General features: G+C 43.8%; 1 protein-coding gene across 1 annotated transcript; it reads right to left on the bottom strand.

Annotated features, from left to right (window-relative positions):
- Nucleotides 1-21,921: 21,921 nt before the first annotated feature.
- Nucleotides 21,922-50,687, bottom strand: LOC143963713 (cathepsin K-like). The gene is made up of 8 exons (XM_077473427.1): nt 50,570-50,687; nt 46,919-47,022; nt 42,154-42,296; nt 39,244-39,426; nt 37,160-37,342; nt 26,973-27,132; nt 26,031-26,145; nt 21,922-22,176 (listed from the first exon to the last, which is right to left on the bottom strand). The coding sequence occupies exons 2-8, from the start codon at nt 47,019-47,021 to the stop codon at nt 22,074-22,076; spliced, it is 990 nt and encodes a 329-aa protein (XP_077329553.1). The 5' UTR covers nt 47,022; nt 50,570-50,687; the 3' UTR covers nt 21,922-22,073.
- Nucleotides 50,688-72,089: the final 21,402 nt, after the last annotated feature.

The raw sequence follows: 72,089 nt of genomic DNA, 5'->3' as shown, positions 1-72,089 counted from the left end.
CATTAGTGTTGGAGGGCAGGTCTGACAAGTACCCTCCTGACCAAACTCTAGCTGTGTGATTGGTATAAAGGCCTAGAATGGCTCATAAGAAGGTGCCGGCCAAGCCAAATTTAATGAGCACGCTTTCTAGGTACCTCCAATGCACTCTATCAAACGCCTTCTCCGCATCCAATGACATGAACAGAGAAGGTGTCCGATGATGTTCCATCCATTGAATGAGGTTGATAAACGATAAACCTGCAAGTGCCATCTGAGGTTTGGTGGTGTGGAATGAACCCTACTTGATGGGGGTGTATTAGGGAAGGGGTGAAAGTGGCTATGTGAGTTTCTAACAGTTTGGCACAGAGCTTTAAATCAGCGATGAGTAGGGAAATGGGTCGGTAGTTGGCCGTCAAAGGGTTTATCTTGTTTGGGAATGGTGGTAATTAAGGCTTCTAGAGACTCCTTGGTGATGTCTTCCATCGCTGCAAATCTGTTTAGTGTGGTGCATCAGTGGGGGGTGAGTAAGTCAGAATACTTCTTATAGTATTCATTACAAAACCCATCAGGTCCCGGGCTCTTGTGAAAGGGAAGGGAGTTAATGGCTGCCTTGAGTTCCAGTTCTGTGAATGGTTGTAAAAGGCCATTTATTTGTCAGGGAGTGATCGATGAGAGCTGGACTGATCATAGGAATGGATGTTAGCGTCTGTGGGGGGGGGGGGGGTGGCTCTGAGGAAGATGTGGCGAAGTTGTATAGTTTTGAATAGAAGGTTTTAAAACAGTTGGCTATGTCCAGTGGATTTATGCATCTGTGACCTCGGTGGTCAGTAGTGGTATATTTTGGATTGAGTTACTCTGCGTTTGTATTGGTTGGCAAAAACTTTGCCTTGGGAATACCATGATAGTCAGAGACGTTTAATGTAGAAATCAAAATTTTTTGTGGAGGTTTAAGGGAGCTTAAGTCTAGTCAAATTTGGTGGAGCTTGTTGGACTGTTGTGCAGTGGGAGAGGTTTTATTACTATGCTCGAGATCCCTAATACGGTTTAAGTACTGGGTAGTTAGTTCTGAGCGTCTTCTTTTCTCATGGACACCGAGTTTGACAAACAACCCTCTAATTACCGATTTATGTGCATTCTATACCGTTGTGGGATTGGTTACTGAACCAGCATTAACAAAAAAGTATGACTCTATTCCAGCCTCGATTTGTGGTCTGTAGACTGAATGAGTTAGTAGGGAGGAATTCATTCTCCATATCTTGTTCGGTTCGGAGGTATGTGCTGTGTTTAGAGAGATGATTACCAGGGCATGGTCAGACCATGTGATGAGCCCAGTGTGGGCTGAGGTAACTTGTTGTAGTAGGAGTTTAGATGTCAGGAATAAATTGAGTTGGGTATATGATCACTAAGTAGGTGAGAAATAGTTACAATCCCATTCTGAACCATGAGCACACCTCCATATGTCATAAAGGTCCTCCCTGATGAGAAGTGAGGACAATGCTGATGAGCTTTTCCTGCAAGAATTGGAGTCTAGAGAGTGTTTCGCAATCTAATTAAAGTCTCCGCAAATAATGATATGTTCTTTGAGATAGGTAGAAAGCTTGTTTAGTATACTCTGGTAATAGGATTTTTGTCCTACTTTAGGCGCGTATAGGTTGACTATGACAAGTGGGCAATTATTAAAGGATGCAGAAAGGATGAGGAATCTGCCTAGAGGGTCTTGTTCAACTTGGTGAAGTTGGAATGCTACAGAGGAGAGTATTGCTATCATTACACCTCTTGCCTTCTTATCTGTGGTGGCAAAGAAGCAGTGCGGGTACTGTTTATGAGTACAGGCCGGAGCTTTGTTTTTGGTGAAGTGTGACTCTTGGACACAAAAAATCAGCCTTTAGGTATATCGCTTCCTTCTAGAGAAGCGAACGCTTAAAGGGGTGGTTAAGACCCTTGGCCTTAATGGTAGTAATTGACAACATTCTATAGGCGGGATGGGTGAAGTGCACGTGTTGGTACGGAAGAGGATCAACACCGTTTGCTTTATCACATCAAGAAGTGGCCTGTGGTTAAGAGACTGATAAGAGCAAGAGAAGATGTTAACAATGCAATATTAATGACAAACAAATAAACCAGATAATGCAACCGAATTATTGACTTAAGAAGTTGTGTCACATACAGATAGGACTGCTTCTAGGAAATATGTGATAGCAAATATGTGAACAAGTAATAAGGGAAAAAAAAACAGTTAACAGGTAGATACGTATGTAGAAAAAAGAGGAAAAACTGCACTTGTCAAGTAAAAAGATAATAAAAAAAAAAAAAAAGGGATTAAGCAGCAAACCCAAATGTTATACTACATTTGGCATAAAGGAAAAAAGAGTGGGTTGCGCTAAAAATAAAAAAATTCTATAAGTAAAAAATTACACCAGTGTGAAAAACTCCTTAATAATTAATCCTGTGCAAAAGGAAATTGAATCACGTAAAAGTAATTTGTCAATGAAGATAACAGATATAAATCCTTATTGTTCGTGAGAACACCATAAATAATAATAAATTGCTCTAATGCAGTGTGAACAATAATCAGGAGAATTTTTTCTCAAATAATCAATTGACTTAATATATTAATGAAACATAATTACGAATAAAAAAATATATAGGAAAAGTTTGTGTTAAAATGTCCATAAAGTCTTTTAGAAGAAAAATCTGTTTTCAACAGCTCCACGGTGATATAGTGACAGCAAACCATCCAAAATAAATGTGAACAGTGCACGACCTCCACCACAGATAATACTGCCGCTTACCAAAGATGTATGGTTCCTTATTACAGAGAACCATGCAGCGCAAGTGACTGATTCCCCCAGTCCAGGGTATTCGCAAGTGGATACAGGAGGATACAGGAACCCGTTACTTCTCCCAGCCTCCAGACATACTCCCTCTCATCGATTTTCATAAAAAATAAAACTCGCAATAGTATAAAACCCAAATGATTTAATCAAATAAAAAACAGATTGCGCACTTACAGAAATGTTGCTAAAACAAGTCACGTAACAGATTCGAGCCGGCCGGTCTCGATAAGTAGCGCCCAATACTTCCGCAAACAAACACGTGAGCTGGTGGCATCAGGACGTCGCTCCTCCTCCCAAGATACGTATGTGCTTTGCACACTTAAAGTATCGGGGAGTGATCAAATCAACTCTAGAGAGCCCTTGTTCTCCCTCAGAAGGCACCAATATAGTAGAGATAGTAGAGTTTCTAGAGTGTAAGGCCCTGAGGCGTCCCATCAGGTTCTGTCTTCCTGCAACCAGGGATCAGGGACCTTGTTTGAGTGTTTGGATCAAGGAATCCTACGAGGGATATGAGGAAAGACACCCCAGTTGTGGAGTTGTTTTAGGCCATCGTTGGGTGTCAGAATTGGGACCAGTTGGTTTTGGAAGGTAACCAGCAGCTTTGTAGGGAAGCCCCAGCGATATGGAACCTGTATGTCTTGCAGCACTGAGGTGACAGGAGCAAACTGTTTACGTGCCTGGGCTGTGGCAGCTGAGATGTCTCAGAATATGGAGAACGCAGCATATGGGGTTGGTAGTGCGCACATGGATCTTGTAGTTCATAACAGTCTTTCTTTGGTGTGAAAGAAATGAATTTGAGCTAAGGTGACCCTAGGGACAGTATCCAGAAGATGTTTAGGTTTCTGTATTCTATGCGCTCGGTCGATGATCACGTCGTTGTCAGACAGGTTGGGTACTAGCGTGCGGTAGAGTTGTTGGATATATGATACTAGTTCCCCTGGTTTAATCCACTCTGGTATTCTGCCTGGAGCGGTCTTCGAGGTCTGTGATTTTAAGCTGCATTTGGTGAGTCGCTGCTGCCTGATCATCCTTCGTGTCTATAGCTGCATTATGTGCCTGAGCCATTGTGTGCAGTTGTTGTTCAATGGTGTCAGTGCAATCTTCTGGCTTTTCTACTCTGCTCTGGATATGATTGAGGAATATTTTTAAATCTCTTTGCAGGTCAGCCTGAGAGAAGTATAGACTTCAGGGTGCTCTCTGAGTCTGGATTGTTGTCTGAGGCTGGGAAGGCAGCTAGGGAGTTAGTGGCATTGTCTCCTGTGTGTGGAGTGTCAGCCCAATGTTGCTTCTTTAGAGCAGGTGATTTGGCTGTTGAGCTGGGGATTCTGTGGCTCTCTTACCTCTGTCCTGGGGTTAAGGAGGTGTAGTGGGATCCATCTGTTCGCTCTCCTCCATGTCCCACTGGTTGCCCAGCACTGTGTTAGTCTGTGCGGGTGAGGGTGAAGCCGAATGGCGTTCCTGTTCGGCGCCATCTTGTGGAGAGGAGGGAGCCGGCTTCATGAAGTAATTGTGTAAATGGCGCGATCTCTGGTTGTTTTTGTTCTTTTTCTTCTTGGACATGTCCCAGGGTGTCCCAGAAGCAGTGGCCCCCGATCCGGTGGTAAAGGTGGCTAATATTGGCTCTGCAAGTCGCTGTTGTGCCCCGATCTGAGGGAGAGCAGAGAACCTAGGTGGCCATCATCTACTGCAGCCAAACCACGCCCCTCACAACGATCGGCTTTTATTCATTTTTGTAAAGCCTTTAATTCCAAGAACAAAAACTGTTTGCTGTAACTCCTTATAAAGCTTCAAATTGTTAGTCAAGTCCATCTAAATCTGCTATTCTAATGCCTTGTACACACGGGCGGACTTCCCTACAACAAAATTCATCAGATTTTTTCCGACGTATTTTGTGCCAAACTTTTCTTGCATACACACGGTCGGACAAAGTTGTCGGAAAATCCGATCGTTCTTAACGAGGTGACGTACAACACGTACGTCGGGACTATAAACGGCCCAGTAGCCAATAGCTATGATCTCTTAATTTAGTCTGGCACTTTGTCCGTCTGAATGGTCTACACATGATCAGAATTTAAACGATTGGATATTGTTGTCGGAAAATTTTAGATCCTGCTCTCAAACTTTGTCGGGAATTCCAACGGAAAAAGTCAGATGGAGCCCACACACAATTGGATTTTCTGACAACACGATCCGATCGCACATTTCCCGTCGGAAAGTCTGACAGTGTGTACAGGGCATAACACTACCCTCTACCCAGAGTGACAACACTGCTGTCCAAAAGGTGTCTGCTTTATAAATGTATCCGGAATGCAGACACTCTAAGACAGGAAATGTGTTACTGGCAGGATCACCAGGTGAAATCAAGGAAACAAAAAGTCTAAAAAACACTAATGCAGCCACCACACCTAAGAATTGGTAAGAATTGGCTGCAATTCCTTACATTTTGGTTTTTGGTTTTACTACCGTTTTAATTTGCAATATGCTGGAATGACCTAAGATGATCTTTCAGCAACGTTTCACATCATAAAGCACAATCAGCTTTTCAGGCAGTTTTTTTTCTATTCACCACTGACCATTTCCTTGTCATGTGGAGGATATCAAAACCATAATCTTGTATTTGATAGCAGCTAAGCTTATCAGACAAATCATACATTGCAATGTTTTAACTGCTTAAGGACCAAGCCTATTTTTCAAAACGTGGTGTTTACAAGTTAACATCATTTTTTTTTTTGCTAGAAAATTACTTAGAACCCACAAACATTATACATTTTTTTCAGACACCCCAAAGAATAAAATGGCGGTCGTTATAATACTTTATGTCAAACTGTATTTTGCGCAACTGTCTTACAAACACAATTTTTTGGGGGAAAAAAACACTTTTTTGAATTTAAAAATAAGACAACAGTAAAGTTAGCCCAATTATTTTATAATGAGAAAGATAATGTTACGCCAAGTAAATTGATACCCAACATGTCACACTTCAAAATTGCGCCTGCTCGTGGAATGGCGACAAACTTTGACCCTTAAAAATCTCCAATGGTGATGTTTAAAAATGTCTACAGGTTACCAGTTTTGAGTTACTGAATAGGTCTTTTGACAGAATGTAAACATCCCTTGTAATAGAAAAAAAAAGCATGACCGAACCTCCTAAATGTGAGATCTGTGGTCAAAAAGATTTCACATTTGCACTTAAATGCACTAAAAAGAAAAAGACCATCATCCAATGTTATGGAGCTGAGCGGGGGCCATTTTTCCCTCACTTGGCTCCATGTCTCAGAGGGGAGCAAGTTCGAGGGGGGCCCTCTCCCACCCCCGATAAAAATAAATGATCTTGTAGCAAACCTGCCACGGAGACCACTTTTATCGGACCATCAGCCATTTTAGAATATTCCTTCTGCCATAACCCCAGTATTCTACGTCAAAGTACTGACGTGCAACGACGGCAAGTGATCCGCAAGTAGTTAATGTTTTCATAAACTTATATATTTTAAGTCTATATTCCCAAAAGAAAAGTTGTATGTGTGCATTAATGTAAAGATTTTTATGGAATATGGAGGATACAATCTTCCATAGACGCTTAATCTAGTGTTAAGTGGGGTACCTCAAGGATCTGTTCTGGGACCAATTCTGTTTAATTTTTTCATAAGTGATATAGAGCAGGGGTCTCCAAACTTTCTGAACAAAGGGCCAGTTTACTGTACTTCAGACTGTAAGGGGGTCAGACTGTGGCCAATGGGAGTATAAAATGCCTGTGTGTCAATGGAAGTAAAGAATGTCCCATCATTGGTATTAGTTGGAGTAATATTGCCCCATTGTTGATATCAGGGGAAGAAATAGCCATCATTGGAAGGAACAAAGCCCCATTGTTGGTGTCAGTAGGAGGAATAGTTCCCCGTCATTGGTGTCAGTGGGAAGACTAGTGTCCCATTGTTGGTATAAGTGACAGGCTATACATTTTGATGTAGAAAGAATAGTGTCCCAACTCAAGGACCTGATAAAGGCATGCAAAGGGCCCCATCTGGCCCCCGGGCCACAGTTTGGAGACCACTGACATAGAGGATGGGATAAATAGCTCAAGCTCAGTGGTAGCTGATGATACAAAAATAACTAGGGCAATAACATCACAGCAAGTTGTATGTGTGCATAAATGAAAACATTTTTTATGGAATATAAGAATTGATAATATTTTAAAATATAGTATAAAAGATTCCCACTAAACTGGAAGATTCAGCTGAATCTGTCAAATTAAAAATGCCCAAGGGGGTGTAAAAAATATATATTGGCTTGTGGGGTTGGTTTGGCACTGCCTTTGCCAGAAGTAGTGATTTTTTTAAATGCTGAAAGTGAAACATTAAACATGCTCAATTCCTTTAAATAACATGCCTGAGAAGTGTTTTAACCCGGCCTGTGAAAGGGAACATCTCTGAAGTACAGAAGTTTTATTTAAAAAAGAAAAAATGTTTAAAAATTGCAGGCAAATGATACATCATTGGCAGCTATTTTGTTGTAAAAAAACAAACAAAAAAACTTTGTGGACTTTGAGTAGAGATAGCTGGATGATGCCTGCAGCTACAGGCATCATCCAGATATGTTTTTTTCAGCCAGTGATTCCCTACAATGTAAAAGCCATCCTAGTGGCTTATTAGCCAATGGATTGCTTTCACAGGCAGTGGGAGGGGACATTGCCCCCCCCCCCCCCACTGCCCATCGCTGCCTCTCTGGGCTCTCCTGTGCGATCGGGAAGCCCGAGATCTGATCTGGTGGCACCGCCGGGTTACCCCAGCCACCTCTATGACCCTGGGGGACCGGAAGTAACGTCACAATGTCACTTTCAGCTCTGGTAAATGTAAACACTGCCATTATAACCCAGAGAAAGCAGAGGTCAATGGATTTTTTTAATCTCATGCTGTCCAGGGTAGAGGAGATATCTGGGGTCTTATAGACCTTTGATCTCTCCATAAAGAGGACCTGTCATGCCTTATTTCTATTACAAGAGATATTTACATTTCTTGTGAAACAAATAAAAATGATCAAAAATAAATAAATAAATAAAGGAACACTGTAAAAATAAAAATAAAATAAAAAACATTTTTTAATCGCTTACTGACCAGGCCATAGTAGAACGATGGCTACAGAGCGGTCGGATAACTAGAATTGCCGCGTGCCCCTTGGGGCATGCACATGGGGCTGTCCATGCTCCCGGCGCATCACAGATCGCGGTAAAGGGCCAATGACCTTTACCACGTGATCACTCCATTCAATGAAGGAGCAATCAATGTAAACAAACCGACATCATGCTGGGTTCTCTCCCTTGCTCACACCGATCGTGTGAGCAGAGGAGAGAGAAGCTGCAGCGTGAGGCTGCTTGAGGTTTTTCTTTTCTAGTGCAAGTGCCCAGCTGTGCCCCATCCGTGCCATATCAGTGGCCCATCTGTGCCATATCAGTGCCCCATCTGTGCCCGATCCATGTCATATCAGTGCCCCATCTGTGCTATATCAGTGCCCCATCGATGCCACATCAGAGCCCGAACAGTGCACATCTGTGACCCATCAGCGCTCTACAGTGCCATGTCAGTGCCCCATCTGTGCCCATTGTGTGTACATCTGTGCACCATCCATGCCACTTCTGTGCTCTACAGTGCCACATCAGTGCCCTACAGGGTCACATCTGGGCTTTACAGTGCCACTAAAAGGCCCATTAGTGCCAATACAGTGCCCATCAGTAAGTGCTCATCAGTGCCACCCCATCAGTGGATCCTCATCAGCGCCCATCAGTGCCATAAAAATGTTAAAAAATTGCGTAGAAAAATAAGTTTTAATTTTCTTTACACATTTTCCAAAAACGTGAAAAAAAGGAAATGTTCAAAAGACAAATTTTGCCTCATAGAATACATGTTAGGGTGTTTTCTTAATTTAAAAAATTCAAAATTGGGTAATTTTTTGGGGCGTTTCCGCTGTCCTGGTGCTCCAGGGCCTTCAAATGTGTGATAGGTTGTCAGGAAACGTATGCCTCATACACACAATCAGATTGTTGGCCAACAAGACTGTGGAATTTTGTCCGAAGGCCGTTGGCCCGAACTTGTCTTGCATACACACGCTCACACAAATGTTGGCCAACAATTACGAATGTAGTGACGTACTAGACATACAGTACTACGGAGTTTTTCAGCTCTTTATCCACCCTTTGGGCTCCTTCTGCTAATTTTGTGTTAGTAGAAGTTTGGTGAGCGTTGATTCGTGCTTTTCTTTTCGTGTTTTTCATTTAGCACTTTTTATTTCGTGCTTTTCAGTTGGTTTCTGAATGGCTGTTCATCAACCAGACATGTTGAGGAATCGGAGGAGATAACGTGTTTTTTATTATTGTCCTTGGAGTTATTTCTTTGACATTATTTTTTTGGTTGAATAATGATTTGATTTCTTAAATTTTCTATATTTTTGGATGCATAGAATGCACTTTTTGGTTAGGTTCTATTGGCAAGTAGCATGCCTAATTTTTTTTTTTTGTATTTTTTTTTCACAATAAAAAAAAATGTGTCGAATAATACTTGGCTATGTGTTTTATTTCAAATGACAGTTTGGGAGTAGGCAGTTACATTAAAAAAAATACAATGTAAAATTGACAAGGGACGCCAACATAGTTGTATCTTTTATCTTATAAACTACAGGATAATAGTGTTGTGGTAAGTTGCCAAAAAAAAAAAAAAAATGTTTAATAATATTATTCTTGATATCACAAAAAAAAAGCCTTTGACAATTAGCTTGCAATAACTCCATCTGTATCACCAGGAGAGCAGCTTCATTATTATCCCATTAAATAAGAAGAGAATGTGCGCTGCATTTGGAGGTTTCATAATTTGCCACGTCACGAATGTTAATTCTCCATTTTGAACGCTAGTTTACAAGACCGACCACTTTGCTTCTGAGCATACGTTTTTGTACTTTGGACTTTTGTCCAATGGACTTGTGTACACACGATCAGAAAATCCGACAACACACATTTGTCCGTGGAAAATTTGAGAACCTGCAAGCCAACATTTGTTGGCGGAAAGTCCGACAACAGTTGTCCACTGGAGCGTACACACGGTCGGACTTACCAGCCAATGGCCTGACATCGAACTTTTCCCATCGGAAAGTCTGATCGTGTGTACGGGGCTTAAATGTGTAATTTATGTCCCTACAACACCTGATGGTGTTCCCTGCATGTCGGGCCTCTGTATGTGGCCAGGCTGTGTAAAAGTCTCCCACTAGTTGTATCACCATACTCAGGAGGTCTAGCATTATGTGTTTTGGGGTGTAATTGTAAGTATACATGTGCCATGTGAGAGAAATAACCTGTTAATATGACAATTTTGTTGAAAAAACTCACCATTGCCTCTTACTAAATACCTTGGAATATTTACTTTCCAAAAAGGTATAATTTGGGGGGTATTTGTACTTTCCTGGCTTGTAAGGGCCGGTTCACACAGGGGCGACCTGTCAGGTCACTTGTCAGCCTGACAAGTCGCACTCCATTCAGTACAATGGAACCGTTTTAATAGGAGTGACTCAAGTCGCTCCGACTTAGAAATAGGTTCCTGTACTACTTTGGGGCGACTTAGGAGCAGCTTGCCTTGGCTTCTATTAAGCATTTGACCACTGGGCACTTAAACCCCCTTCCTAACCAGACCAATTTTCAGCCTTTGGTGCTCTCACATTTGAATGACAATTACTCAGTTATGCAACACTGTACCTATATGAAATTGTTGTCCTTTTTTTTTCAAACAAATAGAGCCCAGTGGCCAAGTGGTTAATGTGCCTCTGTTCCCTTGAACTTGCACGCAGAAGTGAACGCATATGTAGGTCGCGCTCGCATATGTAAACGATGTTCGCACCACACATGTGAGGTATCACTGTGAATAGTAGAGCAAGAGCAATAATTCTACCATTAGACCTCCTCTATATATAGTGCTTTTTTGCATTAAAGTTCACTAACGTGTTATCTTTCTCCAAAAATTTGTCGTGCAAATACTGTGTGACATAATACATTTTAATGATTGCCATTTTATTCTCTAGGTTCTGCTAAATATATATATAATGTTTTGGGGTTCTGAATAATTTTCTAGAAAAAAAATACAGATTTTTACATGTGGGAGAGAAAGCGCAGAATTGGCCTGGGTGGGGAACTGATTAAGAAGCTGTCAGTGATGGTATATGATTGCTCATGTGTGACCCTCCTCTTTTGTTACATGGATTTGCTATTGTTTATACCATACCTTCTGGCTGTTATATGCAAAAATCTTTGAAAATAAGGCCCCTTTCACACTGGGGCGGAAGGTATGTCAGCGGTAAAGCGCCGCTATTGTTAGCGGTATTTTACCGTTGAATTTGCGGCACTATTCGGCCACTGGAGGGGTGGTTTTACCCCCGCTAGCAGGCGAGAAAGGGTTAAAAACCACCGCAAAGTGCCTCTGCAGAGGCGCTTTGCCGGCGGTATAGCCGAGCTGCCCCATTGATTTCAATGGACAGGAGCGGTGAAGGAGTGCTATATACACCGCCCCTTCACTGCTCCAAAGATGCTGCTAGCAGGACTTTTTTTTACCGTCCTGCTAGCGCTCTCGGGAGCTTTCACATTAGATACACAGCAGCGGCTGTTTCAGGGCACTTTGCAGGCACAATTTTTAGCGCTGTAGCGCCTGCAAGGCGCCTTAGTGTGAAAGGGGTCTAAAGGAATTACAAAAAAAGAAGCTGGCAGTGAATGTTATTTGCCGGAAATTTAACTGTACCATTTTTTGTTCTTTGTAAATGTAATTTTTTTATATCATATCATTCAGTAAGAATGAAAAAAAAAATGCATAGAATCTCCTCCAAAATACATACCAGAGTTGGGTACCTCCTGCAGGTTCCCATGGAAATCCATACCAGACCCTAGTCCAGATATGTAGCCTGGCTAGCCAGCGAAGGAGTGGTGGAATGAGTGTGCCCTCCCCCTCTCAGAACCATACCGGGCCACATGCCCACAACATAAGGGAAAGCACCTTGTCCCCTAGTTGATGAGAATGATGCCCTTTTCCGCACAACCCTGACTGGTGGTTCTGGGGTGACTGTGAGCAGCGGGGGATGGGAGAGTTATTGGAGTCTGGATGCCCCCTTTAATTATATGGGCACCCCCAGAAACACAGTACCTCTACTCATTCACAAAAAATAAAGTTGTAACCTAGAAAGGCACCCAAATGTTTGAAAAATGCTTTATTCAAAAGTTTAGAATTCCCCAAAAATGTCCTTTGTTGTAGATCCCTCATCAATCAATGCCTGCCACCTGCCAGTGACCATATTTAGGCAGTGATGTCACTGCTATCCACCATTTACATAAAAGGACCAGGGATTCCATGTGACCTCAGTGGTTCCTAGGGATGTCATGGGAACCAATTACAGGGGAAGCTTTCACACATAGAAGCAGTACCATTTCTATATCAAATTTTTGGTTCCTGTCAAACAGGGGGCCAAATGGGCTGAAGTCTGGGTGTTTGTTGGAATGCCCAAACAGCCAAAATTAGATCCAAACCTAGCTCTTTACCCTCTTGCAAAGGAGATGAGTTTTATCTGTGGCTTATGCAATAAACATGTAGGTCTGAATGAATATTGACCTTAACCACCTCAATACAGTGCAGTTACACCCCCTTCCTGACCAGACCAATTTTCAGCTTTCAGCGCTCTCAAAGTTTGAATGACAATTACTCAGTCATCCAACACTGTATCCATAGGAAACTTGCGTCCTTTTTTCCACACAAATAGAGCTTTCTTTTAGTGGTATTTAATCACTAGTGGGTTTTTTATTTTTTGTGCTATAAATAAAATAAAACGTAAATTTTGTGAAAAAAATGCATTTTTCTTGGTTTCTGTCATAAATTTTTGCTAATTAGTAATTTTTCTTCATAAATTTTGGCTAAAATTTATACTGCTACATATCTTTGGTAAAAATAACCCACATTAGTATATATTATTTGGTCTTTGTGAAAGTTATAGAGTCTACAAACTATGGTGCCAATCACTGAAAATTGATCACATCTGATCAGGCCTTCAGTACATCAGGTGTACCTCATTTCTTGAGACACTAGCAAGTCAGGAAAGTACAAATACCCCCCAAATGACCCCTTTTTACAAAGTAGACATCCCAAGGTATTAAGTAAGTAGCATGGTGAGTTTTTTTAAGTTGTCATTTTTTCCCACAATTCTTTGCAAAATGAAGATTTTTTTTTTTTTTTTTTTTTTTTTTTTTACTAAATTGTCATATTATCAGGTTATTTCTCACACACAGCATATGCATACAACAAATTACACCCCAAAATACATTCTGCTACTCTTCCCAAGTACGGCGATACCACATGTGTGAGACTTTTACACAGCCTGGCCACATACAGAGCACCAACATTAATGTAGTACCTTCAGACGTTCTACGAGCAAAAATGACGCATCTCATTTCTCAACCACCTATTACACTTTTGAAGTCCCTAGAGTACCAGGACAATGGAATTTCCCATAAAATGACCCCATTTTGGAAAGCAGACACCCCAACGTATAATCTGTGAGGCATAATGAGTCTTTTGAATGGTTAATTTTTTTCCAGAAGTTTTTGAAATATGTGGAAAAAAATTAAAACACATTTTTTTTTACACAAAATTGTCAATTTATAAGATATTTCTAACAGATAGCATGTATATAGCAAAAATTACACCCCAAAATACATTCTGCTACTCTTCCCGAGTACGATGATACCACGTGTGTGAGACTTTTACACAGCCTGGCCACATACAGAGCACTAACATTGATGTAGTACCTTCAGACGTTCTACGAGCAAAAATTACGCATCTCGTTTCTCAACCACCTATTACACTTTTGAAGGCCCTGGAGTACCAGGACAATGGAATTTCCCATAAAATGACCCCATTTTGGAAAGCAAACACCCCAACGTATAATCTGTGAGGCATAATGAGTCTTTTGAACGGTTCATTTTTTTCCAGAAGTTTTTGGAATATGTGGAAAAAAATTAAAACGCATTTTTTTTACACAAAATTGTCAATTTATAAGATATTTCTAACACATAGCATGTATATAGCAAAAATTACACCCCAAAATACATTCTGCTACTCCTCCCGAGTATGGCGATACCACATGTGTAGGACTTTTACACAGCCTGGCCACATAGAGAGGCCGAACATTGAAGTAGTACGTTCAGGCGTTCTAGGAGCATAAATGACACATCTCATTTCATTCCTACCCATCACACTTTTGAAGGTCCTGGACCACCAGGACAGTGAAATTACCCACAAAATGACCCCATTTTGGAAAGCAAACACCCCAACGTATATTCTATGAGACATGGGCTGCAAATAGGTACTCGGGTACTCTGATGGCCTGGTGACAGGTACTCGGGTACTCTGATGGCCTGGTGACAGGTACTCGGGTACTCTGATGGCCTGGTGACAGGTACTCGGGTACTCTGATGGCCTGGTGACAGGTACTCGGGTACTCTGATGGCCTGGTAACAGGTACTGGGGTACTCTGATGGCCTGGAGACAGGTACTCGAGTACTCTGATGGCCTGGTGACAGGTACTCGGGTACTCTGATGGCCTGGAGATAGGTACTCGGATACTCTGATGGCCTGGTGACAGGTACTCGGGTACTCTGATGGCCTGGTGACAGGTACTCGGGTACTCTGATGGCCTGGTGACAGGTACTCGGGTACTCTGATGGCCTGGTGACAGGTACTCGGGTACTCTGATGGCCTGGTGACAGGTTCTCGGGTACTCTGATGGCCTGGAGATAGGTACTCGGATACTCTGATGGCCTGGTGACAGGTACTCGGGTACTCTGATGGCCTGGTGACAGGTACTCGGGTACTCTGATGGCCTGGTGACAGGTACTCGGGTACTCTGATGGCTTGGTGACAGGTACTCGGGTACTCTGATGGCCTGGTGACAGGTACTCGGGTACTCTGATGGCCTGGTGACAGGTACTCGGGTACTCTGATGGCCTGGTGACAGGTACTCGGGTACTCTGATGGCCTGGTGACAGGTACTCGGGTACTCTGATGGCCTGGTGACAGGTACTCGGGTACTCTGATGGCCTGGTGACAAGTACTCAGGTACTCTGATGGCCTGGTGACAAGTACTCGGGTACTCTGATGGCCTGGTGACAGGTACTCGGGTACTCTGATGGCCTGGTGACAGGTACTCGGGTACTCTGATGGCCTGGTGATAGGTACTCGGGTACTCTGATGGCCTGGTGACAAGTACTCAGGTACTCTGATGGCCTGGTGACAAGTACTCAGGTACTCTGATGGCCTGGTGACAGGTACTCTGATGGTTTGGTGACTGGTATTTGGGTACTCTGAAGGGCGGTGACAGGTACTCATATGGACTGTGACAGGTACTCGGGTACTCAGATGAACTGTGACAGGTACTCGGGTACTCAGATGGACTGTGACAGGTACTCGGGTACACAGATGGACTGTGACAGGTACTCGGGTACACAGATGGACTGTGACAGGTACTCGGGTACACAGATGGACTGTGACAGGTACTCGGGTACCCTGATGGACTGTGACAGGTACTCGGTACTCTAATGGACTGTGACAGGTACTCGGTACTCTAATGGACTGTGACAGGTACTCGGTACTCTAATGGACTGTGACAGGTACTTGGGTACTCTGATGGACGGTGACAGGTACTCGGGTACTCTGATGGCCTGGTGACAAGTACTCAGGTACTCTGATGGCCTGGTGACAAGTACTCAGGTACTCTGAGGGCCTGGTGACAGGTACTCTGATGGTTTGGTGACTGGTATTTGGGTACTCTGAAGGGCAGTGACAGGTACTCATATGGACTGTGACAGGTACTCGGGTACTCAGATGGGCTGTGACAGGTACTCGGGTACCCTGATGGGCCGTGACAGGTACTCGGGTACCCTGATGTGCCGTGACAGGTACTCGGGTACCCTGATGTGCCGTGACAGGTACTCGGGTACCCTGATGTCCCGTGACAGGTACTCGGGTACCCTGATGTGCCGTGACAGGTACTCGGGTACTCTGATCTGCCGTGACAGGGACTCGGGTACTCAGATGGGCCGGGACAGGTACTCGGGTACTCAGATGGGCCGGGACCGGTACTCGGGTACTCAGATGGGCCGGGACAGGTACTCGGGTACTCAGATGGGCTGGGACAGGTACTCGGGTACTCAGATGCGCCGGGACAGGTACTCGGGTACTCAGATGGGCCGGGACAGGTACTCGGGTACTCAGATGGGCTGGGACAGGTACTCGGGTACTCTGATGGGCTGGGACAGGTACTCAAATACTCTGATGGACTGTGACAGGTACTCTGATGGACTGTGATTGACAGGTACTATGAGGGGTGGTGACAGGTCCTCTTTATTGGGGGGGGCAATCAGTGTGATTGGTGTACACTGTATGCGGTAACGAGATGTTACCGCAATCTCCTCCTCACACACGATCGGTGTGTGAGGAGGAGAACCCGGTAACATCCCGTTACCGCGGTTTGTTTACATTTTAGTGATCGGCTGTGAAAGGATCACAGCCGATCACGTGGGTAAACAGCCGGCCAATGGCTGTTTACCAGCGTCGGTGACGAGCAGTGTTCACGGGGCACACGCCGCCACCGACGTGCACGCGCAGCACGCTCGCGATCGCGCGCATGCGCCGTGCACGTTCGGGGTGTGACCATCTGTGATCGGCCGTGACTTAATCACGGCCGATCACGTGGTAAACAGCCATAACGAATGGCTGTTCACCCCCTTCGGTGGCGAGCGGTGTCTCCGTGACACGCCGCCACCGAAGAAACAGGGATGCGCACGCACAATCGCGCGCATTCCCTGTTTAAACGGGAGGACGTCATATGTCGTCCTCCCGCCACAATAGGTGCGCCGCCTGGCCGTCATTTGACGGCCGGCGGTCGGCAACCAGTTAAAGTAATTGTAAAGCTTTTTTTTTCTAAATAGTAAACATTTATACTTACCTGCTCTGTGCAAGGGTTTTGGACAAAGTGTCCCCGATCCTCCTTTTCTGGGATAGCCCCATCGCGCTCCTGGCTCCTCCTCTTCTCGAGTGCCCCCTCGTGCAGGTGTGCTCACGAGTCCTGCTGCTGTGTCCATTGACACAGACAGCAGGGCTCGGCCCCACCCAGTGACACGGCCCATGTCACTGGATTTGATTGACAGCAGCGGGAGCCAAGGGCTCCTGCTGCTATCAATCTATCCAATAAGGACCCACGACAGCAGATGGAGCAGATGGAGCTCATCCCTGTCGCTGGAACGATTGAGTTCAGGTAAGTAAAAGGGGGCTCTGGAGGGCTGCTGCAACACAAAAGGTTTTTCACCTTACCGCATAGAATGCATTAAGGTGAAAAACCGTGAGGGTGAGTTAACATTTGCCCTCAATTGAAGCACACTGTTATTCACTGAGGTCCAAGACCCAAGACATTACATTTCAGTTTTCCCATCCTTCATATTTTCCATTCTGACACATATGCTGCATTGTACGTTATTCTTTTTCAATTCATTTTACATATTTTTTTCTCCGCCAAATATTTTGTTTGCAAAGATTTAGAATCAATTGGCATACATTTCTAATGTTGTTGATGTATGTGGCAAAGAAGCTGGTATGTAGGTAGCCTCATAAAAAGACAACATATCCCATTATGCAAACCAGAAATGCAAATATGCGATATTCTAGTTACTGTTCACAATTGTGTAATGAAATGTAATCACAAATGTTATGCAAATAATGTAAAGAAATTCCCTGTACGTTGATCTTTGTTATTTTAAGAATTTTAAGAATTAAAATAGTAGAACAAACTCCATTCTGGAGATGCTTGACCCAATTTCTAAAGCAAATAAAAGTACCAGGCTTGATTTGAAGGATTTAAATGAGCTTTTAATGGGATATATGGGTTCAGATTCAGATCCTCAGTCTTGTGTGCTTAATACTAAACTGCTTTTTTAAGAGATTCTGGAAGCTGTTTAACATACAGAAAAGTAAGCCTGTATTGGTGGAGACAACATCAAATATTACATCTTATTTTTCTATTAAATGCCCTTAACCCTAAAACAGCTCTGGAGTTCCAAGGGATCTTATACATATGTTGTAACATGGTGACTTTTATGTAACTAAAAGTTTATCTGTAGCCATCTCTATGTAGCACCCCCATGTTTAGGCAGGGTTGCTATTAAATTTATTAGTTGCCTTGGCCAATTGTTAGGAGGACAAATGATTTTGCCCTAATTCTAGAATTGCTGCACTTCTCTCTTCTGTAGCTAGATGGCCGGGTATCCGGTGACATTACATAAGTTCAGGGGCATTGCAAGAACAGATTAGGAATGAATGGGGTGTCTCAGCCAATGTGCAGGGATTTTCTTGGGTCCCTTGGCCTGCTGGGAGAACCTATTTATTTGGGTAGAGTCAGGTTATCGGGGTTCTGTGCCATCTAGCCACGGTTGTCTGGGTGGGCGTGTTTTGTATTGCCCTGGGCTGCTAGGTCAGAAACATAAGGCCTATTCTGGGGACATCTGGCTGCTAGGCTGTCTGAGGGCCTATCCAGAAAAAGGAAAGCAGCATAGGGTTGGGACTGCGGGCTTGTAGTCCAACTAGAAGTAACTGTTCCACCGGCCGGGGAACCAGTTGTGGTTGGAGGTAAAGAGGAAGCTGTCGCCGCTAAGGGACCATCCACCTTGCTACCTCTGTAAGTTGAGGCCAGTACCAGAGCAGACTTCTCCCCAGCTAGGGATGGTGAAGAAGTGGGAAATCTTAAACAAGTGTCAAGTCAGGGACCCAGCAGGACAGCAGAGGTGATGCTTGTGGAGTGCCAAGCCAGGGACTTAACGTGTCAGCAGGGGTAAAGCTTGAAGATTATCTGTGAGTGCCAAGCCGGGGGGGGGTGACACTTGTGGAAGATCCTGAGTGCTACAGTGAAAGGGGATCCAGTGGCTATTGGATCTGAAGTCTAGAGAGAGAGACTTCTAAATTTAGAAGGGTTAGGACTGCAAGTTATACAGGGTGCTGTGAAGAGGCCTTGCAGCTTATGCATGCGTTTGCAAATGTGTGCTAATGTATCCAGTCACCATGGAACATCTGGCGACACTTGCTGGAGTGAAGATTAGGCTTTCTGCTCCCTCCAGCCTGCAGGGGGAGATAGGCAGCCGGCAGAATTTCCTTCTTCGCTCCCCTTATCACTTGTCACATCATATGTTTGGAGAGAGGAATGAGAAGCTGCTTTCAGAACTGTGAGTACACGTGGGAGGGGGAGGAGAGGGGGGGCACTCTGATGTAAGGGGATGCTGATGGGGGACACTCTGATGCGTAGGGGGTGCTGATGGGGGACACTGATGTGAAGGGGGGTGCTGATGGGGGACAGTCTGATGCAAGGGGGTGCTGATGGGGACACTCTGATGTAAGAGGTGCTGTTGGGGACACTCTGATGTAAGGTGGTGCTGTTGGGGACACGCTGATGTGAAGAGGGGTGGTCATGGGGACACTCTGATGTGAAGGGGGTGCTGATGGGAGACACTGCTGTGAAGGGGGGTGCTGATGGGGACACTCTGATGTGAAGGGGGGTGCTGATGGGGACACTCTGATGTGAAGGGGGTGCTGATGGGGACACTCTGATGTGAAGGAGGGTGCTGATGGGGACACTCTGATGTGAAGGAGGGTGCTCATGGGGACACTCAAATTTAAATTGAGCCAGTCCTGATGAAGTCCAGTGCCACATTTTTGTCCCAGTCCAGCCCTGACATGTGGTCACATCCCTTTAGCACCTGATAGTTTAAATACATGTACAAGCTATTGGGATTTGAGCACAGTTATATCTTGTTTCTTTTTTTATGTGTTGCAAGTCGCACTACTGTGAAACTGAGCCTCTGTGCTGACTTTCCATACACTACACTCACCAGCCACTTTATTAGGTACACCTTGCTAGTACCAGGTTGGACCCCATTTTGTCTTCCGAACTGCCTTAATTCTTCATTGCATAGATTCAACAAGTCCTGGAAAAATTTCTCAGAGATTTTGGTCCATATTAAAATGATATAATCACACAGTTGCTGCAGATTTGTTAGCTGCATATCCATGATGCAAATTTCCTATTCCACCACATCCCAAATTTGCTCTATTGGATTGAGATCTGGTGATGATTGTGGGTGCCATTGGAGTACAGTGAACTCATTGAATGTTCAAGAAACCAATTTGAGATGATTTGAGCTTTGTGACTAAGGTTGAGCTCAGGTGTGTTCGCAACCCGCACGTGTAGAGCCTGCCAGGAAATCAGCACTGCACATCGCTAATCACAGGCAGTGAGACATTTACCCGATCCATGGCTACAGAGATCGAGAAATGTCTCACTGCCTGTGATTAGCGATGTGAAGTGCTGACTTCCTGGCAGGCTCTACATGTGCGGGTTGCGAACACACCTGAGCCCATCCTTATTTGTGACATGGTGCATTATCCTGCTGGAAGATGTCATCAGAAGCCATCAAGTTCCTCCACCCCAAAATCGCTTATCCATGTCTTTATGGACCTTGCTTTGTGCACTGGTCCAAATAATTTGGTGGAGTGGGGATTATGGCGTGGGGTTCTTCAGGCATTGGGCTTGGCCCCTTAGTTGGTCCAAATCATTTGGTGGAGGGGGGATTATAGTGTGGGTAGTTTTTCAGTGGTTGGGCTTGGCCCCTTAGTTCCAGTGAAGGGAACTCTTAAGGCGTCAGCATATGTGGACAATTACATGCTCCAAACCTTGTGGGAACAGTTTGGGGATGACGCCTTCATGTTCTAACATGACTGCACACCAGTGAACAAACAAGGTCCATAAAGACATGGATGAGTGAGTTTGGAGTGGAGGAACTTGACTGGCTTTACAGATTCCTGACCTCAACCCCCATAGAACATCTTTTGGATGAATTAGAGTGTAGACTACGAGCCAGGCCTTCTCATATCACTGCCTGACCTCACAAATGTGCTTCTGGAAGAATAGTCAAATATTACAACAGACACTCAGAAACCTTGTGGACAGCCTTCCCAGAAGAGTTGAAGCTGTTATAGCTGCAAAGGGTGGGCCAACTCAATATTGAACCCTACAGACCAAGACTGGGATGCCAATAAAGTTCATGTGAGTGTAAAGGCAGGAGTCTTAATATTTTTGGTAATATAGTGTATGCAGCTGCCAGACTCATCCACCTTACAAACCGCTCAGTGTCTGCTACCCCTCTCTGCCAATCCCTCCATTGGCTGCCACTTGCCCAACGGATTAAATTCAAAATACTTACATTAAGTTACAAAGCCATCCACAACTATGCCCCCAGCTACATCACTAGACTAGTCTCAAAATACCAACCTAATCGCCCTCTTCATTCCTCCCAAGACCTCTTGCTCTCTAGCTCCCTCATCACCACCTCCCATATCCGCCTCCAGTACTTCTCCCGAGCCTCTCCCAGATTTTAAGCTCTAATGAGCAGGGCCCTCTGATTCCCCCCTGTATTGAATTGTATTGTAATTGTACTGTCTGCCCTAATGTTGTAAAGCGCTACGTAAACTGTTGGCGCTATATAAATCCTGTATAATAATAATAATAATAATAATAATAATAATAATAATGTTACAACATGTGCCCCAGCTTTCGGAAAATATTTATTTCAACTATGTCTCCTCCAGGTTCTGTGGTATAAATTGCCTATAGTATGCATTCATGTGAAATAAGGAACCTTATGTTGGCCACATATGATTTGTACTTTTTCAATCCCCTAGCAGGCTGATAGTAAAAAAAAAGAATGCATTCCTCTGTCCACACAAGTAAGGTGGATGGAGGAATCCTCTCTACTGTGCCATTGTTCTCTCTCCTCTGTCCAAATACACTGATCAAGCCTATTGGCTGCAGCTGCTAAAGGAGAAACATTTTTCAACAAGCAAGTCAATTGTTAGATCAAGTACAAGTTGGAGCAGCCACACGTGAATCAAAATTGGACCAGTCCTTGCTGTCAACGCTACATAAATACCTGTAATAAATAAATAACTATTTAAACAATGTTATTAGCTAAAATGTAGACTTAACAATGAAACAATTAGACTTTTGTTGCTTAAAGACATTTAATGAACTTTGGAAAGGCACTATTGCTGTACCAACATTATATACACAGAGTCCACGTTTTACATTACCATTGAGAAGGTTTACATAATTTTTATGACAATCATAACTTAAGTATGTCCTGATAATGAACATTCACCCAAGAATATCGATTGTGGCTGCCATCTCTGATATGCTGCACTTATTGACGTTGCGTTTGATTTTTCCAAATCCTTTGTCTCCCCATTCCTCTCCCCAGCTGTAAGGAGTAAAAATAAAGCTTGGATGGGAGCAATCAATAACACATACAATGCATTTAACTACTGAAGCTTGAAAAACACGTTTTGGCATCTTGTCTATATGTATGCTACATAACCCCTGGGTTTTAGCCTAAGTTCACATTGGAGCGATTTGGCAGGAAATTTGACATGTCAAATCGCCAGCCAAATCAGCGGCAATTGCCGGAATTGGCACCATCTGAATCTGTGCAATGCTGCACCGATTCCCAAAAGTTTCTGTACTACTTTTGGCAACTTTGGGGTGCGCTTTCCATAGACATAAATGGCTTTAGTGTGCCTTCAATCACAGAAAAATCTTCTAGTGAAATATTAAAATTTACAATATTACAATTTATTTACATTTCGGAGCTAAAGGCAGAACATTTCCACACTGATACTGTACATTGTATACTTTAAAGTGGTTGTAAAGCTAGGTTCACACTTGTGTGGGTGGTTGCAGGTGTGGGATAGCGTTTTGCTTTTGCATATAAGCCCAGGTTCACACTGACAGTGGGAATGAAATCAGCTGCACTCACACGATTTCATTCCCACATGTCAGTCCGACTTCGCTGAGAGTAGTACAGAAACTATTTTTGCGACACCACACTGATTTGGACAGTGCCATTGCCAGAAATAACTTCCGATTTGGCATGAGACTTGACATGTAAAAACGCATCCCAAATCGCTGCAATGTGAACCAGGGCTAAAACCTTTTTATTGACCACTTGATTACCAGCCCTCATTACCAGAACATTTTTCTGTGCTGTGATTTTGAGACAGATAAAGCATTACTATGGTGGTAACCACTAGCTGTTTTTTTTTTCTTTTACTAAATACAAAAAAATAAAAAAAAATAAAAAAACTGTTTACTTTTGGTAAACTAAAAATGCTGGGACAGTACAAACACCCCCAAAATAACCCAATTTTTGGAAGAGTGGACACTGCAATGTGATCTAATTTTTTGCCACAATTTTTGGAAATGAAGAAGCAAGTTGGTATTGAGGCAGCTAAACATGGAGTGAGAGGAGAAGGTGAAGGGCTCATGTACAAATGTGCAGAAAAAGGGAGGTAAAGGGTTAATGCAGAGGTCACATAGAGAGATAAGTGTGCAGATGCAGTGTGCAGATCAGATGTGTAGGAGAGGAAGGGGTTGAAAGGGTTAAGGCTGGCTCACACCAGAACATGTGCATTTTTGCATGTACCCGTGCATTCCGTTTCTGACAGCCCATTAATTTCAATGGGCTGCCAAACACACAAAAAGTAGGGTAAGAGCAACTATTAAAAACTGTGCCGCACCAAAGGAATTACCAAATAATGGCACCCGCTCACGTCTAGCAAGGGATGCGTGAAATGTGCTTAAATTTTACTTGAACGTGCTGTAATCTCTACAGTTCAAAAATGAATGAATGATTCATTTATTTATTATTTTATGTCCCCCCCTTCCTCCATTGTAAGAAGAAAGTGATGGTTCTCACAGCAATCACAATTTACAGAGCCGCTTGGACTGACTCTATACACAGTGCCTGTGTGCGGAGTTGTCCAAGGATGGCTTGGTTCATTGGCATCAATATATCGGAACGACCACCCTGTGGTTCTTTCATTCAGTACTGTTTATAAATGGCAGTGGGTAAATAACTGTCTACCACTTCTCTATTTTGAAATGTACAGCAGTACAAATGGGGTTAAACGTTCATTGCAGTGTTCATTTGGATTCAGAGAAAGGAAGCACACACTTCGGGCACTTTCACACTCAGGAGTTGGGGGCCGCGGCTATTTTTAGCGCTGCTTTACCGTAGTTTTTGCTGCGCTTTTCGGCCACTAGCGGGGCACTGTTAACCCCTGCTAGCAGCTGAAAAAGGGTTAAAAGTGCCCGCAAAGCGCTGCATTGCCGGCTCTGCCCATTCAATTCAATGGGCAGGGGCGCTTTAGGAGCGGTGTATACACTGCTCTTAAAGCACCTCAAAGATGCTGCTTGCAGGACTTTTTTTAGCATCGTGCCAGTGCACCGCTCCAGTGTGAAAGCACTCGCGCTTTCACACTGGAGTGACAAGAGTGGCTCTTTACAGGTGCTTTGTAGGCACTATATTTAGAGCTATGGCACCTGTAAAGTGCCTCAGTGTGAAGGTAGCCTTAGGTTTATACCTACGTTTTTTTTCATCAAATCCAAGTTATGCAAACAATTCGACAGGCCAGTATCAATGAGCTTTTGTTGACTACGAACTGCTTTCGTCTCAATAAAAGTCTATGGGGATGCAAAAGCAGCTGAAGAAGATCCATTGTAAGTCATATGCAGGTTAACTGCGCCTGTAAATCTGAATGATTTCAGAATCATCTTGAACAATTGCCAAAATCACACTGCATTTATCCTTTTAAGTAGATTGAGACAGGTCAGCAGTTCATAAAGCAGCACAAAGATCTGTGATGACATTTGATGTACAATAACCCAAAACTCATTTTAATTTATTGTTATCAGGTTGACAAAAATTAATGTCTGAATGTTTTTTATTAAGTTACACACTCTTTATGCCCTATAGCAGGGGTGTCCAATCTTTTGATCTATCTGGGCCACAAGAAGAGCAATTGTCTTGGGCCACCCATAAAATACACTTATGCCCCGTACACACAATTGGAATTCTCGTCGGAAAAAGCTATGATGGTTTTTCCAATGGGATTCCACTCAAACTTGGCTTGCATACACACGGTCACACAAAAGTTTGCTGAACTTTCGACCGTCGAGAATGCAGTGACATACAACACTACGATGAGCCGAGAAAATGAAGTTGAATGCTTCCGAGCATGCGTCAAATTGTTTCCGAGCATGCATAGGAATTTTGAGCGTCGGAATTGCTACAGACGATCGGGATTTCAGATCGAAACTTTTTCCGTCAGAAAAATTGAGAACCTGCTCTCATTCTTTTGCTGGCCAGCAAAATTCCGATGGAGCATACACACAGTCGCATTTTCTGACGAAAAAGCTCTCAACTGTCTTTTGCTGTCCGAATTTCTGATCGTGTGTACGCGGCATAACAATAAGGAAAGGTGATGAGCAAAAAAAAGTCAGGCAGATCACTTATCTAGATAATTTGCCTGTCTGTGTAATATAACCTCATTTATTTATTTTTTGTCATTTTTTTTGTTTAAGTAAAAGAGGGCAACATAAAACTAGGGCGATAATTGATACTTTTCTTGATGAACAAACCCATCAATATCTGGTTTGGTGGATGTAATAGCAATTCTCAATTAATTCTCAAGGTGCTCAGAAGATATTTTTGTTCTAATTTGTGTGCCTTATCCTTTCCCCGAAAACCGATGACATGAATAAGGCATGATTGTGAAGGGATATTTTTTCAAACTTATAAAAGTCCAGTAAAGAGATACTGAGGGTTATTTACGAAAAAGGCAAATCCTCTTTCACTGCAAGTGCACTTGGAAGTGCAGTCTCTCTAAATCTAAGGGGTAGATCTGAAATGAGTGGAAGCTCTGCTGATTTTATCATCCAATCATGTGCAAGCTAAAATGCTGTTTTTTATTTTCCTTGCATGTCCTCCTCCGATCTACAGCGACTTTACTTTCAAGTGCACTTGCAGTGCAAAGTGGATTTTCCTTTAGTAAATACCCCCCACTGACAAATTATTTTCAGCCGCATGTGTTCACTAAGTGTAAACACATTTTTACGAACCCCCCCCCCCCCCCAAAAAAAAATATTTCTAGATAAATTTACGTTTTCTTTTGTTGGGCCACATTCATAGCCTTCTTGGGCTGCGTGGGCCGCAGATTGGACACCCCTGTCTTATAGAATAAACTAGTTGATGTAGAAGGTAGATGTTGTACATACCTATTCTTTATTATCCAGTAGTCCTGGCTACCATTTTCATCATCAGTTTCTGTCCCATAACCCACAATAATTATTGCGTGATTCATATTCGAAGCACATGATCCATCAAAAACACCTAAGAGCAAAATCACATTTTTAAAATATTTTCTGAATGTTTTACAACATTAGAATATTAACTTTTGTATATAAAAAAAGAGCATGACTGAAACAGTTAGTGTAAAGTATAAAATTAATTAGTACTTTAGTACTAATATAATTCCTAGAGAAGAATTCCAGCTTTAATGTCACTGTAAACTATTTCTACTAGGGAATGGCGTGGCCGCTATGTGCGCTGTAATATACTGTAGCAGCTTTAGCTTTTTACTGATTACTCTTCCACAAATCAGAAGTCTAATATTTTTGTCAATCAATACAAGACTTCCTGCGATTGGCTGAGGTGGAGAGGTGGGCAGATGACATCACAATTTCCACCTCGGCCAGTCAGAGGAAGCCTTGCATTCACTGGTAAAAAATAAAAGGTTTCTCCCGAATGGTAAAGAAGCACTCAGCCCAGCTTTATTTGATCCTGGCAGCAGATGGGAAGTCCTTGGTACTTGTAAGTGTCAGTTGGCTGTTCACATCCACTTATATTTTTGTTGGGCACACAGTAACCGTCTTTATTTTTTAGTCACCCTACTGCAGTTACACTTTCTGTATGTAGCTAGTTACTACTATAATAAATTACAGCACACACACACAGGGGTTGCAAAGTTATTTAATGGAAATAGTTAATTTGGGCTAGCTTGGCAGGTTCAACCACTAATAAATCTGTTAGAGGGGCTTAGAAAGAAAATAAATGCTGTGTTAATGCAAGTGACAGGCTGTCACTGCACCATATATGTCATTTAAAATTATTTTTAATTAATTTTGTCCATAGTTCCACTTTAAAGGATGATACATTACCTTCATGATATAACATGAATTCTTGGTTCACTCCAAATCCGACAGTAATTGGACCTTCAAGTGCTACTGAAGATGCCATGTTCTCTTCTCCAGTCATAACATAGGATTTGCTTGCATTCAGAAATAATGCTTTATCAGAATTATAGGAACAGGCCATTTTCTTAAAAAAAAAAAACGAAATTCATTTCAGTAAATGGATTGATATCTCTAATTTTAACCATTACTTTGGCTGCTCCAAACAAAAGTGTAGAACTATTTGGAGTCATGGAGCAGTGACCTGGGCTATAGGAAACACTTCATGATTGCTATTCAGTGGAAAATGTCCCTGTTGAGTATTGTTTTATTTGTCACAGCATGTGGATGGAGGAGGTGGAAAAAATCCCAATAAATGTATTTAGTAAGTGATTGGTTTGCATTTGGCTGGGTTCACACCATTGTGATTTGGATGTGGGTTCCAATTCACAATAGCAGGAGACTTTGATCGGCTCTCTATAGAGATGGTTCACATATCTCCGCTGCTGCTCCGGTGCAAATTTGCAATGGGGGCCCTGTATGTCTTTTTGTCCATTTTCATGTCTGAATTCAGCCAAAAATTCAGGCTCAAATCTGACCTGAAACGGTGAACGGGGATGCACCGGACTCCTGCTGGGAGCCGCATGCGGGCATGGTGTGAACCCAGCCTAAAAGTATAGTGTCTACAAACTGTGGTATATGCTAAATACTGGAATTTTTATAAATGTTTTTTTATACTGGTAATTGCATTGACCAGCGACTTAAAGTGTGACTGTGATAAATGTGGTGAGCAATCTGACACTAGCTGATGCTTGTTTGGGGGTACACTAACTGACACTGACATCAATAATGACACTAATACAGTAATCAGTGCAAATACTATGCACTGCCACTGTACTAATGACAATGGCTGGGAAGGGGTTAACATCTAGGTGCGATCAAGGGGTTAACTGTGTGTCTAACAATGTGTAATATGAGTGATATGTGCTGCTTTTACTGCTGCTGTGCTGTCCCTTTGGCCGGGACCCACTGATCTGGTTGTGCTGTAACAACCAGCACAGCTGGAGAGGCGCGCGTGCTCACGCATGCCTTACTCGGAAGTGCCAATCATGTACCAGATATCCAGCACACAGCAGCCGCTCCGCTGCAGTAGATGTAGGTGGGGCAGTCTGCAAGCGGTAATAAAAAAAAATCTTTAATACCACTTTAACAAAGAGTGGTGCAAGCAGGAGAACAACATACTTGTACAGTGGATATAAAAAGTGTACACACCCCTGTTAAAATGTCAGGATTCTGTGAGGTAAAAAAAAAATAGAGAACTGTAAATAATTTCAGAACTTTTTCGACCTTTAATGTGACCTACAAACTAAAATCTTTTAGGTGGGGGGTGGGGGTAAAAATAAAAATAAAAAAATAAAATAATGTGTTCGCATAAGTGTGCACATCCTCTTATAACTGGGGATGTAGCTTTGTTCAGAATTATACAATCGCATTCAAACTCATCTTAAATAGTAGTCAGTACACACCAGCCATCATTTAAAGTGCATCTGATTAACCCCAAATTAAGTTCAGCTGTTATAGTAGGTCTTTCCTGACATTTTCTTAGTCGCATCCTACAGCAAAAGCCATGGTCCGCAGAGAGCTTCCAAAGCATCAGAGGGATCTCATTGTTAAAAGGTATCAGTCAGGAGAAGGGTACTAAAGAATTTACAAGGCATTACATATACCATGGAACGCAGTGAAGACAGTCATCATTAGGTGGAGAAAATATGGCACAACAGTGACATTACCAAGAACTGGACGTCCCTCCAAAATTGATGAAAAGATGAGAAGCAAACTGGTCAGGGAGGCTGCCAAGAGGCTACAACAACATTAAAGGAGCTACTGGAATATCTGGCAAGTACTGGCTGTGTGGTACATGTAACAACAATCTTCCGTATTCTTCATATGTCTGAGCTTTGGGGTAGAGTTGCAAGATGGAAACCTTTAATTGTGAAGAAAAAAAAAATCCAAGCCCAGCTAAATTTTGCAAAAACACATCTGAAGTCTCCCAAAAGCATGTGGGAAAATGTGTTATCATCCGATGAAACCAAGGCTGAACTGTTTGGCCATACAGTAATTGCAAAAGATATGGTTGGCATAAAAACAACACTGCACATCACCAATAGAACACCATATCCACAGTGAAGCATGGTGGTGGCATCATCATGCTTAGGGGCTGTTTTTCTTCAGCTGCAACATGGGCCTTAGTCAAGGTAGAGGGAATTATGAACCATTCCAAATACCAGTCAATATCGGCTCAAAACCTTCAGGCTTCTGCTCAAAAGCTGAATGTGAAGAGGAACTTCATCTTTCAGCATGGCAGCGACCCAAAGCATACATCCAAATCAGGATGGAAAGGAATGGCTCCACCAGAAGAAGATTAAAGTTTTGGAATGGCCCAGCCAGAGCCCAGACCCGAATCCCTTTGAAAATGTGTGGGGTGATCTGAAGAGGGCTGTGCACAGGAGATGCCCTCACAATCTGACAGATTTGGAGTGTTTTTGCAAAGAAGAATGGACAAATATTGCCAAGACAAGATGTGCCATGGTGATAGACTCATACCCAAAAAGACTGAGCACTGTAATAAAATCAAAAGGTGCTTCAACATAGTATTATTTTAAAGAAGAAGTAAACCCTGATGGGTGTTACTTCCTCTTTGTTTCCAAGCAGAGGTAAATGGGCTACTATGCATTGTATAGTAGCCCAATATGTGACACTTACCTGCAGGAGAAGCCCGCAATGTCCCCGTCTTCCTCGCTAGTACCGAGCGTCCATTCTTCACCCCTCTTCCTTATGGGGCCACGAACTCCGGTTTTGTGACTGACCGGAGTCGCGTGTCGTCGCTCCCGCGCCTTTAACGGCATGACCTGGGCTGGAAATGGCACAGCGTGCCCTTTCTAAGTCTGGCGCATGCGCAGAAAAAATCGGCGTAAGGCGATTTGCAAATATCTCCTAGACCGTGCAAGTAAAATGTGTTACCATTAAATCCTATGGAATTCTTCACACTAGTCAGCTGCTTTTTTTTGATGTTTGGTGTGGTAAAAAATGCACCAAAAATGCACCTCCTCTTTGGAATGAATGGAAAATGCATCAAAAATGCACCTGCATTTGCATTTTTGGTGCAATGTTTAAGTTACGTGTCCTTTTTTCACAGGTGCAAAATGCCCCAGAAACATGGCAAAATGGAGCAGTGTGAAAGTACAGTAACTATAGGGTATAATCCCTGTCAGGATTTTTTTGGGGAGATTTTCTTACACTTCCTGTCACATAGCCACAACAGAAGGTGATAACTGAGGAAAATTCATGATAGTCATCAGGAGGGTTGCTTGACGTAATCTCCCCTCTTTTCCTCTTCTAGTGACCACTCAATATTTGGTATTTTCGTTCACTTTTAGTGATAGTGGTCACCTGGACAGTGAAAGAGGGCAAATCTTCCTAATGGGGACACAGACAGCAATAAAAACCTGACAGGTGATCTAATCCCTTTCCAATTTATCAATAACTAAAAAAAAAGTTTGGGCTCAGTTAGATCCCTTTCACACTGGGGCGTTTTTCAGGCGCTTTAGCGTAAAAAAAAGCATCTGTAAAATCGCTTGAAAGAAGCCTCATCTGCAATCCCAATGTGAAAGCCTGAGTGCTTTCACACTGAAATCCCTTTCACACTGGAGCATTTTTCAGGCGCTTTAGCTTTAAAAAAGCACCTGAAAGAAGCCGCAACTGCAATCCCCATGTGAAAGCTCGAGTGCTTTCACACTGAGGCGCTGCGCTGGCAGGGCGTCAAAAAAAGTCCTGCAAGCATCTTCTTTGCAGGGCTTTTGGAGCGGTGAATACACTGCTCCTAAAGCACCCCTTCCTGCAAAGCGCTTTTGGCAGCAGCGCTTTGTGGGTACTTTTAAACCTTTATTTGGCCACTAGCAGGGGTTAAAAGTGCCCCAATATCGCTGGAAAAACGCTGGTTACATAGTTACATAGTTACATAGTTAGTCAGGTTGAAAAAAGACACAAGTCCATCCAGTTCAACCAAAAAAAATAAAAAAAAATATATATATAATAAATATACCAGCCCATATACCCAATTCTATACCCACAGTTGATCCAGAGGAAGGCAAAAAACCCCAGCAGAGCATGATCCAATTTGCTAAAGCTGTGGAAAAAATTCCTTCCTGATCCCCAGAGAGGCAATCGGATTTTCCCCGGATCAACTTTACCTATAAATGTCAGTACCCAGTTATATTATGTACACTTAGGAAATAATCCAGGCCTTTCTTAAAGCAATCCACTGAGCTGGCCATAACCACCTCTGCAGGGAGTCTATTCCACATTTTCACAGCTCTTACTGTGAAGAAACCTTTCCGTATTTGGAGATGAAATCTTTTCTTCTCTAGACGTAAAGAGTGCCCCCTTGTCCTCTTTGTTGACTGTAAAGTGAATAACTCGACACCAAGTTCCCTATATGGACCCCTTATATATTTGTACATGTTGATCAAATCCCCCCTTAATCTCCTCTTATCAAGAATGAATAAATTCAGTTCCTCTAATCTTTCCTCATAGCTGAGTTCCTCCATGCCTCTTATCAGTTTGGTTGCCCTTCTCTGCACTTTCTCCAGTTCCCCGATATCCTTTTTGAGAACTGGTGCCCAAAACTGAACTTCATATTCCAGATGAGGTCTTACTAATGATTTGAACAGGGGCAAAATGATATCTCTCTCTCTGGAGTCCATACCTCTCTTAATACAGGAAAGGACTTTGCTCGCTTTGGAAACCGCAGCTTGGCATTGCATGCTATTATTGAGCTTATGATCTACCAAAACCCCCAGATCCTTCTCCACTATGGATTCCCCCAGTTGTACTCCCCCTAGCGTGTATGATGCATGCATTTTCTTAGCCCCCAAGTGCATAACTTTACATTTCTCATCTGCCACATAGTCGCCCAATTAGACAGAGCGTTGAGGTCGGCTTGTAAACTGGTGACATCCTGTAAGGACGTTATTGCACTGCATAGCTTGGTGTCATCTGCAAAGACGGAAATGTTACTTATGATCCCAGACCCTATATCATTTATAAAGATATTAAAAAGTAAGGGTCCCAGCACTGAACCTTGGGGTACACCGCTGATAACCTTAGACCATTCAGAGTAAGAATCATTAACCACTACTCTCTGAATTCTGTCTTTTAGCCAGTTTTCTATCCATCTACAAACTGATGTTTCCAAACCTGTAGATTTTACCTTACACATGAACCGTGTGTGCGGAACTGTATCGAACGCTTTTGCAAAATCCAAATATATTACGTCCACCGCTGCTAGTTTAAGCGGCGCTTTACGAGCGTTTTTCGGGCACCGACATTGTGAAAGGGCTCTTAAAGCACTTGGGCTTTCGCATTGTGATTGCAGATGAGGCTTCTTTCAAGCACTTTACAGGTGCTCTTATAGATGTATCAGTTCTCCTAGTGTGTGACATGCTTGAACATCCAAGTCTCTCTCCTCTCTGTGCATTAAAGTTCATTCCAGTGCTGAGAGGGTTAACCGCAGCCGCTGATACTGAGAAATTGCTAATTGCTATATTTGGGAATAGCACCTGGTAGATGGGCACAGGGGAAGAAGGAACACTCAGTCAGCCTGGCTGGATATCACTAAGTGCTATTCCCTATATATAACTGACATCTATACACTGCTTTCCCTAACACTGATATCTGTATACTGTATACTGATATATCTGTACACTGAGGGGCACTCAGTGTACAGCTATCAGTGTACCAGGGAATAGCACCTGGTAGATGGGCACTGGGGAAGAAGGAACACACAGTCAGCCTGGCTGGTGATTACACACTGACCTGCTGCACGCAAGGCAGGTCAGGTGACTATCTCCGACATGATGACTCTGTCTTCACTCTGCAGCCTCCAGCTCTCTCACTGGCTTTCCCCGTGGCATGGATGTACACTGTGGCCCCGTCCCTCTGCTGAATTCTTCAGGAGGAGAGGTGACTGGAGTGCCTGTTATTGCTATCATCCTCATGGCTCCATGATCGCTCTGTAATTCGGCCAGCACCCGAGTCCTCTCATATAGCCTCATCAACTGCAGCCAGGCAGGGATGACACCACTCACTACCTCCACTGTGCGTAAACTTCCCCAATCCTTCATAATAAGCTGTGGGCACATCCAAGGGCAGACTGAGCTGCTCATGGGGCCTCCCTGACTCCGTCGGCGACCGAGTGCCCGAATGGTCAGTCCGCCCCTGTTTGCATCATACAATAATATTCCGTGCAATAATACAAAAAGTGCAATATTGTTAAAAAGTGCCAAGTGCATAAGAATTCATATATAAAAATTAGGGCTGTTTCATGTTTGATTAATCAATTTTTTTTTAATCGATTCATTTCGATTAATTATTATGCACATACAGATCCAACTACTTTTAGCTGATCTCCTTGCATTACAACTCTGCATTAGTCAGTGGTAAATGTGGTATACACTATAGACAATCACCCGACACTAGTTCCCACAATCCATGACTTAACTTCACAGTTCACACAAATAAGTTTTAAATTCAAACTGTAGCACTGACTTAAAGAGGAGCTGCACAAAAAAAAAAAATATTAAAAGCCAGCAGCTACTAATATTGCAGCTGCTGACTTTTAATAATATCACACTTACCTGTCCCAGGTTCCAGCGATGTCGGCGGCAGATGACGAGCAAACGCTCGTCTCGCTGCAGCCACCGCCGCCATCCTCTGTCAGGGAATCGGGAAGTGAAGCAAGAGGGCTTCACTGCCCGGTTCCCTACTGCGCATGCGCGAGTCGTGCTGCGCTGGTTCCCCGCTGTGTCTCTGGGAACTGTGTGTTTCCCAGAACACAACGGGGGGGGGGGGGCATGCGGCGGTGGGCGGAGCCATGCGGCGGTCTGGCCGGAAGTGGGTGCAGTTACCTGGATTATCCAGGTAACTGCACCCCCCTCCCCCCCGAAAGGTGCCGATTGTGGCACCGGAGGGGGGGAGGGATAATACTAGCGGAACTTCCCCTTTAGGGTGAAGAACCGCTTTAATTAATTTTCTTCACACAGTAGCATGACAATTCCTCCACCTCCGGTCTAACTAATCACTCTCACCTTATGGCATGGACCCCTTTGCAAAAAGGTGGTCATGCAAGCGGGTATCAAAAGGGTTAACGCGGACCATAAACTTCTCTCACGTGTCCTTAGATCTTAGCAAGGATGCCAGGTCATGGATAGAAAGAAAAGATCTAAGTGATTACAGCTTAAGTATAAGATTTAATTTTTCTGTTCAAACACAAATTACTCACATAAAGATGATAAAAACACAGCATGTAAAGCTGACAATCGTGTTAGTTCCGTAGGACAGAAGCGGGTGACGTCTGCCCCATATGCGTTACGTTCAATCCGAACTTTGATGTCACCGGACTATTCCCCCTTTCCCTTCGTTAGTAGATGGAGGCACTTGGGGAAGGGAGAGGAGTCCAGTGACGTCGATTTCCGAGACTTCACCGGATCTCAGACGGAACTCCCTGAAGACCCGGAAGCCGGCGTAGAGGTGAGTACCGATCAAAAGAATTTTGATCGATCAAAAAGATTAATCGATTAATTAACCTTTAATTTCCACAGACCTAATAAAAATATATATAAATAAGTGTCAAAGTCCAAATGAATGGTATAGAAAAGTCCAATTGTTCAGTCCTATTGTTGTTTTGATAGCTGTAGTTGTGAATAGCAACCAAGAATTACCATGTGCCAAACCCCCGCAATATGATTAGCCACCACCACTAAAGGTAAATGCACTTACCAGAAATCAAGGACTCAATGGCAATGAGTCAAACAGGCTGACACAGACGTATATCACCAGAAGGATGGTCATGAAGCAACTTCCAAGGTCTGCCACCTCAAAGATAAGGCCGGGTCACTTCTTAATTGTCACCCTAGTTTGTTACATTAATTCTGTGGATCTATGCTTACACCACCTCTTCTGTGGTATCTTCATTATCACCCCACCAAACAAATCACCGGTCATCGGGGAGGCAGGCCCGACACAAGGAAGCAGTTTTAGCACGTGTAACTATAATGCAAGGCTCAATGGGCTCTAAATGTTCTTACCAATATTTCCAGTAAGGTGTCACCCCAGTTTCTCTAGTTTTGCTGACATTAGATACAAAAAATATGAACAGGCAAAACATTTTCTTGGGCATGTTGAAAAGTAACAATACAATATAACAAACTTTCTGCTCTTTAATCCTGGTCTTTGCATTTTAACTGCCCTCCTTAGTATACTTTGCATATGTTTATTTGACACTTTAGTTCAAATAAAGGCTCACTGTGCAGTTTTCTCTGACCGGCAAACATCATCATTTTTAGGAGTTTTACACATACTGTTCAGGCGCCTGCTGTGATTTATTGCTGGTCAGTGAAAATGGAGTACCAAAGTAACACAAAAAAATATTCAATTCACATATGCATTGCTATAAAATAAACATGCTGCACTAATATAAACCATATAAATATTATTTGCATCATACAATACAAATATTCAGTGCAATAATACAAAATGTGGAATATTGTAAAAAAAAGTGCCAAGTGCAGAAGAATTTATATATAAAAATATATCTAAAAAAGTTTCATAGGGTGACATAACCAAGTCACACGCCAAATCTTGACAAAATCAAAATGTACCACTTACACTAGGTTTTAAACAAAGCTTTCCTAGGGCATGATGAAGATACGGTAAAGCCTAAGTGAAGCCAAAAAAACAAAACAAAAACAAAAAACAGAAAAACCAGCACAAGGGACATCACTTACAGTCAGTAGGATGTGTCCCTTGGGCTTAGGCTTCTTCTTGTAGGGGAAATCCTCCTCTGTCCAACTAGGCCCACACTTTCTTCTCAGTTGGTCTGGTACTACAGCTTCTATGAATGATTAGGGTTGACCTTTTCAATCATCCATCCATTAGTGGTGGCGGGTGGTAATTTTTTTTGGGGGGACAGCACATAGTACCACCGCCACCCCCCCCCCCCTCAGGTCAGTTGGGCCTGGAGCACTTACCCCATCAATTGTGGGCAGCGCTTCTTCCAGGCTTCACTGGCAGCTGCCCCTGCTCAGCGGCTTCCCCTGCTCTCCACAGGCATCATGGTGGCAGCGGCTTCCATTTCCTCCTTCTTCCACATTGGCGGCCAATCGGGAATCTCTTCTCTTTTTGGCCAATTGGAAAACGGGTCTACCCTCTTCTGATGGGCCAGATTGAGGATCAGTTTTTAAATAATGAATATTAATTTGCTGTTGTAACACCTGTGTGGGCTCGTAGAATAGAGTGGGGGGGCCCTAATGAATGGGCCACCACTGCCGCCCATCCTTCATTAATAGATTGTGTTTCTCTAAAGTGGTTGTAAACTCTTTAAAAATTAGCATACTATCTCATTATAAATTACTTACCTGGGATTGAACCCTGCGCATCGGTCCTCGTTCACCGCTCCATAAGGCCGACATCTCTCTGGGGGGGGGTACTTCCGGGTATCGCAGTTCTGGCACTTAGATTGGCCAGAGTCGTGATGACGTCACTCCCACACATGCGTGTGGGAGCTGCCGGTAACGGCACAGTAAACTTGAAGCTTTCAGTTTGCAATGTGCGGATGACGTCGGCACATGCAAATACAGGGATATCTCCTAAACTGTGCAGGTTTAGGAGATATCCAGTGTAGCTACAGGTAAGCCTAATTATAGGCTTGCCTGTAGTATAAAGTGGTTGTAAAGGGTTTACAACCACTTTAATAGAAGCTGTTATATGGTTTCTATGAATGGAGGAGCTGGGTGGAAAGGGCGGACATACCTGTATTTGGATCTCTCAATGAGAGCCTGTGGCAGTCCCTTAGTTCTATTAGGAAGATTATAGAGGTAGAGTGAGGGTAATGGATGGAGGTGTTTTTCACCCAAAAACATCAGCACAAAGGACACATCCTACTAATTGTAAGTTTCTTTTTTTTTTTTTTGGATGGACTTAGTCTTTAAGAAAAAATATATCCGAACTGATGTTAGGCACTCATTATAGCTGTTTGAGGAAGAGATATGTGGCTTTCCATTTAGGATGTGAGTTCCAACTCAGCGAAAATCAGAAAAAATTGAAATAAATAAGTAAACCTTTCCTGTGTATTCATAATCTTCAGCCCTCATGACGCCGTTCATCTCTGCATACAAAAGTGCATAGGCTGGATACCCTCCACAGCATCCACCGTCTTCAGAGTCACAGTCTACCAGCTGCTGCTCACTGAGCTTCACAAGTTCCTTGCTCTTTATACATAACCGTGATTCAACAGCACCCACCTGAAACAAAACATATCAGAGACTTAAGGCTGGTATATACAAACCAAATATTGGCCGGACCAGCAGGAAACTGATGAATTTTACTCTGTTTCTATCATTGTCTGTTCAACAGAAGTCAGTCTAATAACCAGCTTTTGTTGAACAGTCATGCTGGAAGATTGGCCTTCAAATCAGCACAAGCAGCCAATGACCAGGTGCTTAGCTAGAGAGAGAGAGAGATGCTATAAAGACACGGAGGGGGTTATTTACTAAACGAAAATCCACTTTGCAATGCAAGTGTACTTAAAAGTAAAGTCACTGTAGATCTGAGGGGGACATGCAAGGAAAATAAAAAACAGTATTTTAGCCTGCACATGATTGGATGATAAAATCAGCAGAGCTTCCACTCATTTCAGATCTACCCCTAATGCTGCATGCACACGACCGGACTTTCCGACAGAATAGGTCAGACGGAATCATTCCGTTGGATAGTCCGATCGTGTGTGGGATAGTCCGATCATTTTTCTATAAAAAAATTGAGATGGACCTAGAAATAGAACATGTTTCAAATCTGTCCAACGGACTCAATTCCTATCAAGAAAACCGTTCGTCTGTATGCTGGTCTGACGGACCAAATATGACGTAAGGGCAGCTTTGGGCTACTGGCTATTGAACTTCCTTTCTTAGTCCCATTGTGCATCATCAAATTCAAAACTAACAGACTAGTCCGTTCGTATGTGGGCCAGTCCGTTCGTTTCGGAAGTCCGTCGAAAGTCCGTCGGGAAGACCGTCTGACCTTTTCTGCCTGAAAATCTGGTGGTGTGTACACGGCATTAGATTTAGAGCGACTTGCACTTCCTCTTGCACTTGCAGTACAAAGTGGATTTGCCTTTCGTAAATAACCTTCAGAGTGAGATTTACTAAAACTGGTGCACCCAGAATTTGGTGCAGCTGTGCATATTAACCAATCATCTTCTAACTTAAGATTATTCAGTTAAGCTTTGACAATACAACCTAGTAGCTGATTGGTTACTATGCACAGCTGTGTGTGTCTATACGTGATGGCTATATGCTGGCTTTTATGCCATTCATCCTTCACTCATCAGGGGGAGACCAGGGGACTTAAGAATCTGAAAGGACTCAGTGCAGGCTGCAGTGAACTGTTGGACCTTGCCATGAGAGTAAATGGAGTAATGGACTACAACTTCCAGATATACACTCTTAATAGGAGGGGAAAGGAACAATTTTCTCCCAAGCTTTAGAGGAGAGAGCTTCCTCTTGCTGGAGGGGACTGCAGAGTGCCCATCTCTGTGTCTATGTGCGTACTCATCGTCTACAGATCAAGAAGGATTAGTGACAGCCAAGTGTCCAGATCAGAGTTTGCAAAGTGTCTGGGACTGGTGAGTGGCCACTTGCCATGCTTGATTTTGCCGCTGCTAGCAGACTGAGTAAGAAAGGGGCCATCTAATAACATTAAATCACTGCGTGCAGAGCTGTAACCACTTGCTTACTGGGCATTTAAACCCCCCTCCTGTCCAGACCAATTTTCAGCTTTCAGCGCTGATGCACTTTGAATGACAATTGCGCGGTCATACAACACTGTACCCAAATTACATTTTTATTATTTTTTTCGGATTCTGCGCGCTCGTTATTGTTTGTTAAAACAATAATGAAAATACCCAAAATTCAGACGAAAATGCATTTGGAATGAAAACTAATGCACATGTCTAGATGCAAGTGGAGAATGCATGTCCACATAGGAGTAGGAGGGCCAGTTACCAGCAGCTTCTACAACTTAAACCTACATGTGGGTTTAACATGTGTTGCCATTTACTCTTAATTTGTCATTATAATAATAATAATAATAATAGTTTGATATGTTTTGTAGTAGCTTGTAAAAAAAAAAGCAAGCAGTTTTTTACCGTAGCAAAAGCCCAGCAGGACCCACAGATGCCTTGTTGTTTAGCAGGAGTCACACATTTCGATTCTCTCCAGTCAACATGCTCAGGTAGGTTACTATGTGAGCCATATGTCTGTTTTGGAAGATGCACTGGGTGTTGTTCTGTAGGAAACAGGCAGCTCCTTGACTTCACTTTTTCGCTTGTCTAAAACAAAAAGTGTCAACATAAATAAAGTTTTGTCCCTATGTATTCTGCAAATATAAATTGGGCCATTAAAGCCCATCCCCAATTAAATCATTTAATTTGGCTTTGAATAAAATATTGAATGCCACCCGCTTCCCTGTTGAGAAAAGTCCCTGTCAGGAAAGGGCTAGAACTAATGATTTAATTGCACTCCATGTTTTCTTGTCCCACCGACTACCATGTCTCCCATTTTCTTGTATGGGGGTCAGAGGAACAGGAAGTAACAACAAAAATCCACCCTCTATATGCTATATGATTACATACAGAAATAAAGACACAAATGAAATGTGAACTCTTCCTTACTGGAGTTAGGCTTTAACGTAATGTATTTAAATGAGCCTATCTATTCTCGCGGACTCTATTACAGCAATGATACCATTATAATAGTTAAATGCCTGTCTAAAAAAAAATAAAACACATGAAAAACCTGTGATGTACAACCACCACAACTGTTCTTTATGATTTAAAAAAACAACCAATGGAGAAGAAGATCAAACAAGCCCATTTGCCATGCTATAGGTACAATGAAGCATAAGTACATCTACCTATCAATACAATAAGCATTTGGAAGTATCAGCCACAGATTGCACTTCTTTGCATGTTGACTTCAATACCCTCTTCAAATCATGTACTATGGGTTTTTCACTTTCAGTGTTTCTTTACAGTCTCCTTTTGGTATATCCATGTGCAGTTCTATTATGGCCCTAAATATGCCATTGCTTAGCTGGCCCACATTAGGACATGCTGGACCACATGATGCTTAGCAAACCACATACACTATATTACCAAAAGTATTGCAATGCCTGCCTCTTAGCCTGTAGGGTTCAATATTGAGTTGGCCCACCCTTTACAAATATAACAGCTTTAACTCTTCTGGGAAGGCTGTCCACAAGGTTTAGGAGTGTGTATATGTGAATGTTTGACCATACTACCAGAAGTACATTTGTGAGGTCAGGCACTGATGTGGACAAGAAGGCCTGGCTCGCAGTCTCTGCTCTTATTCAGCCCAAGGGTTTTTTTATCAGGTTGAGGGCAGGACTCTGTGCAGGCCAGTAAAGTTTCTTCACCCTAAACTCGCTCATCCATGTCTTTATGGACCTTGTTTGTACACTGGTGCACAGTGTGAAACAGGAAGTGGCCATCCCCAAACTTTTTCCACAAAGTTGGGAGCATGAAATTGTCCAAAATGTCTTGGTATGCTGACAACTTAAGAATTTCCCTCCCTGGAATTAAGGGACCAGGCCCAACCCCTGAAAAGCAACCTCACACAATAACATAATCCGCCCTCCATCAAATGATTTGGACCAGTGCACAAAGCAAGGTCCATAAAAACATGGATGAGCAAGTTTGGGGTGGAGGTACTTGACTGTCTGCACAGTGTCCTGATCTTAACCTGACAGAACTTTGGGATGAATTTTGAGTGGAGACTTGAGCTGCGCCTTCTCGTTCACATCAGTGCCTGACCTCACAAATGTGCTTCTGGAAAAATGTTCAAACATTCCCATAGACACACTCCTAAACCTTGTGGACAGCCTTCCCAGAAGAGTTAATGCTGTTATAACTGCAAAGGGTGTGCCAAATTTAATATTGAACCCTACGGTTTAAGACTGGGAGGCCATTATAGTTCATGTGCGTGTAAAGGCGGGCTTCCCAATACTTTTCGTAATATAGTGTATGTTAGTTACCTATATATTTGCTGCCATAGGTATGTGCATCTAATGTGAGAGTACTCTTAAAGCTGAAGTCTAGGTATGAGATGTGTATACTTACATTGGCGTAGCTTGGACCAATGTCTCATACCTCATATCTCATACCTGAGGGGCCACAGTAGAAGCTGAAATCACAGTAGAATTCAGAACTACTACAACGATAGCCACGATTTATCGGGTCTTGTGCTGAGCAACTTCTCCTGTACCCACTGACCACAGTGAGTCGTATCGTGACATCACAACACCCATCCTCTCCACCTCTCCACCTTGTCCAAAAGAACACAAGGTGTTCTTTTAATGATGGCAGTGTCAAGTAAGTGACTCCTGTGGTCAGTTTGCAGAGTTGAACCTCTTTGGCGCTGGACCCAGAAGATCACAGCTATCTCTGTAGTAGCACTGACTACTACAGTGATTGTAAGCTTCCCCCGAGGTCCATCAGGTATGAGAAATATATACTTACATTGATCCAAACTGGACCAATATAAATATGCAATAAAGATCATACCTGGAGTTCAGCTTTAAGACGTGCAGTTTGGCTTGCAGAGTCATTATGTGCCTGTGACCAGGTCTGTTGTTTGCACCACTGTTTCCTATTTGCCTTTTTATATTACTAACCTACTTTATGTGATACGTTGCCTGCTTCCCATTTTACCCCATGTGTCTCATTTGTCCACCTTGTTCCTTCTACTCTTGTCTCTTTTGTACTGTTCTTTTTCTCATTTTTTGCGCCCTTCTCTACAGTCTACAACCATTTTTTTGTCAACATTCATAATATTTTTGAAAGATCTTTTGGTTCTAAATTCTGAACATTACATGCTACAAAATCTGATCTAAATGGAAAGTAACGGTTTTATCTGGAAGCTTGTGACTGTTGAGCCCAACAGCTCCTTTTATTACTAAACAAGCCTTGTCTTTAATAAGTCAGTGCTTCTCTCCATCGATGAGGTCTGGAGACTAACAATATAATGTGTTCTCTTACCAAATCTGCAAAATGATTCATTGCCATTCTGAAGGTACTGAGGCCTTGGTCAGCCAGTGCATTATGTTTCTGGACCATGTGCAAGTTGTCTTCCCAAGCTTTCCTCCGTGACTCTTCTTCCTCCACAGAGGGATATGCTTTGCCTGTTATGTTATAGGTTCAAATGATTGGTATGAACAGTAAAGGGTGACAAAGCCATTACACATTAAAAGTAATTTTACACATTAAAAATGAAGATAGCAGAAACTATCAATATTAACCAGTTGACTTTGACCTTGATTTTACCCTCCTTCATGACCAGGCCATTTTTTACTAAATGGTACTGCATTACTTTAACTGACAATTGCAAAGACGTGCGACACTGTTCCTAAATAAACTTTTTTTCTCACAAATTATCATTATACAGGATTTATATACGCCAACAGTTTATGCAGCGCTTTACAATATAAAAGGGAGACAATACAGTTATAATAAAATAAAATACAAGAGGATTAAGAGGGCCTTGCTCAGAAGAGTTTACAATGTAATTAGGTAGGGCAGATGGTACAAAAGGTGGTAACTGTGGGGAATGAGCTGATGGAAGTGGTAGGAGATTAGTTGTAGACATGATAGGCTTTACTGAAGAGATGAGTTTTCAGGGATCGCCTGAAGATAGCAAGAGTAGGGGATAGCCGGACCAATGGAGATAGTAAGTTCCAGAGGATGGGAGAGGCTCTGGAGAAATCCCGGAGACGAGCATGGGAGGAAGAGATAAGAGAGCTTGAGAGTAGGAGGTCTTGAGAAGAGCAGAGAGGACGATTTGGGTGATATTTGGAGACAAGGTTGGTGATGTAGCTCGGTGCAGAGTTGTGAATGGCTTTGTATGTTGTGGTTATTTTTTATTTAATTAGCTGGGTGATTGGGAGCTAGTGTAGGGATTGGAGGTGAGGGTTGGCAGACACTGAACGGTTGGTAAGGTGTATAAGTCTGGCAGCAGCATTCATGGTAGACTGAAGAGGGGATAGCCTATGGAGGGGCAGGCCAATGAGAAGGGAGTTGCAATAGTCAAGTCGAGAGATAACGAGGGAGTGAATGAGGAGCTTGGTGGTTTCCTTTGTTAAAAAGGGGTGAATTTTAGAGATGTTACGGAGCTGAATTCTACAAACTGTGGCAACAATTGGACTTGGGGCTGAAATGACAAGTCAGAGTCTAGAATTACACCTGGTACCCTTGCATGAGGGGAGGGACAACAAAAGGAGCTTTCTTTCAGTGGTGTTTGATCATTGCTGAATTTTTTACTTTTCGCACTATAAACAAAGAAAAAAAACACCAATTTTGAAAAGAAAACAATATTTTTTACTTTTTGCTATAAAACATATCAAATAGAAAAATTTCAAAAATGTAATTTCGTCCTAAATTTAGGCCAATATGTATTCTGTTACATGTTTTCCCATTAAGGGTAGATTGATTGGTTTGCGCAAAAGTTATAGTGTTTACATAATATGGAATATATACTGGAATTTGTATTAATTTATTTGTTTTTTTTTACTAGTAATGTCGGCAATCAGTGACTTATAGCGGGACTGCGATATTGCGGTGGACATTTGGATGGGTGATCAAAGGGTTAAATCTGTACCTAGCCAGTGTTTTGGTGTACTGTGTTAGGTGATTTTACTAGGGGAAATAATATATTTTATTCCCTTCTTTTCGGGGAATGAAAATCTATTACTTCCTCACTGACAGAACAGGGGCCAGCCTTGTTTACATTGGCAGGGCTCTGTCCTGTGTAAATGTATGGTGATCATTGGGTGCCGGCGCTAATCCATTGGCTACCATCTGGTGATCGACATCTGCTGTGTCTAATTACAGAATAGCTGGGCCGGCGGCCCAGAAGTGTCAGATCACGTACTAGTTATGTTACCTGGTGCAGCCAAGCCACCTTGCTGCCATATATGTGCAGTAAGTTATACGGTTGGCAAGTGGTTAAAATATCAATATTAAAATAGTCCTAAAGCCAAAACTTTTTCAATTAATTTTGGATAGAGTAGGGGCGGATTAAAACCTTGTGTTAGCTTTTTTGTTTCCACCTGTGTCCCAGTTATATAACAAGAAGTGAGGGGAAATCTCTCCAAAATTGCCCTCTTAGTTGTCAATAGGCAAATGTGCCCCCTTTAAATATTTTCCCTTCAAAATGCTATATATTCTCTTACTTTCAGTCCTAGTTACAGGGGGAATTTTCCAAACAGGGTAACAAACAGCAAACCTAACAAGGGTTCTAAAACTTTAATAAAGGCTTGGTACAAAAACGTTCTTTTATAATGGGACCATTTCCATCTTTAGGGCCCATTCACATTGTACTGTGCTGTGAGAAATGGCCCCAATACAGAAAAGAAACTGCACCTGCTGTATTTTAAAAAAAAATGTAGAACACCACAACCTACATCATTTGTTGTGGTGTGATATGGTGTGGTGTAGTGTAGCACAAAATAAATGGCAACACACATGCACCTCGTATTGCACTGTGTTGCAGGAAAGCATATGGTACAACACACTTTAATGCAACAAACTAGATGTAACGGGACCTTTGAGGAGTGTTTAACATTATTTTTTCCTTTTATTTTTTATTATAATAATTAAAAAAAAAGAATTATAAGCAAGTACTGTATGTGTGTAAATATTCTCATTTATCCAGGTCATGGTATAACCATAGCTCCCGACTGTCCCTGATTTCAAGGGACTGTCCTTGATTTGGAGCAATGTCTCTCTGTCCTTCTTTCCTCCTCATTTGTCCCTCATTTTGGTCCGATCTATATAGTTGTATATAAAATGCATGTTTTATCTTTCAAAAAGTGTTTCCCCTGTGCTAAACCTTTCATGTAATTTCAAAACAGATGCATTTGTAAATGTCAAAAGCCAATATAAAGGAATAATAGTTGTAAAAAAGCACTTGTGGGTTTAACTAATATTTCTTTTGTATAATTCTCTTTTAAGGGGGCGTGGCAGGGTGTGTGTCCTATGCCTACATACATTTGCTAATAGGTGTCCCTCATTCCCATCTCAATAAGTTGGAAGGTAACTAGAAGTAGTTAGTCACATTCAATTGGCCTTATTCTGTGATGTGGAAGACATTTCATAGCTTATCCAAACTACTTCTTCCGTTCTAATGAGTGTCAGGAAAATACCCCCTCATTGAACATGGTTGAGGTCTTTAAGGCCCTTGACACCATCTGTCTTCCAAATGTAGCACCATTATTAACATCTCTCTGAAAACCGTTTACACCTTCAGTCATGTAAATCGTAGGATTAACAGTTATAAAGCCTTCCTAACACCAAAGTTTGAATTATATAAATAGAACAGTTTGGTTCTGCAATTTTTCCACCTCCCATTTTGTTTCAAAACAATATATCTGCCTTTCCGTGATAATTGGATCAATGTGCTGGTGATACCCGTTTGCATATAATTGCAGGGTATTTTCCTGATACACGTTAGAAATTAAGAAGTGGCTTGGTCAAGCTACAAAACACCTCCGACATTACAGAACACGTCCAGTTGAACTATGACCAAATGTGGTCAATAACCACCCAAGTTTCTCAGCACTGTTTACATTCCAACAGAGCTGGACTTCTGTCCTTAAAGGTGGTAGTGATCCCACTGTTATTTGACAGACTTCTGTCAACATCAGCCAGAGATTTGCATGGGCAGGGGAACTGGCCAAATATGGGCAGTTTTTTTCCCCCTTCTCCAAACTGTGAACAGGCTGGGTTCAGGTGAAACTCATGTTCATCCCGAACCTGAAACTCATCCCTAGTGGTCAGCCCTGTTATACAGTATTATATTTGTTGTAATATGTTGTATAGCTGCACTGTCCAATAGGCTTTTTCTGGTACTTTTTGTTTGCAAATATAAATCAGCATTTTTTTGCTTTACATATAACCCCAAAACAGTATTTTATATATATATATATATATATATATATATATATATATATATATATATATATATATATATATATATTGGCAAAGACCCTAGGGAATAAAATGGTGATTGTTGCAATTTTTTATGTTACACAGTATTTGCGCAATGCAATTAACAAAATGTAATGAATGAATGAATTAAAAAAAATGAATGAATGAAAAAAAAAACACAATATATACAACATTTTTTTTTTACCAATACTTACCCTCTTTGTACTTCTGCAGCATTCTTTGGAGTCATTCACACAGTAGTCATAATTTCCTTTGACATTTTATTGTTTGATTCAACTTCACTTCTGCGCGAAATTATACACATACGTCTTGTCCTTTTTTAACTCACCTCTAAGTGCCTGTTGCTAGGGGGTCTCTTGTAGTCTGCCTCCTTCTGCCTGGGCTGGTGACATCACTTCCTCTCGTAGCAGGAAGGGCTCAGCTCTGCCCTCCTGTCAGTCATCTGGGACACGTGACAGGTCCCAGATGACTGGGCCAATCGCGGTGCCGCACGCGCATGCGCAGTGGGTGCCCGGCTGTGGCTTCACAGTTAGAATGCTGGCGCCGACAAGCAGAGGGGGAAATGAGCAGGGCTCGTTCCCCCACATTGCTGGACCCTGGGACGGGTAAGTGTCCGATTATTAAAAGTCAGCAGCTGCAGTGTTTGTAGCTGCTGACTTTTAATTTTTTTTTTCTTAAGGGGAACTCCACTTTAAGTTCCTTCAGGGACTGGTATAAAAAATCAAGCTACCCTATAAACAAATGAATATCTAAACATTATATTATATTCTTCATGATGTTCATATGAATAACTTTTTACCATATTTCAACTTCCAAGCATGCCACTCTTCATCAAAGAAACTGGAACCCCGGGTACAGACGACCAGGACTGATAGTATGGCCAAGATTTTGTTGAAATGCATTCTACAAGACAAGGTGAGTTTAAAAGTCAACAATATATCCATCACCATATGGTGAGTTAGTACACTTTCTAGTTCATTATAATGCAAATTCTAATAGAACACACCGAACAGAAAACACAACATAATGGATCATTTAATTCCATTTCAAGCTAATCTTATGCATATGAGAATCATGGTTTTGTTGGAAATGCATACAGTGCTTTTAGAAAGTATATTTAGCTTTTATTTAAATTTATATTTCTGACAGAAAGCTGTATTAAAGCTGCATAATGTCAGAGCTCTTGGCACACAGCATATTTGTACCCAGCGCAAATTTATGTTACCATAAAAACATGTTACTTAACCACTTAAGGACCAGAAGGATTTGCCCCCTTAATGACCAGGCCATTTTTTGCGATACGGCACTGTGTCGCTTTAACTGACAATTGTGCAATTGTGCGATGTTGCACCCAAACAAAATTGACGTCCCCTTTTCCCCACAAATAGAGCTTTCTTTTGGTGGTATTTTATCACCTCTGCGCTTTTAAATTTTTGCGCTATAAACAAAAAAAGATTGACAATTTTGAAAAAAAAAAAATATATGTTTTTACTTTTTGCTATAATAAATATAAAAAATATATATATAAAAATTTATTTAGCAGTTTAGGCCAATATGTATTCTTCTACATATTTTTGGTAAAAAAAAAAAAAAAAATCACAATAAACATACATTGGTTTGCGCAAAAATTATAGTGTCTACAAAATAGGGAATATATTTATGGCATTTTTATTATCATTTTTTTTTTTTACTAATAGTGGCGGTGATCAGTGATTTTTAGCGGGACTGCAACATTGCAGGGAGCTAAAAATAACAAATGATCACAGTAGAAATGTCACTGGCAGGGAAGGGGTTAACACTAGGGGGCGATCAAGGGGTTAAGTGTTCCCTAGGGAGGTGAGTCTAACTGTGGGGGGAGTGTACTGACAGGGAGTAGCAAGAGATCGCTGTTCCTGATCACTGGGAACAGCAGATTTCTCTCTACTTCCCTGAGAGACGGGAATGGGTCTGTTTACATTGACAGAGCCCCGTTTTGGCTCTCTGAGGAGTAATCACAGGTCGCGGGTGGACATTGTGGCCGCGGGCCACATGCATCAGCTCTGGCGTGTGCCCCCTAAAGCTCTTAAAGCGTCCGACGTCCACCTACAGCGATTCGCGCAGCTGTGCCAACTTGCCACAGTATAATGACGGCAGCTGGTCAGCAAGCGATAAAAGCGTAGCTCCACACAAAAGGGGAAGCTCTGCCTTTCTGCACCCCCCTCCTCCAGTGCCACATTTGGCACCTTGTGGGGGGGGGAGCGGGTACCTGGAATCGCCAGTTTCCCTTATCCTAAATGGCGGCGCCAGCCCCCGAGAGCCGATTCAAGAATTGGCTTGGATGAGGACATCGTGGGATCCCTGGATAGTAGGTAAGTGCCCCAATAGTAAAAGTCAGCAGCTACAGTATTTGGTGGAGGGGCTAGAACTCCGCTTTTAAAGTGGTTGTAAAGCCTAAACATTTTTTCACCTTAATGCATTTCCTGCATTAAGGTAAAAAAGGTAATATGTGTATCGCTCCTGCACCCCCTTTATACTTACCTAAACCTTATCTCAATCCAGACCTGTGTCCATCTACGGCACCTCTCTCCTCCTCTCCCTGCTGAGAGCAGGGGAAGCCATTAGTTCCTGCTGCTGTCAATCAAATTCAGTGGTGAGGGACCTGGGGGGCGGGGCCAAGTTTCGCTGCTTGTGCATATTCACACAGGCAGCGCAGCTCAGGATCGAGCCTGCAGGTGTGCTACCATAGAAAGTGGCTTCCTATGGTGGCACACCAAGCAGAGGAGGAACCAGGAATCGGAGCTGGTCTGACCAATACCATTGCACACAGTAGATAAGTATAACGTTTGTTATTTTAAAAGAAAACAAAAAAAAGACTTTTAATCGCTCTAACAAGTGTAAGTTGGTTACTGCATGCCCTGGAACTCATTTGCTAGTGACTTCTTTATCATGACCTGCAATGTATAGTAATATATAGAAGGAATTTATTTTTTATTTTTTAAAAAGCTTAATTTTGATATAAAAAATATTATAAAATACAGTTCTGTTTGTAAGTTTACTAGAGCTTTGATCTTCAAATTTGAAGGAATGCATGAATCTGAAAGTTTTATAGCATTTGTAAACATATTTTTTCAAAAGTAATTTATACTTATCTGCTCTGGTTTTGCACAGAGCGGTCTCAAACTTCCTCTTCTTGGGTTCCCCGCCAGCTCTCCATGCTCCTCCTCTTCTTGGTGTGCCGCCATAGGAAGTTACTTCCTATGGTGTCACACCTGCTGGCTTGATCCTGAACCAGGCTGTGTATATGTATTGACACACACAGCACGGCTCAGCCCTGCCCCACCCTCACTCTCTTACAGGATTTTACAGAGTCTTGGCACCACCTCCTACTCCCTCTTCACTGGCTCTGATTCAGAGCAGCAGGAGCCAATGGGTGCTGTCAGTCAAATCCTGTAAGAGAGCGAGGGGGGGGGGGGGGGGGGCTGAGTGAGCCATGCTGTGTGTGTCAATACATACACACAGCCTGGCTCAGGATCAAGCTGGCTTGGGAGAAAGGCTGCATGAGTGCTCCCAAAACAAGCTATGGTGGGCATTCAGAGGGTGGGGGGCCAGGAGCACCATCGGGAGACCCCAGAGGAGGAGGATTGAGGATGCTCAATGCAAAACCATTGCACAGAGCAGGTAAGTATAACACTTATTTATATATATATATATATATATATATATATATATATATATATATATATATATATAGCTTTACAATCACTTTAATGCAGAGAATGCATTAAGGTAAAAATTTCCAGGCTTTGGAACCACTTTAATTTCCCTGAAATGTAATAGCAAATTGGGAGATTTTAACAAAAATCCACCATTTTGGCCAAATGCATTGTAGTCCTAGGGATAGGTCATATGGAAAAGCCAAAGTAAGTTTTTCTTTTAGTGGCTTCTAAGGCTGCAATCCTGAAGGTAGCTCCCTTCAACTATATTGGAACTTTCCTTGAGCCAAAAACTGCCTTGTTATTTTATTTATTTATTAAAAAAATACTTTAAAAAAATGTAAATAAGTTAGTGTAATTAGAGCACGCAAATAAGATTGAAATGCATAAAAAAAGGAAAAAGCACTAATAAAAAGAACACTAAATGAAATAAACAAAACTACCCTAAATATACCCCCCTCCCAAAAAAAAAAAAAAAAAAATCACCAAAGAGTACATCTTTTATTTTTAAAAGAAAAATCTATACTACTGAAGTACTTCTGCACCTTACTGGGGAATGACCGTGCAAAACAAACACATACATGTTTTTAGTTTCTAATTTTAAATGTCACATAATTGTTTTAAAAATCAAAATGTACAGCTGAAATATAGAAATTGCACACTTATGCCCCACCCATTCTGACGTAATTTCAGTAGATACACACACTTGTGAAGAAGGTGACAAGCAGTGTTGTAATAGATACAATTGTACCACTGACCTGAAAGATTTGCTTCTTGTATCCAGTGGATCCCCGGACCTACTTAATTACCCTATTTATACAGATTTTCTGTTTCCATTTAATTTGATAGTTGTCATTTACTGAACTCTGTTTGGGCATCTTATAATCTAATCAGCAGGAAATGATAAGACTTCTACTGTTATAGTATAGAGTGATAACCCATCAAACAACAAGGCCAACATACCTCTTTTACTACACTGTCCTTTAACCCTTTCTCTGCTTGGCCATGCCCTCCATATTGCATCTCAGTTGCCTGGACCGTTACTTCAGTTTACATTATTTTCTCATGAGTTGATAATTTGTGAAAATCCCACCAAAACATATATTTTTGGGATTTTGTACATCCAATGATAGCTACACAAGTGCTTATCAAAACAATATTTTCAATACATTTTTTTTATATATTATTAGCGTATGCATACACAACAAAATCTCCAAATTTATATTAATTCTAAACTATGTTGAGTTAATAAAATAAATTTATTTTAAAACAGGCAGCATTAAAAGCACAAAAAAACCTGCGATCATTTTTTAGTGAACAAATGTTCAGTTGCTACCGTAAACACAAAAAATGATGTGTAAGGCCTCATGTACACTGGATGTTTTTGGATGTTTTTACAGCTGCTGTTTTTGGCTTCAGACGTTTTTTTTTTTCCAGTCAATAAACTCTCCAGCTTGTTATCCTATGTGTCCATGTCCTGTTATCAACTGTTTTTGGCTGGTGCATTTTTTTGGCTGTAAAAAAAATCCACAACTAGTGGGTGAGAGGCAGTTTTCAGCTGTAAAAACGCTCTAACATAAAAAAACGCGGCTCATCGCATTTTTTAACATTTTTTGATCCATTAAAAAAAAAAAAAAAGCGATTGAAAAAATTTTGAAAAGCATTTATTATAACATCCAGTGTGCATGAGGACTAAAAGTAAAAAATATATTCCCAAGGCAACACTAAAAACACAAGTAAAAAAATCTAAATATAAATAACATAAAATGAGTGAATCTAAAAATAAAGTGTAAAACAAAATAAAATGATTTTTTCTTACACATGTGTACAACAGTTTCAGTCGTTACTTTTCCTTCCATCTTTATTTTTATATTTTTTCTTTTTTATTCTATATTTGTTTTGTTACAATGTTAAGCTGAAAAAAAGGTTCAGCTGTTCATCCATGCTGTTTATGCATGCTTATCAATTACTAGGTTACGAGTACAAATTATTATTATCAGATGAACCACACATCCTTCCAATATAAGTGTCATTTGACACATTCTGTATGATAACTTTTTACTTGTACAAATCATCCAGAAATCATCCAGAAAATAAAAATGATGGAAAAAATAAAGTTTAATAAATATAACGTACATTTCCCCATCCATAGAAAATTCAAATAGAAAGTCCCACTAATGTGTTTGAATAATTAAATAAACCACTCGGTGCTCCAGACCAAATAGGAAACTCAATGGTGCTCCAGACAGAAAAAGTTTGAAATGTTTCTCAGCGCACCCTTTTGGACAGCATAAACTCCCCGGAACATAGATGAAATTTGCTTAACCCCTTCAATACCGGGCACTTTTACCCCCTTCCTCTCCAGGCCAATTTTCAGCTTTCATCTCTGTCGTACTTTGAATGACAATTGCGCAGTCATGCAACACTGTACCCAAACTACATTTTTATAATTTTGTTCACACAAAAGAAAATTTTGCAAAAAAAATATAATTGTTCTTCATAAATTTAGCCCAAAATGTATTCTGCTACATTTCTTTAGTGGAAATAACCCAAATCAGTGTATATTATTTAGTGTGAAAGTTATAGAGTCCACAAACTGTAGTATACCATATCTCACAAAAGTGAGTACAACCCTTTTTTTTGTAAATATTTTATTATATCTTTTCATGTGACAACACTGAAGAAATTACACTTTGCTAAAGTAGTGAGTGTATTGTCGCGTACACACGATCGGACTATCCGGTGGACTTAGACAAACCGCCAGACTTTGCAGCTGAGGTCCGCCGGACTTTCCGAACAAGCGGACCTGCCCACACAAGACCGGACTTTGCCGGTGGAGTAGTGCCCCCGAGACCCCCGAAGTCGGAAGAAGACCCCCGGGCAGCGGCGGCGACGAAGAAGAAGAAAGCCGGGCTCCTCCGCTAGTAAAAGAGCTAGCAGAAGATAGCGGAGGAGTCCGGCGAGAAGACCCCCCAAGACGGAAGACCACCGGAGCTGTGCAATAAATTATTCTAAAACCTTGTGTTGTGTTTTATTTACACTTTTTTTTATTATTAAAGGGGGCTCCCGGATTCTGATAAGCCCCCCGCCCGCAGACACAGACAATCAATGGCCAGAGTTGTCCGGAAGAGGCCCTTGTCCTCATCAATATGGGGACAAAGTGCTTTGGGGTGGGGGCCCCCTTCCCCAAAGCACCTCCCATGTTGAGGGCACGCGGCCTGGTACGGTTCAGGAGGGGGGAGAGCTCGCTCGTCCCCACCCCCTTTCCTGACCGGCCGGACTTTGGGGGACCCCCATACTATTTTTTTGGCATAGGGCTTCCCCTTTAAGTCCATACCAGGTGACGGGGCCAGCGATGTGTCAATCTCATGTCAATCTCGCCGATGGAGGCGGCGGCATTGACCTCCTGCTAGTCCCATTTACCTGGTGCTGCGTTCAAAATGAATGGACTTTTCTCCATGTGGGCAAGTCCGTTCATTTCAAAAGTCTGGCGGACCAGTGCACAGATGGCCGGATTGTCCTCTGGACTGCTGAGTCCGGCAGACAATTTTGAGTCAAAACTTCTTTCTAAGTCCGCCGGACTTTTTTTTCCCAAACGGAAATGGTACACACGGGCAGATTGTCTGATCGTGTGTACGGTGCATTAGAGACCTTGCGCTGCTCCACCTTGCATTTGAGGATGCCCCACAGATGCTCTATAGGGATTAGGTCTGGAGACATACTTGGGCAGTTCATCACCTTTACCCTCAGCTTCTTTAGCAAGGCAGTGGCCATCTTGGAGGTGTGTTTGGGGTCCTTATTATGTTAGAATACTGCCATGTGGCCCAGTCTCTAAAGGGAGGGATCATGCTCTGCTTCAGTATGTCACAGTACATGTTGGCATTCACGGTTCCAGTAATCCATGTCCTTATATATCTCAGAAGGTGAAAAAAGAGAAAAACTGACAATAGCAATATGAAAATCACCTTGTGGCGCTTAAAAGAAGAGAAAACTGCTGAATAACAGTGTACTACAGTGTTCAAAATGAACCACGTGAAAATTATAAACACCTGTGCATAAATACAGTACAATAAGCATTGAAGTAAATTGTGATTAAATATCCACAAATAATAATAAACAATCACATATGGGTAATGAAGTAAATATGTGACAGAAAATGAATAAGTAGAAAAAATAAATAAAAATATAAATAATATTCTACTACTAGTGATCTAATATCGATGTGAGCAATAGTGATCAAAGTCCCAAAAAATTTTTTTTTCAAAATTCAATAATCAAGCAGAAACAATTATTTTCTAATATGAAAAATTATAGTGGTAGTAGCATTAGTTCAAAAGCTCCTTTTCCAGTGAAAGTTCTACAGCAAAGTGTCCATAAAACGAAAAGCCTCCACCGCACCCTTGGTGTTCGTGCCCCCCTTGTTTAGAACACTCACCAGCAGTATTGCCCAGCACTCTCGTGTCGGGCATAAATCGCTTTTAGTAAATAAAGATGATTAATATGTCTCCAGCCAACTCTTGTAACAGACTTCGCAGCAGAGGGTAATGATTTAATATCTCAGAATTACCTCGGGGAGACAAAAGAAACTTCCCATAGTGCAAAATTGCAAAACTGTTTTTAATCTCAATAAAAGAATCGATTAAAATCACACTCACATGGATCAAATTAAAAGCAGGCACTTCAAATAGACATTCCACTTATCAATCAGGAGATCCTTCCCTCATAGGCATTGGTGAGCACTCTGGAAGCAGGCTAGGTTAATACCAAAAGCACCGTCTCTATATATGGTAGCTGTGTGGTACCTGACAGCAGACAACCAAACTTGAAAGCAGCGCCAAATAGTAATGTCCAGTCCTTCCACTTGTGTGTTGTCCTTCCTCCACCTTCTCTCTAACCTTTTACTGTGTATACTGGTCGCCGTATAGCCATGCCCCCGACATGTTTCGTCCAATAGACTTCCTCATGGGTTAGCAAACCCATGTCAGGTGCAGATGGTGAACCCGATGGTGTGGGGATCTGGATCGGTGAATTAAAAATCCCACTGGAACAATACCAAGGACAGTGTGTACCCTGTACCCGAATGCCAGGGCCCCAAGTGTGGCGTCATCCACTTGCGCTGGCCAGAGCGAAGTCAGCCTGGAGTTGGAAAGCAAGCCTGCACCGCCCCCTGCTGCCTTAGCCAATGGGTAGCTTAAGCTGTCTCAGTTCCTCCAACTGACATCACCCTGCACTATACCGAGTCCTGGCCTGCCCACACAATAAACGAACAGGCTGGAGCTCACTTATTGTCGAATTTTAGTGAACCTGTGCGAATTGTAGCCTCAGTTTCTTGTTCTTAGCTGACAGGAGTGGCACTCCGGTGCGGTCCTCTGCTGCAATTTGCTTTAAGGTTTAACCTCCCTGGTGGTATGATTCAGTCTGGAATAAGGTTCTGAAAGCGGTACAATTATTTTGCATGGAAATCTGGCTTTTATTTTGTAGTCCTGTAATTCTTAGGAATAACGCTCTTAAATCTGTTCAAACCAGAGTCTAGCAGACACCCCGGGTATGATAAAGTTTATAATATAATAAAGAATAATAAAAATTATTCAATAATGTAATCAAATCCTAAAACACTGAAAAAGAGACACTTTTTGGTTGCTATGGACAATCTCCAAATTCCAGGCAGAAAAAAAACTGTATTTATAATATAAAAGTGCATGCAGGGCATTGCACAGACCACTAGGGACAAGGGGGGTGTGTATTTTTTAATACAGCACTGTAATCTGTAAGATTATGTGTGTTTTTACTTTTTTGAATTTGCCGCCGTTCTCCGCTCCCGTGCGCCATAACGTCGCAGGGAACGGAGCTCGGCGGCATTCGGCACTGTGAATCGAGCGGAGAACAGCTCGATCACACAGAGCGGCGGACATCGCTGGATCCAGGGGACAAGGTAAGTAAGTCTCCCTGCGTCCTCCCCTGCATCGAGCGAAGCGAGTCTGGCTCGGGGTTACCGCTCCTACTAGACTCGGAATTACCGCCAGGGAGGTTAATGTGTTGTGCATTCAGAGATGTATTCTGCAAACCATGGTTGTAACGAGTGGTTATTTGAGTTACTGTTCTATAATTTTAAACCTGTCTGTCCATTCCTCTGACCTCTGACATCAACAAAGCATTTTCATCCACACAACTGATGCTCACTAGATATTTTCTCTTTTTTCTCTTGTATACCCAAGAGATGGTAGAACAGCTCGGAGACGGACCACGAGGGGGTAGGCGGAGAGCTGCCATGAATAAAGTTGACTGGGAGCAGGGATAGGTCCAGTAAAGAGGGGGCGGAGTTTAGCGCTGGGAGGAGAGCGCGCACCCGCCCCAGCGTCAGTCGGCGCAAAGAAGATTCCTGTAGGAGACATGGCGCCCTCTCTGGGGGATCTGGTACACCAAATGAGGGCTGCGGCGGCAGCCAACAGGGAGCGCTGGCTCCGGGAACAAGTGGCAGCGGTGCTGGGCAAGGACGGAGACAATGAGAGGCCGCAGGGGGAGGACTCGGCCCGGGCGCGGCGCTCCCGCCCACCGGCTCGATTCTCCCCGGAGTCCCCCAGGGCTGCTTCATCTCGCCGAGCGGGGAACGCTGGCGCCGCCCCTTCAAGCCTCCCGCAAAACGGCCGGCCTTGGCGGCGGCGGAGGCCTCGGGTCAGAAGAGGGCAGGCGGGCGCAGTTTCACGCGGCCGCCGGCCGGTCCAGCGGCGGCCTTGCAGAGCGGAGACAGCATGAGAGAGGTGGACTTGGGCCTGGCCCCTGGCACAGCCACTGCGGGGGCGGGGCTCCGACGGGGGAGCCGCATGGACGCTGCTGCCGTCTCCGCTGCACAATCCGGGGAGAGCAGAGGGACGCCAGACAGGCGCCAGAGGGGAATCGGCCTGGCGGGCAAGGAGCGAAGGTCGGCGGCAAGCGGCACTGCAAAACATCTGGCAAGGCGATCGCAGGGCGGAGTCGGGGAAGGCCCAGGAGCAGCTTGCCTCCAGCGCAGGCGGGAACATCGGGACTGAGGAGTGGAGAGGAAGATCTGAGTCCAGAACGGTCCGAGGGCGAGCTGTCATCGTCTGGCGAGGAGGTACCACGTGGCGTTCCGTCAACGGTCGGTGGTCGGTCTGTGGCTGGTGGGAGTTCTTCCAGGCGGCTCGGTAAGTCCACTTTTCTTATGGGGGGCTTGGGGGGGTGGGAGTGGGGGGGTTGGGAAATGGTAGTGGGGGGGCGGAGAAGTGGCCATGGGCGGGGGGGGTCCCCTCCCCGCTCCACCCCCCCCCGGCCCAGCGGGTCTCGGACAGCGCACCGGCTGATGGGGGGTTAATGGGCTTCCTGGCGGGACTGAGGGAGCTGGTGGGCAGGTAGGAGCAAGGCGGTACCATGCCGGTTACGCCAGGGGCTGCGTGGACCGCTGCAGGGGAAAGGGGAGGGGGTGCGGGACAAGTCAGGGGCCGCAGGGCCGACTTTGCCGGCGCCAAGTGGGGAGGCAGTTGTGGCGACTCCGCCTGCTGCGCCTACGGAGGTCAACGGTACAGGGTCAGGTGACACGGTGGTGACTGCTGCGTCCGCGGTGCTGAATTGGGGCATCGGGGGGGACACGAGTAAAAAACAGTGATCAGATTGGCGGATGCAGCACGGTGCAAGGTGTACGTGTGTTTTGAGGGGCCACTGGGCGCACATTTAAAGCAGGAGGTTAGGGAGAAGATATGGAAGGGGGAATACGTGGAAATTTTTTCACTGTTGCCCCTGGAGAAGTTCAATTTGGACAGGGTGAAACCGGAGGACAACAAGAAGGAGGACGAGGAAAAGAGACGATACCGCAGACGTTCCCGAACTGGTTACAAGCGTTTGCGAATCTCGCTCACGTTATAGGGGAAAAGAACCCGGAGCAGTGTTCGGCACTCTTTTGCTACCTGGACGCTATTGGGGAAGCGCACAGAGTCTACGGGGGACTGGCGTGGCTACGGTATGATGAGCGATTTCAGCAACAGAGAGCGATCAGACCTGCACTGTGCTGGGATCATAAGGACATCAGCTTGTGGATGCACCTGATGCCGAATCAGTTTTTTCAGGGGGGGGGGGGGCGGTGGATCTGGGACTTCCGGTCAATCGGCCGCGAGAAAGAAGGGAGTCTGTTGGCAGTACAACGAGGGGAGTTGTAGTTTTGCGGGGAGCTGCAAATACAAACACGAGTGCTCAGGTTGTGGGGGAGCCCACCCGGTCTCTCGGTTTTTTAAGGAAAAGGTCAGGTTGGGGATTCTGCAAACAAGAGGGAAGACGCCGGTGAGGCTGGAAAAGATGCAGCCTTTTCTAGATCGATATCCGGATAGGGAGGCTGCGCGGATTTTGGGCCATGGGTTTGCGGAGGGGTTTTGGATCCCGGCGGTCATAGGGGTGGCCCCTCCTGTGTTGAAGAACCTGCGGTCCGCGATGCTTCATCCGGAGGTGGTTTAGGAGAAACTACGGAAGGAGGTGGCGTTGGGGTGCATTGCGGGCCCATTTACGGGTATGCCCATCAGGGATTTGGTGGTTTCTTCGTTGGGGGTGGTGCCCAAAAAGGAACCGGGTAAATATCGGCTAATACACCACTTGTCACACCCCAAGGGGGGATCGGTTAACGATGCCATCGATCCCCGGCTGAGCGCAGTGTCATACACGTCCTTCGATGCTGCGGTTTTCTGGGTGAGGCGATACGGTAAGGGGGCACTGATGGCGAAAACGGATATCGAAGCAGCGTTTCGATTGCTGCCAGTGCATCCTGAAAGTTTTCGCCTTCTTGGTTGCTGTTGGCAGGACGAGTACTATGTGGACCGGTGTCTGCCCATGGGATGCTCAGTATCGTGCGCGTTGCTTGAGCGGTTCAGTTCCTTTGTGCAATGGGTGGTCAGGGACGTCGCGGCAGTGAGCTCGGTCATCCACTACCTCGATGATTTCCTGTGCGTGGGACCGGCAACATCAGTGGTCTGTGCGGTGCTGTTGACAACGCTGGAGCGGGTGGCGGAGAGTTTTGGTATTCCTTTGGCCCCGGACAAGAAGGAAAGACCGACGATGGTGATTAGTTTTTTGGGCATAGTTTTGGATTCAGAGGCCATGGAGTGCCGGCTACCGGTGGACAAGTTGGAGGCATTGAAGGCGGAGATATGTGAGTTGGTGGGCATGCGCAAGGTGCAGCTCAGGACTCTTCAGTCTGTGCTGGGAAAGTTAAACTTTGCATGCCGGATAATACCCATGGGAAGGGTTTTCAGTCGGCGGTTGGAGGCCAGTACAGGGGGGGTGGTTTCCCCGAAACACTTCGTGAGATTGTCGAAGGATCATCGGGAGGACCTCCGGATTTGGCATGTGTTTTTAGAATGATTCAATGGGAGGGCCTTGTGGATGTCGGGACCGGTGAGTAACTTTGATATGTAACTCTATACCGCCACGGCTGGGGCCACAGGGTTTGGGGCTTTTTTCCAAGGGTCATGGAGTGTGGGCCCTTGGCCCACTTCCTGGAGAATGGGGGGGACTGCTACGGCACATGGTTCTGCTGGAGCTCTTTCTGGTGGTGCTGGCGGTGGAACTTTGGGGGGAATCTTTCAGGGATCGGAAGGTTCATTTTCATGTGGACAATTTGGGGGTGGTGCAGGTGCTGAACAAGATTTCGACGGCATCCCCGCCAGTGGTGCGCTTGCTACGACACTTGGGCCTTCGCTGTATGCAATTGAACATCTTTTTTACATGCAGTGCATTTGCCGGGGGTTGAAAACCTTATTGCTGATGCATCTCGTTTTCAGTGGGACAAGTTCTGGGAGCTGGCGCCCACAGCAGAGGAGCGCGGGATCCCCTGCCCGGAAGAGACTGTTGGAAGAGTCTCCGATTGGATCAGACGGTCAGTGAGTGGGGGTACTTGGACGGCGTATGACAGGACATGGGCTGAGTGGGACGCCTTGTGTGGTCAGGTGCAGGCGGAGGTGCGGGATCGCAGGTTGATGGTGCTGTACTTTGTGGCCCGGAATTTGGAAGATGGCATATCGATCTCCAGTGTGAGGCGGAAGTTGGCTGATTTAGCATTCTGGTTCAAGTTGAGAGGGGAACCAGATTTAACGAAAGATTTTTGGGTAAGACAAGCGGTGAAGGGTTACTGGAAGGGTCGCCAGGCGAAAGACGACAGAAGGCCGGTGTCTTTTGAACTGCTGGGCAGGCTCTGTGAGCAGCTGAAGGTGGTGTGTTTATTGGGGTACGAAGTTTTGTTGTTTAGAGCTGCGTTTGTGTTGGCTTTTTTCGGGGCATTCCGGATAGGGGAATTGGTCAGCCCTTCCAAGAAGGGGCAGGGAGGGTTGTTTGTGGAGGAGGTCACTTGCTTGGATGACAGTCAAAAACGAACCAGGACGGCAAGGGCAAAGAAGTTGTGGTGTTCGCAATTCCAGGCTGCCAGCTGTGTCTGGTCTTCATCCTGCGTGAATTTTTGGATCACCGACCAGCGCTTCCAGGTCCATTGTTGATGAACAAGAAGGGGGAATTTTTGTCGAGATTCCAGTTCATAGGGGTTTTTTCAAAAATGTTTGCAGGCATTGGGTTTGGAAGGAGAGAAGTTTTCATCACATTCTTTCAGGATCGGGGCCGCGACGGAGGTGGTCAGGTGGGGATTGGACGAGGAATCGGTAAAGAGAATCAGCCGGTGGGAATCGCGGATGTTTCATTCTTATGTTCGGCCGGAGTTGGTGTGTGTTTAGTTGGGAAAGGCTGGGGCTGTCGGCATGGATTTGTGTTATGACTGTCCTGTGACTGGTATTTGGTTCTTTGTTTTCTTTCTTCCAGGTGGTCCACCAGGGTTGGTCTGGATTATGGGTCACTCGTATGTCTGCTGGGGAGCTGGGAGGGGTGATGTCAGGCCGCAAGGTCGACAACTGGGCATCTCAAGGAGGGAGGCTTGCCTGAAGTGGTTCGGTTTCCCGGGCATGCTTTGGAACAGGATGGTACATGAGGTGCACCGTTTTGCGGGTTTTGATAGGCCCCCGGATGTGTGGGTTTTGCATTTAAGGGGTAATGATCTGGGCCTGCGCACCAAGTTAGACATCACAAGGGACATAAAATTCGACTTCCTACGCCTTCGGGCGGCGTTTCCTGGGACGATCATAGTGTGGTCAGACATGGTTGCCAGGACTGCTTGGAGGCTTGCGAGGTCCGTAGACAGGATCAACAAGGCCAGGAGAAAGGTGAACCAGGAGATCAGCAGTTTCGTAGTGCGTAATGGGGGGTTGGTAGTGAGACCTTTAGAACTAGAGGTGGACACATGGAGGTATCTGCGTGAGGATGGGGTACATCTTAATGCTGTGGGGATTGTTCTGTGGTCCTTAGGTCTCCAGGATGGGATTGAACGAGCTTTGAGGGTATGGAGGTGCGTGCAAGGTTAAGGTTTTATCCTTGCTTGCTATGGCGGATGTTGGTCGGTGCAGGTAAAGGAAGATAACCCCTCCCCACAGAGAAGTTGATGCGGGACCCATTGGAGATATGGGCTCGTTGCTGATACCATATAACAATCGTTTATATGGAAGATGGTGATGCCTTTTTTTTAAAACAATCTACTGAACTAGCCAGAACCAGCTCTTGAGGGAGTCTATTCCACATTTTCACAGCTCTTACTGAAAAGGCCTTTCCATATTTGGAGCTTAAATCTCTTTTCCTCTGTAAAAGATGTAAAGAGTGCCCACTTATCCTCTGTGATGACCATAAAGTGATTTTAAAGTCTCATTTAAAAAAAAATAACACACATGTTATACTTACCTCCTCTCTGCAGTTGGTTTTGCACACAGCAGCCTTGATCCACCTCTTCTCAGGTCCCTCTTTGCTGCTCCTGGCCCCTCTATCGAGTGCCTCCTCAGCCAGCAGCTTTCTATGGGGGCACCCAAGCCAAAGCTCTGTGTATCCATTCGCACACGGAACCCCGACCTGGCCCCATCCCTTTCTCCTCTGATTGGCTGACTGACTTTGATTGACAGCCGTGGGAGCCAATGGTGCTGCTGCTGTGTCTCAGCCAATCAGGGGGAGTGTCCCAGATGTCTTAGACACCCATGGACATTGCTGAAAAGAGATGGGGCTCAGGTAAGTATTAGAGGGTCTGAGGGAGGCTGTTGCACACAGAAGGCTTTTTATCTTAATGCATAGAATGCATTAAGATAAAAAAAACTTCTGCCTTTACAACTCCTTTAGCCCTTGTACACACGGTCGGTAATTGCGACGGATTAATTCCGGAAGAGGTCCGGAAGTGATATTGCATACACATGGTCGGACTAAGTTGCCGGAAAATCCGATTGTACATAACGTGATGACGTTATTTTGTTACGACGGGACTACGTTCAGGCTAGTAGCCAATAGCTTTGGTCTAGGAATTTGATCTGAGCATGCGTGGCATGGTATTGTGACAATTAGTCAAACACATGGCCCTATACTCATCAAAGGCTGGATCAGACTACCCAATACTGAATACCCAGAGGCGTCCGACTCAGGAGCTGAGGTGGCAAAGGAAAAACCAACCCGACAGAGCAAAAATGGGGGGTAGTCATGGCTGGGATGCGGGTGTGTGTCACCAAAGAACTCCCAATATCCATTAACAATGTCAACTGAAACATAAATGCATATGTATCAATAAATGCTATCCTAACAGCATAAAACGAAAGTAGTATATGATATAAGTATGTATATATGCATGAACCTGGTTCAATAATGGTATGGGCTTAGAATCTAGGGGACAATTAAAAAAAAATCCTACACCACCACTAGTAAAAATATGGGGCTTCTATGACCTATGGTTCCAGATACAGGGCTCCTTACGCAGCCTGTCAGAAGCTAAATACAGAGCAGCCACTTTAAATACAAGCTGACACACTCTGTTTACAGCAGACTGAGAGGTTGAGCTCACAGTGCCTCTCACTTCTTGTCAGAGGCACTGAGCTCAATGAACAGCTTGGAGTCTTGGACCAATGGTAAAGTACCATTGGTCTCAGCTGTGCAATAAAAATGCTACAGTGGAGGCACGCCTCTCACTGCAGTGTCATAGAAGGGGCATGTGTCTGAAAGACAAATGCTCCCATCCAACCCAACCCTCTTAACTAGAAGGAAAAAAACATGTGATTAGAATCCATCAAGGAGTGTGGACTCACCTTGAATGAAGTGACACTGCTGCATGTGAGTGAAACAGAAAAAAATAGCAAGTGACAAAAATATCCTAGCCATGGCTAGTCCCAATTTATATCTCCAGAGGGCCCAGTGAGCTCCACCTCCAGCCCCATGTCATTTATGGATTACAAGGCACACGAAGTCGCAAATGTGGATGACACTCATCACCAGATAGGGGTGTGCCTGCGCAGATGCCCCCAGTCACACATGCTGACATACCACACAATAGCAAACCAATGCCGCAGCCACGGATGTCGCTCGGACGGTGTGTTTGCATGGCGCCAATGTGTGGGTGGCCCCATTCATCCGGACAGGGCGGGGGGAACAGCAGGAGGTATGAAAACCTACCTTGTACACATTGCAGCTGGACGATGACCAATGCCACCAACAGGAAACGGCACCAAGAACCTAGATCAGCCCATGGGAGATTTGACATTCCACATTCATTGAAAATTCATGCACTGCAAAGTGCTCCATGCTATAATCAAAACATAATTATGATACACAAGTAAGCTGTGATATTTAGAAACTGACGAGGCTGCACTAATTGCCATTGCTCAGGTGGTACTCTTAAGCTGCACTGGTGAGCACAGGTAGGCAGCACTGATAGGCTGCACTGATGGGCACTGGTAGGCTGCACTGATGGGCACTGGTAGGCTGCACTGATGAGCACTGGTAGGCAGCACAGATATGCAGTTCTGGTAGGATGCAATGATGAGCACCGGTAGGCTGCACTGATAGGCGGCACTGATGGGCACTGGTAGGCGGCACAGATATGCAGCTCTGGTAGGCTGCACTGATGAGCACTGGTAGGCTGCACTGGTAGGCTGCGCTGATGAGCACTGGTAGGCCCTGTACACACGGTCGGAGATTCTGCCAACCAAATCTTTCGGATTTTGTCCATCAGAATTAGTCTGACGGATTGTGTCCGAAACTGTTGCATACACACGGTCGGACTAAGTTGTCGAAAAATCCGATCTTTCAGAACGTGATGACGTAATTTCGTTACGATGGGACTATATTCAGGCTAGTAGCCAATAGCTTTGATGTAGGAATTTGATCTGAGCATGCGTGGCACTTGGTCCGATCAAAATTCTCTACACATGATCGGATTACGTCCGACCGGCCCAGTTGGTCAGGAAATATTTCCAACATGTTGGAGAATTGGGTCAGACGGAGATTCGGACGGAATCAGTCCGATGCATACCACACACAGTTGGATTATCTGACGACACGGTCCGATAAGACGCATTCCGACAGATTCTCCGACCATGTGTACAAGGGCGTAGGCTGCACAGATATGCAGCTCTGGTAGGCTGCACTGATGAGCACTGGTAGGCTGCACTGATAGGCGGCACTGATGGGCACTGGTAGGCTGCACTGATGGGCACTGGTAGGCAGCACTGATAGGCAGCACTGATGAGCACTGATAGGCTGCACTGATGGGTATTGGTAGGCGGCACTGATAAAGGCAGCACTGATGAGGCTGTACTGATGGGCACTGATAAGTTTTCTGAGTTATTAAAAACATCATCATATCAGTTTCATGATGGATTGATGTAAGTATGGAGTGAATGGTGCGTGATGTGTGTGCTAATGTACAGAGAGGAAGAGGCAAAGCTCTAAGAAGAAAAGGTGGAGCCTAAAGAGGAAGGGCGTGGTTTACAGATGGCAGGGTGTGCCTTAAACAGGAAGGGGTGTGGCTTTGACATGAAGGGGTGGGTCGTTTTTAAATTAGGGGGTGCATGAGTTTAGTCAGGCCTAGGGCAGCACAAAACTTAACTGATGAAGCGTGCATGGTCTTGCGAAACCCGTTGGGTTACTTTTCATGCCTGTGTACTTTGCAATTTAAATTTTCTAACATAATACGTGCAATAACATTTTTTATTGTACATATCATTTCAGGGGCTTGGCTATGATTCATGTTGTTTATGTATGCATGACAATTTTAATACTTTAATAATACTTTAATAATTTTGAGACTGCATTTACTCTGTCAATTGTTGGCTAACCGCATTCACCTCATTTAAAGTCCCGGGGTGATTTCCTGTATTTTGTTGCATAGATTGTAATGGGGGTGGTATGCAGTTGACATCAGACCTTTTCTTTTTTGTCTTATCAGTTTGGTTGCTCTTCTCTGCATTTTCTCCAGTTCCCCGATTATCCTTTTTGTGAACTGGTGCCCAAAACTGAACTACATATTCCAGATGAGGTCTTACAAATAATTTGTGCAGAGGCAAAATGATATCTCCATACCTCCCAACTTTAGAACTTGACAATGAGGAGCACTTGAGTGTGGAGTTAACCCGCAGCAAGCGCCCCACATTGTGCCACAAAGTAGGTGGGACAAAGTATTAACAGTGGGAGGGGCTTATGGGGCATGGTTGAACCAGTGCCTATCAATGCAGTCTGATCAGTGCCCATCAATGCAGCCTCACCAGTGCCCATTAATGCAGCCTTACCAGTGCCCATCAGTGCAGCCTGATCAGTGCCCATGAATGCAGCCTCATCACAGGAGGCGTGCAAGAGAGAAGACAGTGCATGCATGCATGTGTGGACAGAATCAGTGGCAGGGTGGCAGCCTAGAGTGGACAGAGAGGGGTTGTTAGCTTGCACTGCAGCTCAGGAGCAAGGAGGAGAGTACCAGAAGCCACTAGGGTGTGTGTGCGGATGGGGAACAGGAGGTGATGTTGGATCTACAGCTGAAGAGAAATAGGAAGCTGCGGCCGTGTGCTTGTATACTGTGCAGCTTGGGAGAGATGTAGGGAGCAGCATTGGAGAGACTTACCGTCCAGGGAGGTGGCTGCTGTCCGAGCACATGTGGTGGATCAGGGGTTTAATCAACCTCTGAAAGCGTGTGGCTGGCCAAATGTAGTTACATGCAGGGGGCTTGGAGGGACTATCGCAGTGCTGGTAACACAAGCTGGAAGCAAAAAATAAATACTGTACTTTTCAAATTCCCCTTACCGCAGAAGGCAGGAAGTGGCGCCGGAATCGAGGGCGGAGCTGGCAGGTTCTGAAGTGGCATCATCGGTTGCTGGGACGCCAGCAGTCCTAGCAACTAAATGACAGGAAGATTGAAGTGGAGGGGGCAGAGAGGGCAATGAATGAATCCCACTGCCGGAAATTGTTCCAGCCCTGGATTCCGGGACTCCAGTCCAAATACGCTGGACCCCAAGCTATTGCACTGCATAGCTTGGTGTCATCTGCAAACACTGAAATGCTACTTTTAATCCCAGACCCTATATCATTTATAGTGACTCTTTAACTGGTCGCCGGGTCTGTATGTCCGGTGGCTGCAGCTGTTCGTGAAACTGACAGGCAGACTGCTGCCTGTCAGATGAATGTATTAGTGCGTCTCTGCTGCCGCCTGATTGTTCTCACACACCCCCGGTATTGGTGTCACCCCCCCATGCCACCACGCCCCACCATGCTTACCAGGCTCCGCTTGCCCGTCGGTGGGCCTGGGAGCTCCATGGCGGGTGCCGGCAGATGGAGGGGAAGAAGAAGAGCAGACACACATCCTCTCCTTCTTCTTGTGACCAGAAAGTGACGTCTCTGACGTCACTTCCGTGTCAAGCTTTCGGTAACCCCAGCTAGCTCAGCCAGGAAATAATGTTTTGCAATGAGATCTGCATTGCAAAACATTTAGTGGAGCACAGTGGAGACATGCAGTGTCTTTTGGATCCTGCATATCTCAATAAAGAGAACATGTCACCAAAAAAGTACTCTATAAGTATAAACACCCAGTTCACTATTCTAGGGTACTGAAAGGAAATCAGAAAAAACCCACCAAATTATTAATAATGAGAAATTAAGAGGCAAGAGCACGGGGGAGGGGTGGAGAAAGGGGGCTGAAGCGGGGAAGGCAGGCCATCAGAACTTTATTTTTGGAAGATTCTTTTTATTCATATTTTTATAAACAATACACAAAGTGCAAAAACAACAACCACCCCCCCCCCCCCCACCCGCTTCCCTGTTGTGCAATGTCCCATAAATTATAGGCAGTTAAACAGTATTAATTTGGATCAGAATTTTTTATAAAATTAAATCGCAATATGGTTTGTGTAGAAATTGTACTGTATATGCAATATTTTTTGTAAATTATTATTATTATTTTTTTTTTTTGATTTACTATTTTTCTACTAAAGTGGAGTTACCCTTTAATTACTGTTACCAAGGGAATGACAGGTTACCTGGTGACAGCAAACAGACAGAGACAGTTCCCATATATTGAGACCTCTGATCAGGGCCGCTGATAAGGGGGTATCACCAGCCCTCCTGTACCGGACACGGCTCAGCTGGGCACTGCATGTTGATGTGCTTAGCACTCTATAATGCTTGTGGATGAGTTTGGTAAGTCAGTAAAGGTTGATTACCCTTTAACATTATTATATTATGATATTTTACCCAACCCTCCTCTGCTGCTGGCAGATCTACTGTATGTGCAGAAGCCCAGTTGTGGAATTGAGGTTTTGCAAGGGCCGCACAACACTGCACTATGCTCCTGCCAGGCGCTGAAAAACTCCTTTTAGGACCAGGTACAACCTCTATGCAGGCAGTGGTGGAGGTGGATTGATCTCCTTTACCACATTACCATCTTAGCTTCTGGCAGTGACGTCATCCAAGTAGAGGTGCTGGATACAGAGAAACACACACAGGTAAGTGTGGGCTGTATACTAATGCTGTGAATGTGGGATAATGCTGGGGGGATCCCATCACTAGAGAAGGGGTTGTAATATTGGACAAGTGGTTTAATGCTGAGGAAGAGATCTATTACAGATTAAAGGGTCTAGTGCTGGCAGGGAGCCAATGCTGAGGAAGGGAGTATAATGTTGAGGGGTGCTATGCTGGAGAAGGGGGGGCTAAAGCAAGACTGGGAAAAGAAGTCTAGCGATGAGGGGAGATCTAATACTGGGGAAGGGAGTGTAATGTTGGGGGGTCCAATGCTGGAGAAGGGGGGCTAAAGCAAGAGAAGAGCCCAACACTGGGAAAAGAAGTCTAGCGATGAGGGGAGATCTAATACTGGGGAAGGGAGTGTAATGTTGGGGGGTCCAATGCTGGAGAGGGTGGGCTATAGCTAGGGAAGAGACTAATGCTAAGAAAGGGTGTTTAATGACGAGGGAGAGGTCCAATGCTGGGGAAGGGGTCCACTGCTAAAGTTTTTAATTGGACATGTATAGACTTTTTCAATAAGGTAAAAAATGTTTTTCATTTTAAATAATTGACCTTGCCCAATCAGAAATAATAACATGATGCAAGAAGCCTATACAAAAGGCCACCAATTTTCAGGGGTGCCATTTATTTTCGGTGAAATAAATGAAAAACTCTTATTTCAATAAATGATTGATTTCATTCCTCATAGATAAAAATAGCAATACTTTCATTAGTAAATGTTGTTATATTTGTTCACAAATTGATGGAAGGTTCCACGTTTTGGTGATTGTAGTAATTATAGGACAACCCTCTTGTCATTTTTGATAAGATGTCTGTTCATCTGTGACTAGCTATAATGGCCAACTTGTACAAAGGATGCATGCACAGCTTTACTGCTTGGCACACATGACGTGTTGAACTTGGGGTTCTCTATGAAGCCCATTCTTATTCCATGAAGATTCTTATCACTTACCAATTTGTTGAGATAGGTGTATGTGGTTATCTTGTACAACATATGTGTGAGGCAAACATTAGAACTGACCGTCTTGCCTTCAGTTGGTAGGAATGTTATTTCATACATGTATCCAACCTGACTTCTTATATGTTCACAAGAGAAAATGTTTTTTTGTTCAGCTTATTTTAACATGACCCTTTATTATAGAATAAATTGCAACTTATGAATCTTTTGAAAATAAAATCAGAATGTTATTTGGTTTACATTCTTTATCCTGGGCGGAATACAAATGCACGCCACACTATTCAATTATTTATTTGTGAAAAAATAAATCAATTTTTTTTTTTTTAGGTTTTCAAACGCTTTAAGAAGAAAAAAAGGGAAGAAAAGAGCCATATAAACTGGTTGGGACTTCATTTCAGTTTGCACAAACTGTATGCCCTGTATGTATCTTATCATAAATCAGTAACTCAGATAATTACAATTACAAAGACGTTAAGATACCCAATGAATATAAGATTATTTGCAGGAAATGTGATATTCAAAGCACTGATGTTTCTGGATAAGAAGATAGAAAGAGAAAAAAAAAATCTCAGAAAGAATTTATTTTTATGAGTTCAAAAGTACTGGAATGCCACAATTATCACAGATTAAAGCAACCTGTATTTGAAACGAATATTATAAATTGCCTCCCAAACTTAAAACTAGAGGGTGCAAAATCTAGTGCAGTGGTGCATGGTAGCCAATCAGCTTCTAAATTAGGCTTTGAAAATAAAAAATAAAAATGGAAGCTGATTGGTTTCTATGCAGAGCTGCACCAGATTTTGCACTCTCCAGTTTTGGAAGATCAATCTCTATGTCTGTATGTGAAATTGGGACCCCAAAAACATCAAACCCCAGGGGTTCTAATATGTAATTATTGACACCTTACTAGAAAGCTAGTACTTTGAAGCACCTGCTACTCTCTCCTAATCCACACTATTGGCTAGCATTGGTGTAGCATTGCATAGTAACCAATCCAAACCAATCAGAAATTAGCTATCAGGATTTTATGAGTTAAAAAAATGTCAAAAGAACACACCATTTAGTTTTATATGGTTTGTTTTATAAAGCAAGGCCGGTTCATACTGTATTATAAGAAACATTTTCTTGGTGTAGGCAATAGGAGAGTGCAACTTCTGTATGCGCCCATTTGGGTAGATTGATCTCTCTGCCAATGCTGACTTAACACTTGGCAGAGGCAGTGGCAGAGGCAGTGGTACAGGAATGGCAGAGGCAGTGGTGTATCTTCAGGTAAGTAACAATTAATATCAATAATCTTTTTTTTGCTGTCTGCGAGGGAATCATTCTTCCCATTGATCACCAATATAAGGGGTATTCATTCCACTAACTACCAATGTACTGGGGTATTCTTCCCAAAGAGAACCAAACATGAGGCATTGTTTCAAATGATAAGAAATGTTACTGGTCAGTACACTCCTGATTAAAGGGGACACATTACTACTGACTAATAATATAATGTGGCACTCACCACCAATGTAAGAAGGTATGTCTCCACTAAATACCAATTTGAAGGGCAGTCACCAATGTAAGTGCCAAGAGCTTAAGCCTTTCAGATTTGACTGTATGTAAAAATGGAATGAAAGCTCAATTATTTGATTTTGATGTCATTGCCCAGAGCCTCTGTGAAAATCTCTTGCCTCTGGAACTCTAGATGCTGATCAAAAGGAATCAGACAAAGCAGGGGTGCACCTATAGGGGGCGTAATTGCCCCTTGTACACCTGGAAAGGAGGGGTAGCATATAGAGAAACCGATCCCATCCATGATCCTCCTGCAGATGCTGAAAGCCTGCTTCTCCTTTTCTCCCTCCCATAGGCATTCAGTGGCTACAGGAGTAAAATGGAGGGACTTGGTTCTTCTATATGCTGCCCCCGGCCCCCCTTCTATCCAGGTCATGCTGTCCCTGGGGACCTGTGTGCTGTCCTGCTTCGCTGTGTACTCTCCCAGTCCTCCTCACCCCCTGCAGAACTGCTGGTTTCTCCCCTCCCTTCTCCCACCAGCCGCTGTGGTGGGATGCTGTCAGGATGGATGGGAGGCCCACCCTTTGTAGCTATAACAGCTTCAACTCTTCTGGGAAGGCTGTTCACAAGGTTTAGGAGTGTGTCTATGGGAATGTTTGACCATTCTACCAGAAGTGCATTTGTGAACTCGCTCATCCATGTCTTTATGGACCTTGCTTTGTGCACTGGTGCGCAGTCATGTTGGAACTGGAAAGGGCCATCTCCAAACTGTTCCCACAAAGTTGGGAGCATGAAATTGTCCAAAATGTCTTGGTATGCTGATGCCTGAAGAGTTCCCTTCACTAGAACTAAGGGACCAAGCCCAACCCCCACACCATAATCGCCCATCGGTCCATAAAGACAAGAATGAGTGAGTTAGTTGTGGAGGAACCTTTTGGATGAATTAAAGCAGACAATGCGAGCCAGGCCTTCTCATCCAACATCAGTGCCTGATCTCACAAATGCGCTTCTGAAAGAATGGTCTAACATTCCCATAGACACCCTCCTAAGCCTGAAGTAAGGGGGCTCTCTGGGTACCCTGATGTAATGAGGGGGGCTCTGCAGATCCCGATGTAAGTAGGGATGTTCTCTGGGGACCCTGATGTAATGGGGGAGCACTCTGGGAACCCTGATGTAAGGGGATGCTCACTTGGGACCCTGATGTAAGGAGGGGCTCTCTGGGGACCCTGATGTAAGGAGGGGCTCTCCGGGGACCCTGATGTTAGGAAGGGGCTCTCTGGGGAACCTGAAGTAAGGGGAGCTCCCTGGGGACCCTGATGTAAAGAGGGGGGCTCTGCGGATCCTGATGTAAGTAGGGGGGCTCTCTGGGGACTCCGATGTAAGGGGAAGGCTCTCTGGGGATCCTGATGTAAGTGGGGTGGGAGGCCCTCTGGAAACCCTGATGTAAGTAGGGAGGCTCTGGGGGCCCTGATTTAAGTGGGGGGCTCTCTGAGGACCCTGATGTATACATGTGTATGCCCGTCCAAGCTTTTGACTTTCTTTATTTCGCTGCTGTGGGCTCTAGCCCCAGATCTTTTGTAGATCCAGCAACGTCTCTGCCTGAATGATTATATCTGACATGAACAACTTGTTTTATGTGCCATGACGCCAAAGGAAATGTTTAGCTGTTTAGTATTTCATTGTTACATCTTCAGTGATACAGAAAATGTCATGTACAGAAAAACATGATCATTATCACTATGTCTCACCAGTGAAAGGTGATGTGTGCGCCCCCCTGTGGAATAACATGTTTTCTGGATTGTTTTACCATTATTGTCAAGACAGTCATTTTCAACAGTTAAAAAAACTAAGAATAGTGTGCGTAGTTGTTGATTATTCCATGACACGGAACATCCATCATCTGTTATTGTTCTCGCTGTTTTGAATAAAATGAATAATGAAATGCAAAAGCTGATTGGTTCTTGTAAGTTACTGCAACTGTTTTA

The sequence above is a fragment of the Lithobates pipiens genome, unplaced genomic scaffold, assembly GCF_037356315.1.
Source record: "Lithobates pipiens isolate NorthernLeopardFrog02 unplaced genomic scaffold, aLitPip1_a1.2 Scaffold_8, whole genome shotgun sequence".
Classification (NCBI taxonomy): Eukaryota; Metazoa; Chordata; class Amphibia; order Anura; family Ranidae; genus Lithobates; species Lithobates pipiens.
Note: the sequence above shows the minus strand (reverse complement) of the source record. Positions and strands in the feature narration are given on the sequence as shown.

Excerpts from the sequence above, each read along its gene's own strand:
- LOC143963713 (XM_077473427.1), bottom strand. The coding sequence starts at position 47,021 with ATGCATTTCAACAAAATCTTGGCCATACTATCAGTCCTGGTCGTCTGT. Across the intron at positions 39,427-42,153 it reads TGAATCATTTTGCAGATTTG|ACAAGCGAAAAAGTGAAGTC; the intron begins GTAAGAGAACAC and ends TTTTTGTTTTAG. Across the intron at positions 22,177-26,030 it reads TACTGGATAATAAAGAATAG|CTGGGGAGAGGAATGGGGAG; the intron begins GTATGTACAACA and ends TACTCCTTACAG.